Source organism: Pan troglodytes, chromosome 4 (assembly GCF_028858775.2).
Source record: "Pan troglodytes isolate AG18354 chromosome 4, NHGRI_mPanTro3-v2.0_pri, whole genome shotgun sequence".
In the NCBI taxonomy this organism is placed as follows: Eukaryota; Metazoa; Chordata; class Mammalia; order Primates; family Hominidae; genus Pan; species Pan troglodytes.
Window position 1 is genome coordinate 97,716,292 of NC_072402.2, and position 72,089 is coordinate 97,788,380.

The window sequence follows — 72,089 nt, forward strand, 5'->3', positions numbered from 1 at the left end:
TTTATTTAGCACAGTATTCTTCTTCATTTCTTTATTTCTGCTTTTCTGTCTTCCATATATCAGGCTTTATTTCTTAATTTACCTGCTTTCAATCTGTGTCTTATTCAGTATGTATCTTCGGTTTTGGCAAATGTGTACATTCTGTGGCAAATAAATTACATCAATTGATGTAATATTTAATTCATTTAATAATCTGCATGTCACATTAACTGTGCATAAGGATCTTACTATATCAGAGGAATAAAATGAAAATTACAAAACTCTGGACCTCCATTTTCTACTAAAAGAAGACATAGAATTTGAATAGTTGTATTATATATGCTGCTGTCTGTTAAAAGAATATTTCCCTTTTACTCGAGACTGTATTCTTAATCGTCTGACCTGCCTCATTTTTAGCATATACTTCTAGAATTATTTCTTTCTCAAATTGAGTTTGATGACCAACTTTTGTGGCCTGATAGCACCCATATATAAAATAGCTGAGCGACTTATCATGAAATATCATAATGTCTGGCTTGTTTATCACTCTTAGGACCTGTGGCTTCCTTCAATATATATATACATCTCTATATTTATAATGCTTAGAGTACAGATACTCATTACATAGCTTTTGAATGTCCAAATGATTATATACTATAATAAAGGTTTAAAATACATACCATTGGGAAGATGGATTATATCCTTTGCACAATATCTTATTTGCCTTTTATTAAAATTCTTCATTTACTTGATGATTATTTTATTCTTTTATATAAAATTTAAGAAATATTCTCTGCATTTTGTGGAATTGAAATTTGTGAATTACTTATATTTTTCTTTTTAGATTTATAGCATATACTAGCTGAATTAATCCTGAGAGATTTGGAATATTATTGCATTATTCTACCCAATTGTGATTTAAATTATATGCCTATGTTTAAAACTGTGTGTCCCACACCCAATTAAATTGTCTCTGTTGATTAGATATTATCATGACTGTCAGTTAAAGATGAATGGAGATCTCATATTAATATCATCATATCAATTTCAATTTTAAATAAGACCTTTGAATGATTCTCATACAAACACCAGACTTATATTACTCTATCCTGAATTGTATAAATGTTTCTCTAATATTTTAAAGCCCACTAATAGCATCGTTAAGTTGCTAGCTCTGAGTTAACTTGTCACTATGCATTTTTATAAATGCCTCTTGTGGGATGTTCTTTGGTAATTTTGTCAATGAAGGTCCTGAAGGTACCTGAGTAGAGGCTCCCAAGCAACATGAGGGGCCACATAGTAATCTATCTGTAGAGATTAAGAACAAAATGCTGCTCAGATGAACAAATTGTGTTTCTCATTATGGTGAATATAAATATGAGGAATACATTTTCATTCCCAAGATTTAATTTTATCCACTTAATGTAAGTAATAAGTGAAGTAAGATAACACCGATTTATGCTAAAACTCAGTCATACACTCCAATGTTTAAAAAAAATTAAAATTAAAAGATCTGATGATTTGTATCTGTTCTCTTCAAAAATCTGTAGTTACATTCCTAAGTATTATCATTTGTGAAATGAAGTATCTGGATATACTAAGGCTGTGACTGAATTCACCTGGATTCTGTCTTATTACATTTGAAATCAATACTTGAGAATCTTTGTAAAGAAAAGTAACTCAGGCCCTTGCTAAAGTGACTTTTATGGGCTGAAAGGGTTCAGAGGCACTAGATGAATACAGATCTCCACCATTTGATTTAATTGTTGGTTACACGGACTTTTCTCTTTCCATCGCCAGCCCTTTAAGAAAGTCAATAGGATTTTAAGAGAGAGACTGCAGGAAAGTTAAATTACACATTAGATTAAGAAGAAGAGATAATGCAAATAGATTGCTTACATGTCTAATTTCTTATCAAGCTCTGAGCACACAATGTTCTATCTAGCAGTAACAGGAGATCAAGTTTGAGGATAATTGAGCATATTCTGCTGCCAAAAGAAATGATCCATTAATGGGATAATGTGCCACAGAACGTGTTCCTGTCTTGAGATTTTCACAAATATAAGAGACACAATAAATTTAGGTAACTATCCTACACTATCTTTTAATTTAACACACACACAAAGTCGGAGATCATTACTGCTCCTGCCCCACTGCCTAGAAGATAGTAGTAATAATGATACTTCTACTGCTACTATAATAATGTATACTATGATAATAATTTTTATAATAATATGATAATAAATGTATACTATAAATGACTTATGTGTTTCATCTCATTTTCTTTATTGCAGAATCACATGAAGGTATATTTTTAGCTTATGATGTTTTTCTTGATAAACTTCTAAGCACAATAATTGTTTATTCATTTAGGTAAAAAATTTCAACAATCTCCTATTAGGTTCTACTTTTTAAGTTTTGGAATAATATTGATAACTTCCTTCATTTTTTCCATTTATAATAAAGTATATTTTAAGATATTAACACAACTTGGGGAGAAGAGAATATCTTAATTAATATTACAATTTTATCAACATATACTCATAAACATTATATTATGTCCTATAACTGCTAGCCAGTTCTCACTGAACATTCCTGATTCTCTTCCTTTCTTAAATATTTCATTTGTGCTAATTTCCCTTCAATCTTACAGCTGACATATATATCAAAAATCTCTTTGGATAAAAAGATAAAGTTTTAATTGAACTTTATGAAAAGTAGTATCCAATTTTCTTTATGCTAAAGGGATATAATCACATTTTCAACTATGTCACACAGCAAATAATGAAGATATTAACCCACTATATAATTTACTTTGGAAATATTTTTAAATGTCTGCAAATAAGAATAAAAGTGATTCTCAAATATATTTTTGATTGAATTGTAGATAGCTGCCAATGTTTGATAACTTTGACTTACAAAAATGTCACATTTTGCTTATTTAATTTCATACACATTTACATTTGTGAGAAATGCTGAACTTGATGTTTCCCATTAGTGTAAGAAACCCTAGTAATTATAATTTAAAGTTTATTTCTTTTTCTATTTTTCAAAAAGTGTAATGTTACCTTTGCCATGAGAAATATACCATATGTCCTCCCTTTGCTGTTTTCCATCTTTCAAATGGAAAATTCAGCTGTTTAAAGACAACTCTCATAGAGCATTTTCAGAAAATTTTCAGGTAGCTTGGCACAGAGAAAGGGAGTTGGTATCTGGAGCCAAGAAGAGGCAGTTTAGGATACCTACTCAGCCCTTGTGTGACCTTGGTCCTCCTCATCTTGACCTCTCTGAATCTCATTTTCATTCTTTGTTAAGAGGACACTAGAACCTTCCTCTAGAATTAAAACATGTAAACAGTATACAATGCCTAGTCCTGTGCCCAGGACAGTGTACACACTCCGTGCCACTGACCAAATTTGTAAGCACTGAATGTGTCTTTGGTGTAGGCCATGCCCTCTATTCATACGTTTTGTTTTTGTAAACTAGAAATGCTTTGGATATGGCTTTCTAGACTGCATTTTTTACAACACAACCTGTCTTGCATTCTCCAAGCTAGCATTTTTTGTTTTGTTTTTGTTTAATTACTTCTGTTCAGAGCAATGAATATAGAAAAAAGAAAGACCAAAGTAGCAGCATTACAACAAACAAAATGCACCTTACATTGCAAATGCAGACCCTGAGATCAGTGAGGGTGAGCCACACTGGCTTCAGACTTGTGAGTGGGTGGATCTGAAATTCTTTTGTGCTGCAGTTTTGCGGGGACTCTAATTCTTTCCCAGTCTAAAGCCATAAACCAGAAAGACTATTGTTAATGAAAACATTTTTCAACCACCTTATTACCCCTACTACAACTCATGGCTAATAATATTGAGTGATCATCATATGTGAATTGCTATATTAAAACATTATCCCATTTAATCATCACAACACCTTTATGAGTTAATTATATCGTTATCATTTTAAAGCTGAAGAAATGAAAGCTAAGAGACTTTAAATTAGTGATAGTGTCATACTTTCAACTTAGGATTGTCCCATGTCAGAGCAACAGGCTCTTAGTCATTATACTATACTCACACACTTATTACAATTGAAATTTCGATTATGTATGAGAGATATTTCTCTTTCAGTGAAGCTGTGAAATTTATCAGAAGAGACCAGTTTTTGTTTAGTTTTGTTTATTCCTTTAGAACTGGTTCTAAAAATAAATGTATGCAGGAATCAGATTTTCATATTCCAAAAAAAAGAATTAATTTGAATGCTGCTTAGAAAGGAAAATGTAAGACAATATAGATGTTGAAACTTATCCTATTTATTTAAAAATAATTTTATTAAACATATGAAGAGATAAGTTAGGCTGAACATGAATGAAAATAGCTTAATTTTGTTTTTATTTTGTTCTCCCAGATAGATTTCTGTAAAACAGCTACTGCTGAAGCAAATATCCATAGTCTACCATAGCAGCTAAGCTGCTTTGTAACTCTTCATATTACAAAATCTTTGGAATCTATAGTTTTAAAAAAATCAGTCTATGTTATTTACTTTTAGTAGGGATCATACCAGGATGATTATTTGAATTTAGCAGATGTCTCCCATTAGAAACACACACACACACACACACACACATATATATATACACACATATATATACATATATGTGTGTGTGTGTGTGTGTATATATATATATATAGATATATGTATGTATGTATTTGGTTATCCTAGGAATTAATTGGAATGTATGACTCTGTGCCTCTGGGTTTTTTGAACAACCAGGGTTAAAGGGATATTAGGTTATTGCCAAGTTTGATATGGTAGTGAACACAGAGTCTTCTTTCCCTATGCTAACTCTTGGTTCCTTTGCAAGGGACTCTTGGAGAAGTTCTAGGCCAGTGCCCTCATTGTCCTCAACGCCTGTGAGTCAGTCTTGAGAGAGAAGGTAATATGCTACTGTGCTAACTAAAAATAAGTAAAGTACAGTGTGAAGAGACAGCGATCCAGCTTGGCTCTGTCATTTGTTAGCTGTATTTCCTCAGTTTCTTCATCTGTAAAGTTCTAAAAGCATCTGCATAATAGGAGTATTGTGGGAAGAAAGAGATAAGAAAGGTGACAACATTTATTAAATAGGTAGTGCATGCTGAGTATTCACTTTTACATGGATTTTTTTTTCATTTTCATAATCTCAACATTCAATAAGTATTATAGTTACCCATTTGGGTTTTATTTTTTTTTAGGTTCAGGAGTACATGTGCAGGTTTTTTATATAGGTAAACTTGTGTATTGGGGGTTTGTTGTACAGATTATTTCATCACCCAGGTACTAAGCCTAGTACCCAATAATGTTTTTTCTCCTGTCCCTCCTCTCACATTTCACCCTCAACTATGACCCAGTGTCTGTTTTTGCTCTCTTTGTGTCCTTGAGTTCTCATCATTTAGCTCACACTTATGACAGAACATTTGGTCTTTGGTTTTCTGTTCCTACATTAGTTTTCTAACCCTAATGGCCTCCATTTCCATCTAGGTTCCCACAAAAAACATAATCTCATTCTTTCTTATGGCTACATAGTATTCCATAGTGTATATGTACCACATTTTCTTTATCCAATCTGTCATTGATGGGCATTTAGGTTGATTCCATGTCTCTGCTATTGTGAATAGCGCTGCAATGAACATTCACGTCCATGTGTCACTATGGTTGAATAATTTATATTCCCCTGGGTATGTATACAATAATGGGATAGCTGGGTCAAATGGTAGTTCTGTTATTAGCTATTTGAGGAATCGCCACACTGCTTTCCACAATGGTTGACCTAATTTACACTCCCACCAATAGTGTATAAGCATTCCTTTTTCTCTGCAACCTCATCAGCGTCTGTTATTTTTTGACTATTTAATAATAACCATTCTGTATGAAAAAGTCAAAAAAACAGATGCTGGTAACATTGTGGACAAAAATGAACACTTACACACTGTTGGTGGGATAATAAATTAGTTCAACCATTAAGGAAGACAATATGGCAACTCCTCAAAAGCCTAAAGATGGAAATATCATTCAATCCAGCAATATCATTACTGGGTATATACAAAAAGGAATAGAAATCATTGAATTATAAAAACGCATCTACATGTATGTTCATTGCAGCACTATTCACAATAGCAATGACATGGAATCAACCTACCTGCCCATCAATGATAGTCTGGATAAAGCAATAGTGTCACATATACACCATGAATACTACGCAGCCATACAAAGAATGACATAATTTGTGTGTGTGTGTGTGTGTGTGTAAACATGAATAGAGCTGGATGCCATCATCCTTAGCAAACTGATGCAGGAACAGAAAACCACATGTTCTCACTTATAAGTGGGAGCTAAATGATGAGAACACATGTACACATAGAGGGGAACAAATATACTGGCGCCTATTAGAGGGTGGAGAGTGGGAGGAGGGAGAGAATCAGGAAAAATAACTAATGAGTACTAGGCTTAATACCTGGGTGATGAAATTATCTGTATAACAAAAACACACCATAATGCAAGTTTACCTATGTAACAAACCTTCACAGTTACCCCTGAACTTAAAATAAAAGTTTAAAAATAGCCATTTTGACTGTGTGAGATGGGATCTCATGGTGATTTTGATATGCATTTATCCAGTGATAAGTGATATTAAGCTTTTTTTTCATATGCTTGTTGGTCACATGTATGTCTTCTTTTGAAAAGTGTTTGTTCATGTCCATTGCCCACATTTTAGAGGGTTCTTTGTATTTTCTGGTAAATTTAAGTTCCTTATAGATACTGGATATTAGACCTTTGTCAAATGCAGTTTGCAAATATTTTTCCCATTCTGTAGGTTGTCTGTATACTATTTCTACTGAAACTATTCGAAACGATTAAGGAGGAAGATCTCTTCCCTAACTCATTTTATGAGACCAGAATCATCCTGATACCAAAACCTGGTAGAAACATAACTAAAAAGAAAACTTGTAGACAATATTCTTGATGAACATTGATGAAAAAATCCTCAATAAAATACTTGCAAACTGAATCCAGCAGCATATCAAAATCTAACTCACCATGATCAAATAGGCTTCATTGCCAGCATGCAAGGCTGGTTCAACATACACAAATCAAGCAATGTAATTCATCACATAAATGGAACTAAAGACAGAAACCATATTATTATCTCAATAGATGCAGAAAAAAAACTTTTGATAAAATTCAACACCCCTTTATGTTACAAATTCTCAATAACTAGGTATCGAAGAAACATATCTCAAAACAATAAGAGCCATCTATGACAAACCAACAGTCAACATCATACTGAATGGAAAAAAACTAGAAACATTCGTTTTGAAAACTGGCACAAGACAATTATGCCCTTTCTCACTACTCCTATTCAAGCATAATATTGGAAGTCCTGGCCAGAGCAATCTGTTGAGAGAAAGAAGTAAAGGACATTCAGATAGGAAGAGAGGAGTTGAAAGTAACCCTGTTTGTAGATATGAATCTATACCTAGAAAACCACATAGTCTTGACCCCAAAGCTCCTTCAGCTGATATACAACTTCAGCAAAGTTTCAGGAGGCAAAATCAATGTACAAAAATTACTACCATTTCTATATACCAAAACAGCCAAGCTAAGAGCCAAATCAAGAACACAATCCCATTCACAATTGCCACGAAAAGAATAAAATACCTAGGAATACAGCTAACCAGAGAGGTGAAAGATCTCTACAATGAGAATGATAAAACACTGCTCAAAGAAATCAGAGATGACACAAACAAATGGAAATACCATCCATGTTCATGGACAGGAAGAATTAATATAATTATAATGGCTGTACTGCCCAAAGTAATTTACAGATTTAATGCTACTCCTATCAACTACCAATGGCATTCTTCGCAGAATTAGAAAAAAAACTATTTTAAATTTCATATGCAGCCCCCAAAAAGCCTTAATAGCCAAGGCAATGCTGAGCAAAACTAACAAAGCTGGAGTCATCACATTATCCTAACTATACTACAGGGCAACTGTAATGAAAACAGCATGGTGCTGGTACAAAAACAGACACACAGACCAATAGAACAGAATAGAGAGGCCTGAAATAAGATCTCACACCTCTGACCTCCTGATCTTTGACAAGGCTGACCAAAACAAGCAGTGGTGAAAGGACTCCTAATTCAATAAATGGTGCTAGGAGAACTAGCTTGCCATATGCAGAAGATTTAAACTGGACCCTTTTCTTATACCATATACAAAAATCAGCTCAAGATGGATTAAAATCTTAAATGCAAAACCTAAAACTATAAAAACCCTGGAAGACAACCTACGCAATACCATTCTGGACATAGGCACAGGCAAAGATTTCATGATGAAGATGCCAAAAACAAACACAACAAAGGCACAAATTGGCAAATGGGATATAATTAAACTCAAGAGCTTCTGTACAGCAAAAGAAATTATCAACAGGATGACCCATTTTTATAAACAAAGAAGGTGAAGACCAGAGACAATGAGTCATTTGCTCATGGTCACTTGGTTAGGGAGTAGCAGAGGTAGAATTTAAATCCATGTATTTGAGACACTGAAGACCATCTTCCTCATCACTATTCCGGCCAATGTGTAGCACAGGGGAGGATTTATATGTCACAGTTACTGTTTAACACTGACAACAAAGGCTGCTTTACTCATGGAGGAGAAATGGTAATATTATCTTTGTTAACAGAAAAGAGCCTGAAGTCTCTATCAGGGCTTGAACCAATTACAGAAACCACTGGATTACTTGCCTGACAGGTTATGGCTCAGGGAAAACAGTTTAAATGCATAATTTTAGGACACTAGCTATCTAAATCTCCACGTAATTTGTTTACAGTAATCACTTTAAATTTTAATTTAATTAGCTTGTTAAGCTTTAATATAAAAATCAGATCTTCTAGGGAGTCTGCTTATTATTTAAAAACAAAACACAACAGTTTATTCATATTTGTAAGTGGCTGACACCAGGAACAATTATGCCCTTTTAGCCCTGTACATATCTGTTACTGTAAGAGGTTCAGACTCTCATTCCATCTCCCATCTTCATTTGGCTTTGAACAATCTGTTTTCTGACCACACTCTCACATTCCCTAAATTCTGGAATGCCGCCGAGTGCCTCCTAGAACTTATGAAATGTCATCAGTTTAAAAAAAGAAAAGGTTTTGGCTCTTCCTTGAGGTGATGCATTATTTCTCCTGCAGCCTCCTTATGGCGTGTATTTTTGTTATTATTATCATTATTGTTTGTTTGATTTTATCTGCCCACATCCCTCAAACCTCTGGGTTGGCAGTAGATAAAATAATCTTTAAATTCCTTATTGATATTTCAAAGCCATTTTCTCTCAAAAACAAAAACAAAACCACTCAGCTTTGAATCACATGCCATCAACTACATATTTACTAAATATCCACTTTAGAATCACTCTCCTGTAGAGTTCTTGGATCACCATCACTCTCCAACACTAGTGCTGCTATAAATCTTGGCACTTTTAAAGTCCTGGTTGAACATAGCTTATTCTTTCTCTGGTTTCTCAGATCCTCCAGTGATTTTTGACTTCTATCCTACTTTAGCCATTCATTCTCATGATCATAATCCTACCATAGGTTTTCTACTCTGATTGTAAATTTGAGTCATCTGTGGAGCACCTAAAAATATGAAACCTCAAGACCCATACTGGGGTTTTGTGACCTGCTTTAATTTGTTATAATTCACAAAAAATCAAGAATCTCTGTGATTCACATTATCAATTATTGTTATTATTATAATCTCAAACTCAAGAATCCAATTATTTAAAAAGTACCACTTTATTCTAGCCTAGTTCTTCTAATGCTTCAGATTGAGAAATCTTTTGACTTTTATCAGAATCTGCCATAATACTGCTGAGGTTGTTGTATCTCACACGTTAAAATCTTCACTTTCTAACAGCTACAACTCCATGACATGATTAAAATCACTCTTTTCCGTTTACCCTCATTCCATGTCACTGTCTGGCACAATCTCAATTCTGGTTAATTCTATATCCTTTCTACTTGAATAAACCTCCCAAACAGAACCTATCTGAAGAAAATTACAGTTGGTCTCATTTAAAATTTATAACCACTAACCTAGGCTCTATAACATCAAGAATGTCTTTTGTTTACTGTTATATCACAAGTGCCTACAGGAGCATTTAGAATTCAGAAGAGGCACAATAAACATTTGTTGAATAAATATGTAAGTGCTGAATTGTTGTCTAGTGTAGTCCAGCAAAATTATTATATTTCTATTGCTTCATTTCCTAGTCTAGTATTTCTTTTTTTTTTTTACATAAATCACATTTTTATTTAAAATTATCATTTTTAAGCAGTAAAGTTGGTGAGAACAGTGACATTGTTTTATATTTTTAGGTATGTCTTTTTTTTTTAATTAATTTCTTTCTTTATTATTATTATTATTATTATACTTTAAGTTTTAGGTACATGTGCACAACGTGCAGGTTTGTTACATATGTACACATGTACCATGTTGGTGTGCTGCACCCATTAACTTGTCATTTAGCATTAGGTATATCTCCTAATGCTATCCCTCCCCCCTCCCCCCACCCCACAACAGTCCCCGGTGTGTGATGTTCCCATTCCTATGTCCGTGTGTTCTCTTTGCTCAATTCCCACCTATGAGTGAGAACATGTGGTGTTTGGTTTTTTGTCCTTGCGATAGTTTGCTGAGAATGATGGTTTCCAGCTTCATCCATGTCCCTACAAAGGACATGAACTCATCATTTTTTATGGCTGCATAGTATTCCATGGTATATATGTGCCATATTTTCTTTTTTTTTATTTTTTATTTTTTTATTTATTTTTTATTTTTTATTATACTTTAAGTTTTAGGGTACATGTGCACATTGTGCAGGTTAGTAACATATGTATACATGTGCCATGCTGGTGTTATCTTATTCTTTTCTTAGAAAACACCAATAATATCTCTCCATTCTAACTCTCAGTTAATGATTTTTCTTATTATATTTCTGAAAAAAATAGGACAACTGCAAGAGAACATAAGAACTACTTCTACTCACTTACATGCTGCTAATCCCATATGCTCAGCCTTTCTTTCCTCTTGTTACTAAGGAGTCTAACTCCTTGATTATACACTGGATTCCATCCCTTTCTCAGACATTCCTCAATATTTATCTGGATCACCTATTTTTTAAATCTCTACTGAATCAAACCAGCCAGCAATATCACATGTAATTTATTTGAAACAAATTTCCCTTGACCTTCTATTCGTTCTACAGACCAACTACATTATTCTGCGCTTTTAAATCACACTCCTTTGAAAGAGACTTTTGGTCTCCAATTCCTATTCTTCCATTCTCTCTTGAATATTGCACAAACAAAATTTTTCCCTGCTATTTTACTGCAACTGCTGTCGGCGATGTCCCCAATAACCTCCATTTGCTAAATGCTTGATAAATTCTCAAAATTTGCTATATATCGGCAGAATCTGATAGCGTTGATTACTGTTTTATCACTGATATACTTTATTTACTTGACTTCTAGGACACTATACTCTCTGGTTTTTCTTTTCTGTCACTGGTTATCTTCACATTTCCACCACTAATTCTTTCTCCCTTTCAAGTAGACATAGAAATCCCAGAGTATCAGTCTGCATAATTACCTTGGTGATTTCACACCAGCATGTGGCATACATATCATCTATATGGTGATAGCTTTTAGAATTATATATTCAGCCTAAATATTCCCCATGAGCTTCTATATCCAGCTGCCTGATCAGCATTTCCACATAACCATAGAGCAGTATCTCAAACTTCAAAGGTCTGAATCAAAGTCCTGATCTTTCCCTTAACCAAGCCTGTTTCACTTAAAATCTTCCCCATTTCAATAAGTGGCATCTCTGTATTTTCAAGTTCTTAGTTTAAAACGTTTGTGTCATTCTAGATTCTTCTACATGCAATCCAGTCAAATCTTTCAGCAAATCCTGTTGACCCCACATTCTGAAAACTCCTCTCCATCCTCATTGATCTCATTATAGTGAACTATTCTTACTTTTATTGTTGCACTAGCCTTCTTTTAAGCCTATGTGTACATATTATCTGTCTATATATATATATATATATCTTTAAAATACATATATTTAAAAAATATATATATATCTTTAAAAAAATTCACGTATTTTTTTCTGTTTACTCACTTGTTAGAAGGCTTACCAAGACATAAATTATTTTTCTGTTTTGTCTATTTTCACTGCGTTATTCCCAGCAACTAAAAGGGTATGTGATGCACCAAAAGTGTTCAGTCTTTTCAGTGAAATAGTGAACCAAGAGATTAGTTTTATTTTCCTGCAAGATTCATTATGTGAAAACTTAAAACCTAAGAAAGAGTTTGAAAGTTTACTAATATGAGAAGACACAGGGATGTTTTAGACTACTCTAAAAATTCACAAGTATGAAATGCTGGGTATTAAGTTGATAGATTGCTGTTAATAATTGATATGTCAAAAAAATTCCGTACTGAAATTTGAGAAATTCCTGAGTAGACTAAGTCATATCTTCCTTTTTAGTTCAGAAATGAAATGACAGTTAAAAATAATATACTACCAACTATACAGGAAGATGGAATTAATATTTAAATTTTTAAAAATGAAATAAGCACAAAACTCCATTTTAAACAATGAATAAAACATAATAAAAACTTTTTACACATCTGAAATATATGTAAAAATGTTTCTATAACCTTATACAAAATCCTTTAAAAGTGATTTTGCACAATAGCAACACTAAGCAAAAAATTTGAGTGAAAAATGCATATGAAAAAGAATTCAAGATGATCAATACACACATGAAAAGTTATTTAACCTCACTAGTAACCAGAGTAAGTTTACATGGTTCTCTGTACTATATTGAGAGTGATTGAAAATACAAACAATGCTCAGTTTTAAGAGAGGAATTAGCCTGTGAAAAAGCCCTGATAAGATAAAGTTTAACATGTTCAAGGCATGAAAGACAGCCAGTGTTTCTGGAATACAATAAATGAAAGAGAAAACTTGAGCCATTGTAGACTACAGGAAAGAGGCAGATTTATTTCGAAGTGAAATGGGGATATTCTTAAAGTTGTATGCAGGTAAATGATAGACTTTGTTTAAATTTTTGAAAGATGATTGTGGCTATTGTGTGAGGATTATATGAGAGCAACAGAAGTGTGGCAGCTCATTAGGTGGTGTCAACGTTATTCTATGTGAAAGATCACGACATTCTGTACCACATGATATCTGTGAATATGGAAGAGAAGAATAGAAAAACCTTTGGGAGGCCTAATTTTCAGATCTGGCTGCTCAGTTGATATAAAGAATGAGGGGTGAAGAAAGAACAAGCATATGCCAAGAAAATGTTTTATAAATGACAGAGCTGGGATTTCTGCTTGGCTCTGTCTAATTTAATGTCCCATGTACTTTTACAGTGGTAGATATATTGGGAAGTGAAAGAAATTTAAACCAGTATTCTTCATTTAATCAGGTCCCTACAAATGATTAGGGTGTTGTCATGGGCACAAACTTCTGTAAAAGGTGTAAAAGTTCACTGTCTTTCCTCTCAGACTCCTCTTTCTTTCCAGTTCTCCTTATGTTAGTTGTGGCCAAGACAGTTTTAATTCCCCTGAGTTTAAATAAACTTTAGACAGGCTTCCTCACTAACCTTCCAATCTCACTTTTCTTGTAGCAATGACTTAAAACAAAAATTGTCATTGTAATTTTTTTCCCAACCCATTTGAGATGTAAATCTTTTTAAAAGACTGCCAGTTTTACAACCCAGGAATGATTTTTTTCTTAAGGGCCTGAAATGTCATCATCAAGGAAGATAGACATGCCTATCTCTCATTCTCTGTGGCAGGGAAACTAACTTTGGTGGACACTTTGCTTCGGGTTGTGAAACTACTTTCTGTCGTGAAGAAATTAGAAAGTTTGCTTTTCTTTTAGGTCAGGACAATTAGCAAACACAGATGGCGTATGTTCTTTCCCACCTCAGCTCTTAAAAACTCTCCTGCCCTTTTGTTTCAAGGGAATTGAGTTCAGACTACATTCTAGTCTTTCCCCCAATTGCAAGATCCATGAATAAGCCTTCCTTACCTGTTTAACTTTGCCTAGTTTTATTTAGTAGGGGGGGGATTCGGTGTAGGCACAGGTGTTTTGGGAACCCAACTGACAGGAAAAAAAGTTAGAGCTAGAATTAGTTTAGATGTAGTGCACATGTGTGTCATACTGCTGTTACTTCTGTGTTCAGTAATTGCTAATAAGGTTTCACAGGCTAATAAGGGCAGCACTAATATTCAAGCATCAATTTGTTTGAAATTAATGCTAATGATCTTAACAATATACAAAATTATCTGTCTCATGTTTAGTGATCCTTCAACAGGACTTTTAATTTAAAACCATTCTAGCTGGGCCAGGCACAGAGGCTCAGGGCTGTAATCCCAGCATTTTGGGAGGCAGGTGGGAGGATCACTTGAATCCCAGCAGGTGGGAGGAAAACTTGAAGGCGGGAGTTCAAGACCAGCCTGGGTAAGAAGATGGGACACCGCCCCCCACACCACATCTCTACAAACAAAGTAAATAAATAAATAAATAAGCCAGGCACAGTGGCATTGCCTGTAGTCCCAGCTACTCAGGAAGCTGATGCAGAAGGATGTATTGGGCCTAGGAATTCCAGAATGCAGTAAGCTATGATCATGTCACTTCATTCCAGCCTGGAGCAGAGACAGAGTGAGACTTTGTTTAATATATATATATATTCTAGTTGATCCTTACTTATGTCCAGAATTTGTCACTATGAGCCATCTTTTTGTCTGGCTCTACATATATTTTCATTCTGATTGCCCACTTCTATCTCACCCATACTTTTTAACCTCACTATTTTTCTCTACTGAGCTATGCCTGAGCACCTACATGTCTCCTTCATCTTATAATGAATTGTCCAGTTACATTTTTACAGAGCCTTATTTTCTGGTTGAATACCACAAAATGCTGCTGCTACTGATGAAACAAACAAAAACATTAACAAGAATTTAATCAACAAACGGTGGTCACACCAAAAATTATTTAAGACAACACACTGCAAAAGGAAGTACAAAGTAAATAAGTTTTGAAATCTTAAAGTTTATACTAAAAGAAACTAAAAAGAGATTTTGACAAATTTAGAAACAATCCTAGAATTTGCATAGCATTTCCAATAACAAGATTGAAGATGAAAGAAACCTTTCTAAACATTAACTAATAATAAAGGTCTTCATCAACCATACTAGAAGAAAGACTGAATTACATTTTGTATTTTTGTAGAGACAATGCTATTATACAATTGTCATCATATGACATGGTAATCAGAAAAAATACAAACAAAATGTAAGAAAATGTATTATAGAGGTTGGTGAGAAAGTTAAATGGTGAAAATATGATTTTAAAAATATTTCTGGTGTTCAAAATTTGTAATTTTATAAAATTGGCTATTCATTGTGATTTATATAGTAATGTTTGGACTTAATGTGACAATTGCAATTTTGCCTTTTTTTTTTTTTACACAGAGGACACATCAAATTTTCTAACTTTCAAAACCTGATACACCTAAAGCAGGCTGTCTTAACGTCTCAGATACAAGTTTTCTAAACATGTTTTCTTAAAGAAATAGGCAGTTTATTTAAAAAATGAAATAGGCTTCTGAGATTTCAACAGAAAATAATTTTAGTATTTTAATCTTGTATAACTGGTCAGAGAGGAGACATTATTTCAGGATCATTGGAAGTATGTCTGAGAAATATCAGAGAGGATCAAATCATTGAAAAAATGATGTCAATTACCTGAGGATTTTGCAGCATGATGTAAAGCGAGGCTTGTGTATAAGATCAGGTCTGGAAGGCTGGACTCCAAATCTAAGATAAAAGTGTCAGTAAAAAAGATGAAATGTGAAGATGAGGGGAAGAAAACCAAAATAATGTATATAAAATTATTTACAGTTGAGGTCTGTTTGGGGGTTTAAACCTGTCAGGGGATACTATAATATTGCATATTAATGGCTCTTTTGTGACTTGTTAAAAATGGAGTTATTTGCAATACAAGTAACTAAGGATTCCCCGAAGTTCAGAATGTAAAGAAAGTCCTTTAAGATGCTCAAAGCTGTGAAAGCAGTGCCTGTTAGGAAAAAATGTGCAAGTAAAATCATCACCTTCATAAGCTACATATGTCTTTAAAGTGCAAACATTTCTCAGGTTAGGTATTTCTCTGTGACCCATTTTATTTGCATTTTGGGTGAGTTCACGGTGAAATAAGAAGGTTCTCAACGTTACTATCATCCTGGGTATTAACTGACCATCAGTCTGTTTGATCATGACGAAAACTAACACAACATCAAAATATGTAATAATGATCATATTGAATGATCATTACTGAATGACTCCGAAAAGACTCGTTATAACTATATTTAAGGAAGAAGAAATTTCCACAAGTTAAATTGTTCAGAGATCTGATTTTTTTTGTTTGTTTGTTTTCACTGTCTCTGACATCATGATGCCAAATAAACAGTTTTTCTCAATTATTATTATATATAAAGTTTAAAAGCCAGTATAAATCATCCCATGCGTTCTTTTTATGTACAAAAAGTCTTTATGTGCATTAAATAGACATCTGGGTACTTGTGCTTTGATAGTTTAAACTTCTTTTTACGTTAATCAGAAAAAGAAATGTTAGTTTTTAAGAAATAATATTTAAAACATCAAAATCATTTAGCGTTTAGTATTACACTCCAATTTTCTTAGTTGAGGAAAGTCCTGTTTGATCTGAAGATTATATGTTGTCCCTGAACTTATTTCTGATTTTGTGATGAGCATTGCATTTTTTTGAGCATTTTAGAAAATCTTATAATGCACAAATAAGATCACTTGAGCCCAGGAGTTTGAGACCAGCCTGGGCAACATCATAGGACTCCATTTCTACAAAACAAAACAAAAAGCCTAGAACGGGAAGAGCTGCCTCTCGGGGCTGAGAACATCCAACTGCACCAATTTAGATCCTGAAATTACCCTGCCCCACAAGCAAAAAACATGGTCACAAAGTGGCCCAAAGGAGGCAGGCCTGTGATTGCACACTGACGCTCACGACGTGTGCAGCTGGGAAGGGCTGTGAGAGGCAGAGCAGCTGCCAACACGTAGTCCTCAGCCAAAACCGAGGGCCCCCGCCACTGGAACTGACTCCTCTCCAGGCAGCACTCCCAGGACTGGGCATTCCCTCACCTTGCCCTGGAGAAGCGCTCCCACCCAAGGAGCCAATGCAGTCATTCTCGCAGATAATCTTTTTTCCCTTTGTTTGGAAGACAGAGTCTCGCTCTGTTGCCCAGGCTAGAATGGAGTGGCACAATAGTGCAACCTCTGCCTCCCACGACCAAGTGCAGGCATGGTGGCATGTGCCTGTTATCCCAGCTACTTGGGAGGCTGAGAGGCAGGAGAATTGCTTGAACCTGGGAGGCGGAGGTTGCAGTGAGCTGAGACTGTGCCACTGCACTCCAGCCTGGGCAACACAGCAAGACTCTATCTTTAAAAAAAAAAAAAAAAAAAAAAAGAATGCTAGTATCAGCCAGGCACGGTGGCTCATGCCTGTAATCCCAGCACTTTAGGAGGCTAAGGCAGGAGGATCACTTGAGCTCAAGAGTTTGAGACTAGCCTGGGCAACATAGTGAGATCCCATCTCTACAAAAACATTTAAAATTAGCCGGGCACAGTGGTGTACACCTGGAGTCCCAGCTACTTGGAAGGCTGAGGCAAGAGGGTTGCTTAGGCCCAGGAATTCAAGGCTGCAGTGAGCTGTGATCACACCACTGCACTCCAGCCAGAGCAACAGAGTAAGACACTGCCTTCACAAAAAAAAAAAAAAAAACAAAAAAAAAAACTCAGGTTCCAACCCTGGAGTTACTAAATCAGGATCTCAGAATGCAGAGATCTGGCATTTCAAAAAAAACTTCCCCTGGAGATTCTGATCAGCCAGGTTTGGGCCAGATGAACTCTAAGCTCACTTAAACCTTTGACATTTTATGAGTCTATTAAATCGAGTACAAAAAATGCTGAGTCCAAACTGAGCAAAACAAATACCATCTCCCTATGCCCAGCCTCCTTGGATTCAGAAAGCCACACTGCCTGGAGAGTAAGCAGAGAGAGAATTGTCATTAACCCAAAGACCATCTTTGAAAACAGACTGGCTGCGCCTGAGTGCGGTGGCACACGCCTGTAACCCCAGCCCTTTGGAAGGCCGAGGCAGGAGGATCACTTGAGCCCAGGAGTTCGAGACCAGCCTGGGCAACATGGCAAGACCCTGTCTCTGTCTTTCTAAGTAAAACAAAATAAAAAGCTCAGACTGGCAGCACATGGCTCTTTCCAGCTGTTCCCATGAGCAGGCTTCAGGACAAGCCCAGGCAAAGGCAGGGAGAAATGGGGTGGGGACCCCCAGGCTCACCCCTTTGTCTGCTGCGTAGGTGGAGTTGGTCACAAAGGTCACAGGCTGGGAGGGGTCCAAGGCTTTGGTGTGAGCAATCACCATCCTGTCCACAAAAGAGAGAAGACACAGGTTCCGTCAGTCTGGGAAAGGCTCAGACACCCTCCCATCTTCTCTGTCCCATCTTCCCCTGTCAGAACACAACTGGGGGTCAGGCACGATGGCTCACATCTGTAATCCCAGCACTTCAGGAGGCTGAGGCAGGCAGATCACTGAGGTCAGGAGTTCAAGAACAGCCTGGCCAACATGGCAAAACCCCATTTCTACTAAATATACAAAAATTAGCCAGGCATAGTGGCACGCATCTGTAACTCCAGCTACTCGGGAGGCTAAGGCACAAGAATTGCTTGAACCCAGGAGGTGAAGGTTGCAGTGAGCCGAAATCAGGCTACTGCACTCCAGCCTGGGCCACAGAGCAAGACCCTGCCCCAAAACAAACAAACAAACAAACAAACAAAAAAAAAAAAAAAAGAAAGAAAAGAAAGAAAAAAAAAAAAAAGCACAGAGCCGCTGCTTTCTTCCCTAACTTGAGATGTATTTTACATAAGGGCACGTTCCTCTAGTCCTAGACCGAGCTCTCTAACATCACTCTTTCTCCCCCACCCCTGAATCCAATTCCCCCAGAGGCGTAGCCACCCTGCCAGGTACACACAGCTGAGGTCACTGGACTGAACACTGCCAAAAATGAGGTTCACTTCCTGAAATAGCTCTTGAACACAGGAGTGAATGGGCTGTGGATTCAGGTGGAATATTTATTAATGCATCAAGCAAACAGGTAGTGCAAGGTGGGAGGTAGGCTTGGGGCTGGGTGCTAGGTGCTCAGTAATGACTCAAATCTAAGTCCACAGGTCCTGGGCAGTGGGAGTGGAGATGCATGCACAGAAAAATAGTGCAAGTGCCAGGCGAGGTGGCTCACACCCAGAACCCCAGCACTTTGGGAGGCTTACTTGAGACCAGGCGCTTGAGACCAGCCTGGGCAACATAGCAAGACCTTGTTTCTACAACAAATTTAAAAATTAGGGCTGGGCATGGTGGCTCAAGCCTGTGAGCACTTTGTGAGGCCGAGGCAGGTGGATCACGACGTCAAGAGTTCGAGACCAGCCTGGCCAACATGGTGAAACCCCATCTCAACAAAAAATAAAGAAGAAAACTAGCTGGGCATGGTGGTGTGAGCCTGTAATCCCAGCTACTCGGGAGGGTGAGGCAGGAGAACTGTTTGAACCCAGGAGGTAGAGGATGCAGTGAGCCAAGATCGCAACACTGCTCTCCAGCCTGCGCAACAGAGCAAGACTCTGACTCGTGGGGAAAAAAAATATTAAAATTTACCCTGGCAAGGCAGTGCACGTCTGTGGTCCCAGCTATTTGGGAGGCTGAGTGGGGAGGATCGCTTAAGCCCAGAAGGTCGAGATGGCAACGAGCTGTGATTGCACCACTGCACTCCAGCCTGGGCAACAGAGTGAGACCCTGACTCTGAAAAACAAACAATGAAAGAAATGTTGCGAATGGAAATGACAAGTGGTGGCAGGAATTGGGCACTCTATGAGACAACAGACACATCCCGGATTGGAGAGTCAGGGACAGGCTCTTAGAAGAAATGGCCTTTACGCTGAGTCAAGTTAACCAGGCGGGATGAAGGGAAGAGGCTCCCAACAGAGGGACCAGTCCGTGCTCAGAGCTCCCAGCATCTGCCCAAGGCCTCCACAGAACAGACTGTTTTGTTTTGTTTTTTGTTGTTGTTTTTTTGAGATACAGAGTCTCATTCTGTAGCCCAGGCTGGAATGCAGTGGCATTATCTCAGCTCACTGCAATCTCTGCCTCCCGGTTCACCTGAGGCGATTCTCCTGCCTCAGCCTATCTAGTAGCTGGGATTACAGATGTCCACCAACATGCCCAGCTAATTTTTGTATTTTTAGTAGAGACAGATTCACTACCTGTTGACCAGGCTGGTCTCAAACTCCTAACCTCAGGTGATCCACCCACCTCAGCCTCCCAAACTGCTGGGATTACAGGCGTGAGCCACCGCATCCGGCCTAGACCGTTGTTGAAGCTGGTTTTCTTCTTCTTTCCTCAGTTCTTTTCTTTTACATCTTCCCCCCATCATTGCTCTGCCCATCCGAAGGCTGTGGCTGGCACAGGACAGAACAGAACCTCCTAGCCTCAAGTTCCAAACCCACACTCTCCAACAGCCAGGCTCTCAGATGGGAAGCTTCAGAGTCTTGTGACAGCCTGGCTGAACCTCTCCAGCCTGGGCGCTCCCTCCATTTCCTGCCCCGGAAACAGGCATCTCCTCTGGCCACCTCCCAAAGAAGCCTGTCTGGAAGCCTCAGGCACCCGTTCCTGGAAGCCTGTACTATTCACAACAAAGGGCCTGTCCACCCAGTCGTGCTGAGCACACCCCTATTCCCCCGAGCTCTGAATTGTCCTTTGCCCAGGCTGGGACAACATCTCAGAGCCTTCTGCCTGCTGCAGACTCGGCTCAGCCCAAAGCACTCCATGAAATTGGGGTGTGGCATCTGCCTCAAGGAGCATTTCTACAACCTCTGCTGCCTCTACCGCAAATGAAAACTCCACCTCTGAATGCCGAGTTAGAACTGCACAATTGTAAGGAAGAAAAGTTGGGCAGGACTGGTGGCTCACAACTGTAATCCCAGCACTTTGAGGGATGAGGCAGGCAGATCACCGGAGGCCAGGAGTTCAAGGCCAGCCTGGCCAGCATGGTAAAACCCCGTCTCTACTAAAAAATACAAAAATGAGCCGGGCAGAGTGGCTCATGCCTATCATCTCAGCACTCTGGGAAGCCGAGACAGGTGGATCACCTGAGGTCAGGAGTCTAAGACCAGCCTGGCCAACATGGTGAAACCCTGTCTCTACAAAAAATGCAAAAGTTGGCCGGGCACGGTGGCTCACGCCTGTAATCCCAGAACTTTGGGAGATCAAGCTGGGTGGCTCACAAGTCAAGAGATGGAGACCATCCTGGCCAACATGGTGAAACCCTGTCTCTACTAGAAATACAAAAATTAGCCAGGCATGGTGGGACACACCTGTAGTCCCACCTACTTAGTAGGCTGAGGCAGGAGAATCGCTTGAACCTGGGAAGTGAAGGTTGCAGTGAGCCGCGATCGCACCACTGCACTCCAGTGTGGGCAACAGAGCAAGACTTCGTCAAAAAAAAAAAAAAAAAAAAAAGCAAAAGTTAGCTGGGCATGGTGGCACACATCTATAATCCCAGCTACTTGGGAGGCTGAGGCAGAAAGATGACCTGAGCCTGGGAAGTCGAGGCTGCAGTGAACTGAGATCGTGCCACTGTACTCCAGCCTGGGCAACCAGAGTGAGACCCTGTTTCAAAAAAAAAACAGGCCAAGCACAGTGGCTTATTTGTGCCTGTAATCCCAGCTACTCAGGAGGCTGAGGCAGAAGAATCACTCGAACCCAGGAGGCTGAGGTTGTAGTAAGCCGAGATCGTGCCACTGCACTCCAGCCTGAGCGACAGAGCGAAACTCCATCTCAAAAAAATAGAAAAAGAAAACTACAATTTGGGTGGGTAGATATTTAGTTCCCTGAACCGTCTGGGTATGGACGGCCCTCCCATTGGGCTGGGACAGGATGCTGATCTCGGATAGCACACGTCCACCACAGTCTGCCATCTGCCAGGGTCTCCTGCCTGATCCAGCCCAGGGCAGGCAGCGGGCACTCACTTGAAGGAGTAGCCGGCAGATTCCAGGAAGGACGCAGGCTCGTTGGCCACGGACCACATCACCATGGCGGGGTGGTTCTTGTCTCTGAGCACCAGTTCCTCCACCACCCACATATGGTGATGCATAGACACGTTGTTGAAGAGTTGCCAGCGGGCCAGGAGGGAAGGGACAGAGGGTCACGGTGTGGCCCGAGGGCTGGCCAGGCAGAGCGGGTGCGCAGCAGGGACTCATGGCAGCATCAGGCCCACAGCAGGACACTCATCGATGACCACAATCCCATACCGGTAACATATATGCAGCATCTCCTCCGTGTAGGGATAGTGGCTGGTGCAGAAGGTGTTAGCGCCAAGCCAGCAAAGCAGGTTGAAGTCCTTCACCAGCATCGGACAGTCGAAGCCCTTCCCTTGGATCTAGGGGACAGCAGAGCCGAGTGACCCCTGTCCCTGTCGAAGCGGCACTTCCTCTGAGAGCCAGGACCCTGGAGAACCACCCCATGAGGCCCCCTCTCCAGCCCAAGCACCGGCTCCACCATGGGGTGGTTTGGAGCCATTTGCCTCATTGCCTTCAGCTGCCCTCAACTGCAGGACACAGGGAAGGCTAAAGTGGAAGGTGACCAGAAGCAGCCCCCACCAGGACCCAGGAGCCCCAACGCACGTCCGCAATCTCATGCTTGTTGACGCCGTGGAAATAGAAAGGTTTCCCGCTGATGAGGAACTGGCTCTCGGTGACGGCCACAGTGCGGAGCCCCACAGGGAGTGTGTAGAAGTCAAAGGCCCCAGTGACTTCTGTGCAGTCAGCCACACCTACGACAGCCAAAGTGCCAGGTGTGAGCGCCCCGACAGCCTGAGCCCCATCTGGCCTGCCCTACAGCAGGAAGACCCCTCGTGCATGCACCCCAGCAGCCACCTCTGGGCCTGCAGAGAAGCAGCAATCAGAGGCTCTGCCCTTCACTGGCTGACCCTGGGACCTGCCCTTCAAAATCGGGCCTTCTCCTTGACCAGACGAGATGGCTCATGCCTGGAATCCCTACACTTTGGAAGGCTAAGGCAGGAGGATCACTTGAGTTCAGGAGTTCAAGACCAGCCTGGGCAACAGAGTAAGACCCCAACTCTATAAAAAGGATTTTTTTTTTTGAGAAAGTCTTACTCTGTCACCCAGGATAGAGTGCAGTGGCATGATCTCAATTCACCACAGCCCCTGCCTCCTGGGTTCAAGCAATTACCCTGCCTCAGCCTCCCGAGTAGCTGGGATTACAGACGTGCACCATCATGCCCTGCAAATTTTCCTATTTTAGTAGAGACGGGGTTTCACCATGTTGGCCAGGCTGGTCTCCAACTCCTGGCCTAAAGTGATCCGCCCGCATCAGCCTCCCGAAGTGCTGGGATTACAGGCGTGAGCCACCATGCCCGGCCTACAAAAAAAATTTTTTTAATTAGCCAGGCATGGTGGCATGTGCCTGTGGTCCCAGCTACTCAGGAGGCCAAGGTAGGAGGATTGCAGCTCAAAGCTGCAGCGAGCTGTGATCAGGCCATTGCATTCCAGCCTGGGTGACAGAGTGAGACCATCACAAAAAATAAATAAATAAATAAATAAAAGTAAATAAATAAAAAAAAAATCTGGGCCTCCCACCAAGGGTGGGAAACATCAGAAAGCTCAGAGGACCACACCTGCCCGTTCACCTGTCCTGGGATCCTGCTGAAGCCAGGGCTACCAGATGGGGGCAAAAGACCTCCCTTAAGCAAGTCCCAAACCACCATTACCTCCCACGAGTACAGGGAGGCGGGGTGTTCGTGCATCAGGTACGGCCACCAGAGGTTGGCACCCAGCACCTTCAGCTGGCCCTGGGTCCCAGCCTGGTTGTCCACGACCTTGTTTTCTGCATTCAAAAGACACACTTCCAACTTGAACTGGTTACTGCACTTGACGGAGATCTGGTAATTCACCAGCCCTGCAGGAGGCAAGAGAGACCAGGGCTTAGGGAGGGACATGACCTGGGTCACACAAATGGGAATGCCCCACAATGACCACTTCCAGGCACTCTCATTTGCTTCTGTTGCTTTTCTTTTTTTTTTTTTTTTGAGATAGAATCTCGCTCTGTCGCCCAGGCTGGAGTGCAGTGATATGATCTGGACTCACTGAAACCTCTGCCTCCCAGGTTCAAGTGATTCTTCTCCTGCCTCAGCCTCTGGAATAGCTGGGATTACAGGCACCTGCCACCACATCCAGCTAATTTTTGTATTTTTAGTAGAGACAGGGTTTCACCACATTAGCCAGGATGGTCTTGATCTCCTGACCTCGCGATCCGCCTGCCTCGGCCTCCCAAAGTGCTGGGATTACAGGCTTGAGCCACCGTGCCCAGCCCTGAACCAATGCGCCCGGCCCGCTTTTTTTTAATTTAATTTTTTAATTTTTTTTTTTTGAGATGGAGTCTCACTCTGTCACCCAGGCTGGAGTGTAGTGCTGTGATCCTGACTCACTGCAACCTCCACCTCTGGAGTTCAGGTGATTCTCCTGCCTCAGCCTTCCGAGTACCTGGGAATACAGGAATGCACCACCATGCCCGGCGAATTTTTGTATTTTTAGTAGAGACGGAGTTTTGCCATGTTGGCCAGGCTGGTCTCGAACTCCTGAACTCAGGTGATCCAACCACCTCAGTCTCCCAATAGATTAGATATATTATTAATGAATTGCTTCCTTTAACACCCTATTCATTGAATTTTCCAGTAAACCACAATTACTAATTACTCCTGAAATCAGAAAAGAGGTTAAAAAGATTTTATAACAGTATCCTATGAAATCTACTACTTTCAAGTAATAGTAGTTGAATTACCAAAACCCGTCACTCAAGCCAATGACTACAATTAAGATATCAGTAACATTTCCTAGATAAATAAAGTCAATTAATTATATTTGCATCTGGGAAATAGAGAAAGTACATATAAGCCATGATTTTGAAGTCAAAAGAGAGAGAATATTTGGCAAGGAGGGGTGAGTTACAGTATGTAATTATAACATATACTAGTTTTTTGTATGCTGGTAACTAATTTTAATTTCCTACATTTTTATGTAGATTTCTGCTATTCTTGTCCTATTTTCCTAATCATCTTTCTATATGGATGACTACATAAGTCTGAAAATACCAAAAGAGACAGACACAGAACCAATCGGATTCCTTTCTTCTTGAAGCTTCTGCACAGCAAAAGAAACTATCAACAGAGTGAACAGACAACCTACAGAATGGGAGAAAATTTTTGCAACAATGCACGTGACAAAGATCTAATGTCCAACACTGATAAGGAACTTAAACAAATTTACAAGAAAAAAAAATCTCATTAGAAAGTGGGCAAAGGACATAAACAGACACTTCAAAAGAAGACACACATGCGGCCAACCAGCATATGAAAAAAAGCTCAATATCACTGATCATTAGAGAAATGCAAATCAAAACCACAATGGCATACCATCTCACACCAGTCAGAATGGTTTTATTAAAAAGTCAACGCCGGGCATGGTGGCTCACGCCTATAATCCCAGCACTTTAGGAGGCCAAGGCAGGCAGGTCACATGAGGTCAGGAGTTCCAGACCAGCCTGGACAACCTGGCGAAACCCCGTCTCTACTAAAAATACAAAAATTAGCCCAGCGTGGTGGCGGGCACCTGTAATCTCAGCTACTCAGGATGCTGAGGCAGGAGAATCGCTTGAACCCGGGAGGCAGAGGTTGTAGTGAGCCGAGATCATGCCACTGCACTCTCGAGCTTAGGTGACAGAGCGAGACTCTGTCTCAAAAAAAAAAAATTATATTTGAATTTTGTTTAAATCGCTAACACATACTGGGCATTTAATAACAAAAAAAAGGACATGAGATTGTGATCCTTATGAGGGTTTGAGAGGCATTTCACTAGGGTTCAACATAGAGCAGTCTGAAACATACTGTAATAATTTAATCCAATGGCTCATCTACAGCACCTAAAAAGATTACAGCAGATTCTCATTATTCAGTGTAGTTGCGGTCTAGAAAGTTCCATGAACAAATAAAAAGTTAGGTTTCAGCAAGCTACTGGTCATATTTTTGTAAGCTTACCAACACCTACTTTTGTTGTATGTGTGCTTATTTAATATATATTGTTGGCCAGGCACAGTGGCTAACGCCTGTAATCCCAGAACTTTGGGAAGCCAAGGCGGGCAGATCATTTGAGGTCTGGAGTTCGAGACCAGCCTGGCCAACGTGGTGAAACCCTGTCTCTACTAAAACTACAAAAAAAAAAAAAAAAAAAAAAAAAAATTAGCCAGGCATGGTGGCGCATGCCTGTAGTCTTAGCTACTTGGGAGGCTAAGGCAGGGGAATCGCTTGAACCCAGGAGGCAGAGGTTGCAGTGAGCCAAGACTGCACCACTGCACTCCAGCCTGAGCAACAGAGTGAGACTGTATCTCAAAAATAATAATAATAATAATTAATTAAATGAATGAATAAATAAATAATATACATTGTTCATTCATTAACATTGAACTCACACCCAATGGCACTACAGCACTCACGCCTGAATGGAGTTTATTTAATGCATGTATTTTCTCTGTAAGGCACATCACAGACTTCTTGGACTTGTGAATGCTAAGCAGCACTTCAGCACTATGCTTGGGGGTTAATTTAAATGGCAAAACAACCAACAAACAGTACAAAAATAGGAAAAGCATGGCATTAAATAGACCACAAAAAGGATACCTGACTATTGTATGAGAGCTGAAAAAGAAGGCAGAGTATCACCCTATTCAAACTCAAATTCTTTGACACTCTTTGCAAACACATGACTATGAAAGTGCTGTGAGTACTGATTTGGGGGTTAAAAAATAGTAGGTGAGTTCACAAATACAAAAGCTGAAAACAAGGAGGATCGACTGTATTTTTGTAGACAATCTAATCTCATAGAAGATTTCAATTCAGACAAAAATCATGAGAATTACTGTATTACAAAAGGGCACTAGATAGGGGGAAAAGAGTAAAAATCAGAATTAAAACAAAGTTTCAAGATTCTGCATCAACCATATCCAGTTACACTTTAATATGTTTGTGGCAGACTACATTATTGTTCCCAACTCATCACCCCTCCCTATATCTACAACCTTTCCCCAAGACAATGCAGTTCCTCCTGCTAGAGATCAGGTATATTTATCTAGACTATCAATGTTAGCCATGGACAAGGTATGTGCTTTGGCTGACTGAATGTTAGTGGACATGATAGAAGGAATGGCTTAACATGTACTTCCAGAACTGGAGTTTCCTTGTGATTCTATCACTGTGACAAAAACACATTCTCAGGTAGTCCACTGATCCAAGGGGGAACAAACACACAGAAAACATACCTAGACTCTATCTGCAGCTTGCAGCCTCACCAAGCCAAGAACAGTCAACTCACGGATATGTTAGCAAAAATAAATGTTTTTCGTATCTTAAGTTTTATATAATTATTGACCTATAGTTAACTGATATACAATATACATTAATCTTAAAATATCATTATCCCATTAAAAATATTTACATCAAAAACTGAGATCACTTTCTTCCCTCCGTTTTTTTGTTTTGTTTTGTTTTGTTTTTTTAAATTAAGAGACAGGGTGTCTCAATGTTGCCCAAGCTAGAGTTCAGTGGCTAGTGGCTATTCACAAGAACGATCATCGCACACTACCTCAAACTCCTGGGATCAAGCAATCCTCCTGCCTCAGCTTTCCAAGTAGCTGGGACTATAAGTGTGTACCACAGCATGTCAGCTCTCTCTCTTCTTCTTGACCTAAAGCCTAGCATAAAATTAGCTAAGTAGAATGTTTCCAAAGATGCCTGCATCAGTATCTCCCATCCCACATAATTTCTGTTTGATTTTGCCATTCACCCATAAAATGGTGGGATCCACCTCTCCTCCTTGCAAATTTGAGCTGGCCCTCTGATCCTGTCTAAGATCTGAAGCCAGATATTAAGGTACTTAATTAATTTCCATGTTTGTCCTCTATGCAACCTAGCAATCAAGCAAGAAGTCAAAACCTACTGATTTAGTTTGGATGTGTCCCCACCCAAATCTCACTTAGCATTGTAATAATTCCCACGTGTCAAGGGTGGGGCCAGGTGCAGATAACTGAATCATGGGGATGGTTCCCCCCATACTGTTCTTGTGGTAGTGAATAAGTCTCATGAGATCTGATGGTTTTATTAATGGGAGTTCCCCTGCACATGCTCTCTCCTGCCTGCCACTATGTGAGACATGCTTTTGCACCTCCTTGCCTTCCACCATGATTGTGAGGCCTCCCCAGCCATGCAGAACTGTGAGTCAATTCAACCTCTTTCCTTTATAAATTACCCAGTCTCAGGTATGTCTTTATTTGCAGTGTGAGAACAGACTAATACAATAAGTTGATACCAGTAGAGTGGGGTGCTGCTGTAAAGATACCCGAAAATGTGGAAGCAACTTTGGAAATGGGTAACAGAGAGAGGCTGGAACAGGTTGGAAGGCTCAGAAGAGGATAGGAAAATGTGGGAAAGTTTGGAACTTCCTAGAGACTTGTTGAATGGCTTTGACCAAAATGTTCATAGTGATATGGACAATAAGGTCCAGGCGGAGGTGGTCTCAGATGGAGATGAGGAATTTGTTGGGAAATGGAGTGAAGTCACTCTTACTATGCAAAGACACTGCAGGCATTGTGCACCTGTATTAGAAATGGGCATAAGATAGGCGGGAAAGAGTGAAAATAAGAATTTTTTTCTAGAGTTGCCTAGAGATCTGTGGAACTTTGAACTTGACAGAGATGATTTAAGGTATCTGACAGAAGAAATTTCTAAGCAGCAAAGCATTCGAGAAGAAGCAGAGCATAAAAGTTCAGAAAATTTGTAGCCTGATGATGCAACAGAAAAGAAAAATCTATTTTCTGAGGAGACTGGGTTGTAGAAATTTGCATAAGTAATGAGGAGCCAAATGTTAATCACCAAGACAATGGGGCAAACGTCTCCAGGGCATGTTAGAGACCCTCACAGCAGACCCTCCCATCACAGGCCAGGAGGCTTAGAAGGAAAAATGGTTTTGTGGGTCCAGAACCCCCTGCTGTGTGCAGCCTAGGAACTTGGTGCCCTGCATCCCAGCTGCTCCTGCTATAGGTAAAAGGGGCCAAGGTACACCTCAGGCCATGGCTTCAGAGGGTGCAAGTTCCAAGCCTTTCAGGTTCTAGGTGGTGTTAAGCCTGCAGATCCTCCGAAGTCAAGAATTAAGGTTCATGAACCTCCGTCTAGATTTCAGAAGATGTATGAAAATGCCTGGAAATCCAGGCAAAAGTTTGCTGCATGGGGGAGGGGGGGCCCTCATGGATAACCTCTGGTAGGGCAGTGTCAAAGGGACACTGTGTGGGGTTGGAGCCCCCACACAGAGTTCCCACTGGGGTACTGCCAAGCAGAGCTGTGAGAAAAGGGTCACCATCCTCCAGACCCCAGAATGGTAGATCCACTCACAGCTTGCACTGTGTGCCTGGAAAAGCTGCACTCAATGCAGCCAGAAGGGGGGCTGTACCCTGCAAAGCCACAGGGGCGGGGCTGCCCAAGACCCTGGGAACCCACTTCTTGCATCACCTAGATGTGATACATGGAGTCAAAGGAGGTCATTTTGGAGCTTTAAGATTTGCCTGCTGGGTTTTGGACTTGCATGGGGCCTGTAGCTCTTTCGCTTTGGCCAATTTCTCCCATTTGAAACGAGTGTATTTACCCAATGCCTGTATCCCTGTGTATCTAGAAAATAACTTGCTTTTGATTTTACAGGCTCATAGGTGGAAGGGACTTGCCTTGTCTCAGATGAGACTTTGGACTATGGAATTTTGAGTTAATGCTGAAATAAGAGTTTGGGGGACTTTGGGGAAGGCATGATTGCTTTTGAAATGTGAGGACATGAGATTTGGGAGGGGCCGGGGAAGAATTATATGGTTTGGCTCCAGGTGGAGATAATTGAATCATGGAGGCAGTTTCCCCCATGCTGTTCTCATGGTAGTGAATAAGTCTCATGAGATCTGATGGTTTTATCAATGGGAGTTTCCCTGCACATGCTCTCTCCTGCCCACCATGTCTGACTAAATTTTGTATTTTTACTAGAGATGGGGTTTCACTATGTTGGCCAGGCTGGTCTCCAAATCCTGATCTCGTGATCCATCCACCCCGACCTCCCAAAGTGCTAGGATTATAGGCATAAGCCACCACACCCGGCCTCTTTTTTTTCTTTTTCTTTTTTTTATCTGGAGACTGAGTTTTGCACTTGTTGCCCAGGCTGGAGTGCAATGGTGCGATCTCAGCTCACTGCAGTCTCCACCTCAGCAGGAGAGCAGGAATCTTCAGTGATCCACGGGCAGATCTGCAGCCACTGTGGGCACCTGCTCCTCCCACGACCTTTGTGCCCGCGTCTCTCCCTCCAGTACGTATTGCATGACACCCCACGTCCGCCTCCTGCCATTGCCAGCAAGTGCCTTGTGCGGGTACCTGGCTGTGCTTATTAATCCATTATGGTTGCTCTGTCACTGGTGCCATTATGTGCTCACGTGCCCACTCCCTCAGGTTTAGAAGGCGCGTTGCCCGGCAACAGAAGAGTCTGCTGGCTTAGCCTTTGGCCGAGTTGGCAGCTGGACGAGGATGCTCAGAGCCCAGCTCTCGAGAGTTCAAGCATCAGACAGTTCCCCACTGCTCCCAGGAGCAGTTACCCAGGCACTCTGTGCCCCTCATTCCTGTTTGGGCCAAGGCTGAGGACCCGCGAGTAGGGCTCTGTTGCCTGGAGCCCCTTCAGCCCATCCCCCAGTTCACTTTGCTTGTGGGATCTCCCCGTTGCTCCTGCCCCTGGACTGAGTGGCAGGCCATCCTACAAGCACCCAGACACTCGACATCAGTGGTGTCCAGACAACTCCAAGAAGGTTTTCCGTGATCCTGCAAGACCTGTGTTCCATCCTGGTGATTCTGCCTTCAATTTCACTGCACAGGCCGGCCCAGGGCGGAAAACTGCTTAAAGGCATTCTTAAACCACAAACAATAGCATCAGCGATCTGTGCCTTAAGGACATGCTCCTGCTGCAGATAACAAGTCCAACCCATCCCTTTATTTCGGCCCATCCCTTCGTTTCCCATAAGGGATACTTTTAGTTAATCGAATATCTACAGAAACAATGCTAATGACTGGCTTGCTGTTAATAAATATGTGGGTAAATCTCTGTTTGGGGCTCTCAGCTCTGAAGGCTGTGAGACCCCTGATTTCCCACTTCATACCTCTATATTTCTGTGTGTGCATCTTTAATTCCTCTAGCGCCACTGGGTTAGGGTCTCCCTGACAGAGCTGGTCTCAGCAAGAAGGAAAAATATATTCAGGTAAATAATGTATATCAAATAATAAACTGTGCTTAACAACAAAAGAAAAGCTTTTTTTAAAATTCAATTTTTATACTGGTAGACCAAGAAAAAAACACCTAATGTCAGTCTTTTTAAAGTGTGCTAGGTGAGTGAGAAACAAGCTAAGAATACTACAGCACCAAAGAGCTCTTCTGGAGAAATTCGTCAGAGATGCCCAAAATCCAGAATACTTTATTTACCTCAGCTTCACTCCTAGACTTGGACTTCTATCTCCCTTCCTGAATAGCTATGGGGGCGTTCGTTGAGTGTGACTGCCTCTTTGATATCCACGTACTCACCATGATGCTGCCTGTTGGATCTCAAACAAATTCTGATGTTTGCTATTCCAGGTGAGGAGACGGTTTGAAAACATCATACTATGTTTCCACATCTTCAAGACAGTCAACAAACTCCCTCAAGTTATCTTTGTGGATAATATAGGAATAATACAGATCAGTGACAAAAAGATGTGGGGAAATTTAGCTCAGTTATAGGCATGTGTGGATTCTCACTTGGGTGAAAAACGTAATTTAAAAGGTTAACAGACCAATGTCGGGTGGGGGCATGGTGGCTCATGCCTGTAATCCCAGCACTTTGGGAGGCCAAGGTAGGCAGATCACCTGAGGTCAAGAGTTCAAGACCAGCCTGGCCAACATGGTGAAAACACGTCTATACTAAAAATACAAAAATTAGCCGGGCATGGTGGCATGCACCTGTAATCCCAGTTCCTCAGGAGGCTGAGACAGGAGAATCACTTGAACCTGGAAGGTAGAGGTTGCAGTGAGCCGAGATCATGCCATTGCACTCCAGCCTGGGCGACATGAGACAGACTCCATCTCAAAAAAAAAAAAAAAAAAAAATCAATGTCAAAATAAAGAAAGGCTTCTAATGGCATATGAGAGTTTGACCCTCCCATATTCCACAGGTATCAGCTGAATGAGAATTTACTGTACATCCACCAAATTTGCAATTGGCAAAACACAAGCAGTGATCATTAACATACACATTGGGTGTTACAATCAGAAACTAGAACAATGATCCAACAAAATTAAGAGAATGAAATTGAAGGGGAAAATAAATATAAAAATACATATGTTTCACTTTTTTTCTTTTGTCTTTTTTGTTGTTCTTGTTGTTGTTGTTGTTGAGATGGAGTCTCACTCTGTTGCCAGGCTGGAGTGTAGTGGCACCATCTGAGCTCACTGCAACCTCTGCCTTGCAGGTTCAAGCAATTCTCCTGCCTCAACCTCCCTAGTAGCTGGGACAACAGGCAGGTGTCACCACACCCAGCTAATTACTGTATTTTTAGTAGAGATGGGGTTTCACCATGTTGGCCAGAATGGTCTTAATCTCTTCACCTCATGATCCGCCTGCCTCGGCCTCCCAAAGTGCGGGGATTACAGCCGTGAGCCACCGCACCCGGCCTCACTTTTTCTTTATTTAAAAATCTGCATTAAACTTTAGTGAGTTTTTGGTGGTAGTATTCCTGTTTTTGAACTTAAGTCACATATTTTTATGTCTAGAGGTACCCTGTTATCTACCGTGGTAGTCTGTGTGTACTGGATTTGGCCACTTAAAGGGAGGCTCAAGATATGCACTATCCAATACAGCAGCTACCTAGCCACGTGTAGTTATTCACATTTTAATTAAAATTTGATTTTAAGAAATTTCAGTTCCTTAGAATTACTAAACACATTTCAAGTATTCAGTAACCCCATGTGATGAGTGACTACCATACTGGATGATACAGATACATAGTATCTCCACTACCACTGAAAGTTATATTGGACAGCAGTCTTAAACTACTGGAATCATCAGGTGATGACCCTTGGAATACTCAATCAAACAGAAAGTACAGCGAGAAAACGATTTTATTTTCTTTCTTAACCAAATCAAAGGCATCAAGTCAGATTTTACTGTCTTTTCTTGAAAAAAGTAGGCCAGGGGCAATGGCTCACATCTGTAATCCCAGTACTTTGGGAGGCCAAGACGGGCAGATCACCTGAGGTGGGGGGTTCGAGACTAGCCTGACCAACATGGAGACACCCCGACTCTATTAAAAATACAAAATTAGCCAGGCGTGGTGGCACATGCCTGTAATCCCAGCTACTCAGGAGGCTGAGGCAGGAGAATCGCTTCAACCAAGGAGGTAGAGGTTGCCGTGAGCCGAGATCGCGCCATTGCACTCCAGCCTGGGCAACAAGAGCGAAACTCCATCTCAAAAAAAAAAAACAAAAAGAAAAAGAAAATGTATACACTCACAGAAATACACACATAGACACAGACACACACACACACACACACACACACATAAATATATACACATACAGATAAATTTAACAAAGACCATTTGTGACCTGTAAAGCCTAAAATGCTACCTGGCCCTTTATAAAAAAACTTTGCCAACCCCTTGACCAATAAGTGTTTTCTTATAAATGACTTTTATCTTTTAATTTGAATATCAAATTAAAAGACATTAAGAAAAATTCTGTAATGCTAAATTTAAATTGGAACACAGTTACAATGAACAATTCTTAAATTGCTTTACATGTATACTGAGGCTGAATAAGTAAGTAAATGGATGGTGGAAGCTAGGTTTCTCACCATTGGAAAGTGATGATATGGAAAAGCAGGAAGGTTAGAATAAATCAACATAGTACTGGATTAGAATTAGAACATCAGTATGAACTGGTGTTCAGGTTAACGTGGATGTAGAGAAATACAAAATACTCTATGCTATATACGTAGGTTAGTATAATATATATGCATGTATTTCCTAGCTTTGTCAGCTGAGTCAGCCTAAGAGCAGTGACATCCCAGGAGCAATGAGCATATTAAGAACCTAGATCTTCTAGAGCCAGAAATACCATTCGACCCAGCAATCCCATTACTGGGTATATACCGAAAGGATTATAAATCATTCTACTATAAAGACACATGCAGACATATGTTTATTGCAGCACTGTTCACAATAGCAAAGACTTGGAACCAACCCAAATGCCCATCAATGATAGATTGCATAAAGAAAATGTGGCACATATAAACCATGGAATACTATGCATCCATAAAAAAGGATGAGTTCATATCCTTTGCAGGGACATGGATGAAGCTGGAAATCATCATTCTCAGCAAACTAACACAAGAACAGAAAACCAAACACCACATGTTCTCACTCATAAGTGGGAGTTGAACAATGAGAACACATGGACACGAGAAGGGGAATATCACACACCAGGGCCTGTCAGGGGTGGGGGGCTATGGGAGGGACAGCATTAGGAGAAATAGCTATGTAGATGATGCGTTAATGGGTACAGCAAACCACCATGGCACGTGTAAACCTATGTAACAAACCTGCACATTCTGTACATCTATCCCAGAACTTAGAACTATAGTAAAAATAATAGTAATAAAGAACCTAGATCTTATTTGCTAATATACTTTTCCTGGGGAAAAGAACTGATTCTAGAACTGGGGCAGGGAAAATACAAGCATCTATAGCCTGGAGCATTTGATTTTATTTATTTGTTTATTTATTTATTTTTGAGACAGAATTTCACTCGCTGCCCAGGCTGGATGGAGTGCAATGGCGCGACCTCAGCTCACCGCAACCTCCACCTTCCGGGTTCAAGCGATTCTCTTGCCTCAGCCTCTGAAGTAACCAGGATTACAGGCACCCACCAACATGCCCGGCTAATTTTTGTATTTTTAGTACAGACGGGGTTTCACCATGTTGGCCAGGCTGGTGTTGAACTCCTGACCTCAGGTGATCTGCCCGCCTTGGCCTCCCAAAGTGCTGGGATTACAGGCGTGAGCCACTGCGCCCGGCCTGGAGCATCCTGTAGTATCAAAAATTAAGGAAGTATTTCCAAAAACGAAAGAAAGGAGGCATGTCAAAGGGACAAAAGACCAAACTAAAAGAGCTCCCAATCACCACAATTGAAACAAGCTGAGCAACAAAATAAATACACAAGAAAACCAAAAAGTTTATTTAAATACCACTCACTCCAGGAAGTGGAGCCGAATTTTTCCACTGCCTCTAGTTTCAGCAGTACTCAGTGGCTTGCAGCCAAAGAATGGCATATGGAAAGGAAAGGAAAAAGTAACTTTACCATGAAGAACCTAAAAAAACACGATAGAAGTACCCCGATATGATGTAATAAGAAAGCCACTTCACCTCTGTGATATTCTTCCCAAGGACTCATAATCTCAATCTAACCATTAGAAAAGCATCAGACAAAAGCAAATTGAGAGACATTCTACAAAATACCTGACCAATACCCCTCAAAACTGTCATGGCCATGAAAAACAATGAAAGACTGAGAAACTGTCAGGGACTAAACAAATACAAGGACCAAAGGTAATGTGGTATCTTGGAGGAATCATTAGTGAAAAAAAAACAGTGAAATCCAAATAAAGTTTGGAGATTAATTAATAGTAACTGACTAATGTTAGTTTCTTAATTGTGACAAACGGACCATAGGATGTTAATCATAAGAAAAACTGGGTGAAGTGTATGCATAAACTCTGTACTATCTTTGTAGCTTATCTATAAATTTAAAAATATTCTGAAATTTAAAAGTTTACTAAATATTTTGAAATTGAAATAGAAATATCAAAGTGACCTTGTAATTTAAACATAGACACATATATGCATGAATACATACGCATCTATATTTTCTACCTCTTTCCATTAAAAGGTCAAAAGCAATGACATCCCAATATCAATGAGCATGCCTAGCAACCAGATGTGGTCTCTAAATACCATTCCCACAAAAAGAAAGATGGGCTACTCGGTGAAGTACTGATTCCAGGACTTGGAAAGGAATGTAACAGGAAGCCTACATCATATTGTGCCAGAAACCAAGAAAGTTTTAAAGACTAATAAGGTCATGTCAAAATTATACAGCAATCAAGGACTCCTACTAGACAAATCTAGGACAATTTAAACATCAAAAAGAATAATGACTGCAATTGACTGAAACATGAAAATTTAAAAATCGTAAAGACTGATACTCAAAAAAGAAAAAGAAATCATCACCAATAACAGAAACAACTCATTTATCACCACCAGCCCTTAAGCTAAAAATGGGCAATTAAAGAAATATAACTAAGCTTTTATCCTGCCTCTTCAGTAGTAACTATATTTCAGGGTAACCAAATAACATCAGTTAATGAGGAAAAGTTTTTCTTTTTTTCTTTTTTAATTATACTTTAAGTTCTAGGGTACATGTGCACAACGTGCAGGTTTGTTACATATGTATACATGTGCCATGTTGGTGTGCTGCACCCATTAACTCATCATTTACATTAGGTATATCTCCTAATGCTAACCCTCCCTCCTCCCCGCATCCCACGACAGGCCCCGGTGTGTCATGTTCCACTTCCTGTGACCATGTGTTCTCATTGTTCAATTCCCACCTATGAGTGAGAACATGCGGTGTTTGGTTTTCTGTCGTTGCGATAGTTTGCTGAGAATGACGGTTTTCAGCTTCATCCATGTCCCTACAAACGACATGAACTCATCGTTTTTTATGGCTGCATAGTATTCCATGCTGTATATGTGCCACATTTTCTTAATCCAGTCTATCATTGATGGACATTTGGGTTGGTTCCAAGTCTTTGCTATTGCAAATAGTGCCACAATAAACATACGTGTGCATGTGTCTTTATAGCAGCATGATTTATAATCCTTTGGGTATATAACCAGTAATGGGATGGCTGGATCAAATGGTATTTCTAGTTCTAGATCCTTGAAGAATCGCCACACTGACTTCCACAATGGTTGAAGTAGTTTACAGTCCCACCAACAGTGTAAAAGTGTTCCTATTTCTCCACATCCTCTCCAGCACTTGTTGTTTCCTGACTTTTTAATGATCTTCATTCTAACTGGTGTGAGATGGTATCTCATTGTGGTTTTGATTTGCATTTCTCTGATGGCCAGTGATGATGAGCATTTTTTCATGTGTCTGTTGGCTGCACAAATGTCTTCTTTTGAAAAGCGTCTGTTCATATCCTTCACCCACTTTTTCATGGGGTGTTTTTTCTTGTAAATTTGTTTGAGTTCTTTGTAGGTTTTGGATATTAGCCCTTTTTCAGATGGGTAGGTTGCAAAAATTTCCTCCCATTCTGTAGGTTGCCTGTTCACTCTGATGATAGTTTCTTTTGCTGTGAAGAAGCTCTTGAGTTTAATTAGATCCCATTTGTCAATTTTGGCTTTTGTTGCCATTGCTTTTGGTGTTTTAGACATGAAGTCCTCGCCCGTGCCTATGTCCTGAATGGTATTGCTTAGGTTTTCTTCTAGGGTTTTTATGGTTTTAGGTCTAACATTTAAATCTTTGATCCTTCTTGAATTAATTTTTGTATAAGGTATAAGAAAAGGATCCAGTTTCAGCTTTCTACATATGGCTAGCCAGTTTTCCCAGCATCATTTATTAAATAGGGAATCCTTTCCCCATTGCTTGTTTTTGTCAGGTTTGTCAAAGATCAGATGGTTGTAGATGTGTGGTATTATTTCTGAGGCCTCTGTTCTGTTCCATTGGTCTATATCTCTGTTTTGGTACCAGTACCATGCTGTTTTGGTTACCGTAGCCTTGTAGTATAGTTTAAGTCAGGTAGCGTGATGCCTCCAGCTTTGTTCTTTTGGCTTAGGATCGTCTTGGTGATGTGGGCTCTTTTTTGGTTCCATATGAACTTTAAAGTAGTTTTTTCCAATTCTGTGAAGAAAGTCATTGGTAGCTTGATGGGGATGGCATTGAATCTATAAATTACCTTGGGCAGGATGGCCATTTTCATGATATTGATTTTTCCTATCCATGAGCATGGAATGTCCTTCCATTTCTTTGTGTCCTTTTTCATTTCGTTGAGCAGTGGTTTGTAGTTCTCCTTGAAGAGGTCCTTCACATACCTTGTAAGTTGCATTCCTAGGTATTTTATTCTCTTTGTAGCAACTGTGAATGGGAGTTCACTCATGATTTGGCTCTCTGTTTGTCTGTTATTGGTGTATAAGAATGCTTGTGATTTTTGCACATTGATTTTGTATCCTGAGACTTTGCTGAAGTTGCTTATCAGCTTAAAGAGTTTTGGGGCTGAGACAATGGGGTTTTCTAAATATACAATCATGTCATCTGCAAACAGGGACAATTTGAATTCCTCTTTTTCTAATTGAATATCCTCTATTTCTTTCTCCTGCCTGATTGCCTGGCCAGAACTTCCAACACTATGTTGAATAGGAGTGGTGAGAGAGGGCATCCCTGTCTTGTGCCAGTTTTCAAAGGGAATGCTTCCAGTTATTGCCCATTCAGTATGATATTGGCTGTGGGTTTCTCATAAATAGCTCTTATTATTTTGAGATATGTCCCATCAATACCTAATTTATTGAGAGTTTTTAGCATGAAGGGCTGTTGAATTTTGTCAAAGGCCTTTTCTGCATCTACTGAGATAATCAAGTGGTTTTTGTCTTTGGTTCTGTTTATATGCTGGATTACATTTACTGATTTGCGTATGTTGAGCCAGCCTTGCAACCCAGGGATGAACCCCACTTGATCATGGTGGATAAACTTTTTGATGTGCTGCTGCATTCAGTTTGCCAGTATTTTATTGAGGATTTTGGCAGAGACACAACAAAAAAAGAGAATTTTAGACCAATATCCCTAATGAACATCGATGGAAAAGTTTTTCTTTAAGAAGATGCCAGGAAATAAAGGCAGATGAAATAACAGAATAGGAAAATCACCAATTTGTAGCCCTCGGTGACATATCCGATTCAGGAAGAAATCATCAATGGACACTAAGCTCATTAAGTGAAAGAATGATGAGTATCTGGATAGTTACATAGTACCAAACCATCTCTCTACGAAGTTCTTGACTATCTCAAGTATAAAATAGTAACTTTACAATGAAGGAATCAGACGTCACTACCTTAATCCAGGGATTTATCTTAATTTCTAGTCACTAACAGTGAAACAACTAGACAATACATGCCATCTGAAGTGATACAATATAATTCTGATAAAGCCTTTGATATTCCACAGGAAATATTGGAGAGGAGATAAAGAAACAAGTTAAGTCAGGAGTCCCCAAAGCCCAGGCCATGGACTGGTATCAGTCTATGGCCTGTTAGGAACCAGGTGCACAGCAGGTGTTGGGAGGGTGAGCAAGCATTATCACCTGAGCTCCGGCTCCTGTCAGATCAACAATGGCATTCAATTCTCGTAGGAGTATGAACCCTATTGTGAAATGCACATCCGAGGGATCTCTAGGTTGCACAATCCATATTAGAATCTAATGCCTGATGATCTGAGATAGAACAGTTTCATCCGGAAACCATCCCACCACCCCGACCTCCACGCTACCCCTAGTCCATGGAAAAATTGTCTTCCACAAAACCAGGCACTGGTTCAAAAAAGATTGGGGACCGCTGAGTTAAATGATACCATAAGAAATCAATATGCCAAAAGATCAGATATAGTCAAAAACAGAAAAGAGAGTGGCTTATGGGCCAGGCGCGGTGGCTCATGCCTGTAATCCCAGCACTTTGGGAAGACGAGGCAGGTGGATTACTTGAGATCAGGAGTTTGAGACCACCCTGGACTACATGGTGAAACCCCATCTCTACCAAAAAAATACAGAAATTATCCAGGCATGGTGGTGCACACCCATATAGTCCCAACTATTTGAGAGGCTGAGGTGGGAGGATGTCTTGAGCCCAGGAAGCAGAGGTTGCAGTGAGCCAAGATCTCGCCACTGCACTCCAGCCTGGGCAACAGAGCCAGAGCCTGTCTCAAAAAAAAAAAAAAAAAAAAGAGAAAGGCTGGCTCATTATAGCAACATGGAAGGCCCTTTCTAACATAATGCTAGCCGACCATACCTAAACAGTACAAAATGGACTGGTACCTGGTTAATGGCTTACCATATGTTAATTTCTCATTTCTCGGGATTAATTGGAATGTTTTAAAACAAGCTATTTTTTTGTTTTTTAAATTTTTTTGTTTTGAGATGGAGTCTTGCTCTGTCGCCCAGGATGGAGTGCAGTGGCGCAATCTTGGCTCACTGCAGCCTCCACCTCTCGGGTTCAGTAGCTGGCATTACAGGCATGAGCCACCATGCCTGGCTTGTTTTTATATTTTTAGTAGAGATGGAGTTTCACCATGTTAGACAGGCTGGTCTTGAACTCCTGACCTCAGGTGATCCGCCCACCTTGGCCTCCCAAAGTGCTAGGATTACAGGCATGAGCCACTGTGCCCAGCCTTTTGCAATTTTTTTTGAGACGGAGTCTCTCTCTGTTGCTGGGCTGGAGTGCAGTGGCACAATCTCAGCTCACTGCAACCTCCACCTCTCAGGCTAAAGCAATTCTCCTGCCTCAGCCTCCCGAGTAGCTGGATTACAGTCATGCGCCACCACGCCCAGCTAATTTTTGTAATTTTAGTAGAGACGGGCTTTTGCCATGTTGTCCATTCTGGTCTCAAACTCCAGGCCTCAGGTGATCCGCCTGCCTCGGCTTTCTAAAGTTCTGGAATTACAAGTGTGAGCCACTGCGCCCAGCCTAAAATATAAGTTTATGAAACAAAAGAAATGTAAGGCTTATTTTACTTCATTTAAATTATGAAGGCAGTATACAGTCATATAAACATAATGTATTTTGATACAAATCATTGTAGATGGGATTCCAAAGCCAATAGCACTATCTTCCAATGTGAAGATATTAAGTCAAATATGAAGATATTAAGTAAGTGAATGCATACCACTCACAGGGCTGAAGGGATTGAAATGCCTTAAAAGAAGCATCCATTCCAGCAAAATCCCAAAACTTAACATCAGAGTCATATCCTCCTGTCACCAAACGGGCACCTGAGAGATCCAGACCCAAAGCAGACACCTGGTTTTAAAAAAATAAAATAAAATGACTGGAGCAAAATGACATATGGTCAATTATAACCCCCATTTCTGCTCTTTAATCCCACCCCCTATGTTATAGGCCTTGGAAGCACAAACCACCAACTATTGTTACTTCTGAAAAGCGGGAATGGATGGTGCCTTCTATATTATTAGACTTTGTTACTATATTAATTCTTTTGCAATAAAGAAAAATACTTTAAATCTATTGGACAATTTTGTCCCAAATCATCAACTATGTACTCAGAATAGCTATCACTGCAATTCCGTAAGATAAACTAAGTTGCTTTAGTGTACAAGTAAAAATCTTACAAATAATTACAATAATTCAGCATTTTCAATATACAATCTAAGGAAAACTTTTAAGATAGTTTAATCATAACTGAATGAAAACCATATGAATCTGAAATTACCAAAATGAGTAACACCAAGGGAGCTTTAAGAAATCTATTTAACAAAGTAGAACAAAGCAGAATTACCTGTCCCTTATGGTCAAATGGCTCGGTATATTCACCTTAAACAATTATTTTTAAAGCTGAATTTTTAAGTGACTAATCACATAATAATAGTACTTATATTGGCTCCATAAAATATTTGCTTTCGGCTGGGCATGGTGGCTCATGCCTGTAATCCCAGCACTTTGGGAGGCCAAGGCAGGGAGATCACTTGAGGTCAGGAGTTTGAGACCAGCCCGGCCAACATGGAGAAACCCCATCTTTACTAAAAATACAAAAATTAACTGAGCGTGGAGGCATGCACCTGTAGTGCTGAGGCACAAAAATCGCTTGAACTTGGGAGGCGGAGGTTGCAGTGAGCCAAGATCGTGCCACTGCATTCCACCCTGGGTGACAGAGCGAGACTCTGTCTTAAAAAAAAAAAAAAAAAATTTGCAGGCCAGGCACCCTAGCTCATGCCTGGAATCCCAGCGCTTTGGGAGGCTAAGGCGGGCAGATCACCTGAGGTTGGGAGTTCGAGATCAGCCTGACCAACATGGAGAAACCCCATCTCTACTAAAAATACAAAATTAGCCAGGCATGGTGGCGCATGCCTGTAATCCCAGCTATTTGAGAGGCTGAGGCAGGAGAATTGCTTGAACTCGGGAGGCAGAGGTTGCAATGAGCTGAGATGGTGGCTCTGCACTCCAACTGGGCAACAAGGCAAAACCCTGTCTCAAAAAAAAAAAAAAAAAAATTGCTTTCCCTGTGAACTTTCCTAGGTCCAATTCACACGTCAATATCCAATGTGTAACTCCTTGTTCCTAAGATATATGTAGCTTTCTCTCGAAGCAGAAAGTGCCTAGATCTACTGCCCTCTAAGAAGAAAAGAACTGCAGTAGGAATATTTAATGCGATTACCATACATTGGACACAGTAAAAGAATCAAAGGTTTTTTTTGTTTTGTTTTTTTTTGAGACAGAGTCTCACTCTGTCATCCAGGCTGGAGTGCAGTGGTGCCATCTCGGCTCACTGCAACTTCTGCCTGCTGGGATCAAGCGATTCTCCTGCCTCAGCCTCCTAAGTAGCTGGGATGACAGGCACGTAGCACCACGCCCAGCTAATTTTTGTATTTTTTAGTAGAGAAGGGGTTTCACTTGTTGACCAGGCTGGTCTCAAACTCCTGATCTCGGGTGATTTGCCTGCCTCAGACTCGCAAAGCTGGGATTAGAAGTGTGAGCCACGGCGCCTGGCCAGAGTCAACGTTTTACATAAAGGAAGTTTCTATAAATCAGTTCTCCTAATAAATAGACTTGAAATGTAATTAATATAATTAAATAAGTCAGATACTGACAAAATAACATATTCATTTCAATTAGCACTTGCAAATACCGATTTCATAATATAAGGGAATCATACATAAATAATAATACTTATGTTAAAATTAGACGTGAACTCTAAAGATGTCAAGGAAAATATACAAGTGAAAACAAAGTCATTTTTTATGCCCGAACAATAATGTCTTAAAAAACAATCAAAAACAAAAATAAATGAACAGTAGTTTTAAAAATCTAGAAGTGGCTTCTGCTACCACCACCTAGAAACTCACTTGCCTCTACATTCATTATGCTATCCTTCTTCCCTCCTGTTACAATTTAAAAGTTATTTCTCCTCCTAATAAGGCTAACTCCACCAGTGTTCATCTCACTACAACACAATATAAAATTACAACTTCATCTGTGGTTCCTCTATTCTGTACCTATCCTTCCCTCAAGAGTATTAGCACCATATGGACAGAGACCTTGTCTGTGCCCAGCACTGAACCTGGCACAAAATACAAATTCTACTAAATATGTGTTTAAAAGAAAGGAGAACTAAAAATTGTAAAATCTTATGGAAAACAAACATGCAGTCTGACAAATATGAGATAAATTCCTTTCTATCAAGGAAGAACAGAATAAATTGCAAACTTGACTGTTCTCCTAACTAAGAAGAAAGATGACAAATTAAAAAGCAAAATTACAAAATGAGGCTTTCAGTGCTACCATTCACTGAAGTATCAGGATCTCTGCTGCTGACTGTATATATGATTCGTCATTTACCAAAAGGATATGAAGGAGGTAATTAGAAAGATAGAAAACAGAGCTCAGAGGCTGGGCGCAGTGGCTCACGCCTATAATCCCAACAGTTTGGGAGGCTGAGGTAGGCGGATCACCTGAGGTCAGGAGTTCAAGACCAGCCTGGCCAACATGGCAAAACCCCATCTCTACTAAAAATACAAAAATTACCCGATGTTGTGGCGAGTGCCAGTAATCCCAGCTACTCGGGAGGCTGAGGCAGGAGAATCACTTACCCCTGGGAGGTGGAGGCTGCAGTGAGCCGAGATGGCACCACTGCACTCCAGCCTGAGTGACAGAGCAAGACTTTGTCTCAAAAAGAAAACTGTCTTGTTCCAACTTGGGAATGAGCACAAATTTTCAGTTTTAACATTTATATTAAAAGAACTAATGTGTATCACCCTCTCTCCTTTCAAAAAGCTTTAGACTTTATCATCACATTCAGTGGGAAGGGTTCAGTTGACTATTATGCCATAGTAAGTATATTCACTAAATATTCACTAAAAGGAGAAAAAGAGCACAAAATCTTATAAACTTAGAGATATAAAAAATAAACATAATGATAACTCTCCTAAGAGTACATCAGACATCATTAAGAGACTGATTTGAACAAACTGACTCAGAGTCAGAAGACTTGAGTGAGTCTCGTGTTCATTTTACTGAAGTGCTCTTAGAAGGTCTGTGCTATTGAACTGCCTTTCAGGCTCCCATAGTGTGTAGCTATATAATCTCTCCCAGTGGCTGATTTCTTTTAAAACTCTATATTGGAGACATGAAAGTCTTACTTTTATTTGAAGTATAATTTACTCAACTAATTTAAACTCATATGCAAATATTAAACATCTCAAACTTATTCATAATGGCATTTACGGTATTTGACAGTGTAAGGTTTGTGTGTGTGGTTTAGCCGTTCACATTAATTTCAGATACATCCGTTTTCTCAAAGAGGCAGCAGAATATCTTTTGCTTAATATAGACTTATTTGGAAGAGAAATCTTCAGATTTTATTTTTGGATATCATAATGAATGCTGCTGATAAAGCCATATGAAATCATAGATGTGTACATGACTAGAATTTTCCTTTTCTGATTTTTTATAACTTTCAAATATTGCTTCTGGGTGTACTTTTAAATTAAATCAAAATAAATGCATAAGAGAAAAAATCCTTCACATAATATCCTGTCAGTAAAATTAGTAAAACCTGGAAAGCAATTTCTATTTTAGTATGTGGATAAGGAGATAAGATTCAATATCTGTTCATTTTCACTATGGCAAGAAAAAAAGTGTAATTTTCAGTACTCTTGCTAACTTCTATTATCCACATGGGAGCTGTTATTATCTGCATAATGTACTGAGGCATTTGCTATCAAGCTTACTGTTCAAATTAGTCTCTCTTGGTTTCAAGTCACTTTCACTTGAAATGATAACATTAAATTAGCAGTCTTACCCAGGTCAGTGTGAAGTTTCTCCTGATGAATTTTCCAAGATATTGTTGCTCTGTTATAGTTTTCATATCATAACTTTGGGTGCAATTGAAACAGATATTTTCCCCCATTTGTAGGGATTTTTTAATAAATGAGGGCAATATATAATTTCATTTAATTCAATTTCTTTCATTTTGCTACTGTGCAGCAGCTTAAAATAGCAATAAAATGAACATTTTAAAGCATATCTTAGACTTTTATTTTTGGTGTTTTAAAGTGCAATGAGTTTATATTAAAATTAAAACATTGATATGATAAAATAACACTGGATCCCAATTGTAATAAAAATTGCATTTTCTCTTTTAAATATGAAGTAAAGTTACTCTGAAATTATGTTTAAGAAAGAACTAGCCACTTTTTTTTCTTGCTATAGTTTTCCCTTTTTATATATTATTGCATTTCTTTTGTTTCTCCTTGGCATGCATTTATCAAATATAATCAGAGGAGGTTTTGTTTGTTTATTTGTGGTCTCAGAGTGTAGGGATTTCAAAGAATGTTTTAACAAATGAAAATAACTAGAGCAGACACATAAATAGTATCATTTACATTCAAATTGTATTGAATTTTGTCACTGCTGGGGGACGGATAAAATGTGGAAGTGACAAAGATTCAAACATTCTGAACAATTGAGGTAGCTGTATTTTGCCCTGATTGTTTGAAACTAGAGATAATTTTTTTTACCCCCAGGCTGTTTTTATAAGGAATTCCCCTCAGTTACTCAAATACACCTCTTCCTTCATACTCAGTGCATTTTTTCCTCGTGTTCTCTCTGCTTGGAAAACACTCACCCTATTCATTGCTTGATTAACTATTTTTCTCCTTCCAACCATAGTTTCATCACTTCTGCAAGTGCTTCTCTGACATCCTTAGACTAAGTTGAGTACACATCTTTTGCATTCCTGCAGCACCTTGCTCTCACCTCTGATTATTAATTGTATCTTGGCTAGCTCATCTTTAAGGTATGAACTGCCTCATTCATTTGTATTTTTCCAGAGTTTTACATTTGTTCAATAGAGTGGAAATGTAATACTATTTGTTGAAAGACTGATTGACTAAGAAAATGAATAATTCAGTGATAGGTTAGGTAAATTGTTTAGGGAAGTAAAAGTAAATGACAACAACAAAGAAGCTAAACGTGAAAAATCACTGAAGGTGAAATAAAGCTTTTCATAATAAATTCTGTTCCATCTTTCCTTACAATGTATAGGTATTTCTGACTTAGACATCACATCTGGCGCTCTCTCTCTCACTCTGTGTGCGTGTGTGTGTGTGTGTGTGTGTGTGTACTATGAGATAGAGACAGAGAGAAGGAAGAGATGAAAGAGAGGGAGAGACTGAATGTCTTTAGACAAGCATCCTCTTTTCAGTTTCAATTCTCTACCATTCTCTAATTCAACAAATCATCTGACCACTTCATATCTTTATGTTACCTGACTTACCCCAGAAAGCAAGCATTTGAATTTGAAGCCTTTTCTTCTAACTACTTGGAACTAATAATGGTCTATTAGGAAAGGGAAATTAAAAAGAAATATTTGCTTTACCTTGGCAATTTTTTTAGCACAAGGATTGGCCATTATATTATTTTGAAAATTCTGATCTTCTAGTACATTTACTTCTCCTTTTTTTAAATTAGTTACTCACTTTAAATATAAACTTTTCAGAAAAACAACCACATCTACACAATCCCTATAAAAATTTTAAAATCAAAAATTTCTGAAGATAAACAGTCTGTCATTGATCTGACTACAAAACCTGACTAGAACTCATGTAAATTTAATGTTGGTATTTATTTATTCCACTTAGAGTATTTATACATTTTGCAGCAGAAATATGAATGTAGTTGACTATGAGTTGTTGTGAATATTTAAAATATGTTCCAAATTCCTTCCTAAAATAAACATAAAAGTAATTTAAATTCTGAAACTCATCTGGTCCCAAGAACTTTAAATAAGGTAGTACAGAAACATAAAAAATAAATATAAGATCATTTCAAATGTAAATATAGGTAGACTTGGAATAAATAAGAAAGTTTGAATGCAGATGCACAGATTCTACAGTTTTATATCATTACAAAGTTGATTCAAACTGTACTTTAGCTGGTGCAGTGACTCTTGGTATAATCCCAGCACCTTGGGAGACTGAGGTGGGAGTATGACTTGAGCCCAGGAGTTCAAGACCAACCTGGGCAACATAGTGAGACTCTCTCTCTCCCCCAAAATTTTTAAAAATAAGCCTTGCATGAATGCATGCACCTCTAGTCCCAGCTCCTCTGGAGGCTGAGACAGGATGATCCCTTGGCCAAGGAGGTGGAGGATGCAGTGAAATCTGATCACTCCACTGCACTCCGGCCTGTGCGACAGAGCAAGACCCCTGTCACCAAAAAATAAATAAATAAATAAAAATGCAGTTTAATTTTCTCAACAGCTAAACCAAAGGATTAGAAAAAAATTACTTTGTTCCACTACAAGTCAAAGAAAAATTATGTTAGAGTGCAATGAAAAAAAATCAAACAATAATTCATAATTCATCATATCTCTCTCAATTCTGATGCTATTTTGCCTGATAACTTGACATTTTTTTATACATTTCTGAATAGAAAGTTTCTCCACTTATAGGATATAGTAATTGCACTTAAAATTTCTTGAGTATCTTCCAGTTTTATAGTATCACCAATTGGGTCATAAAGTAAAAAATAAGAAATAATAGGTAATATAATCACCTCAAATATAATTGTAGTTAGCATAGTTATTTAGACCATTAACTTATTACCAGCAAAATGTAGTTATCAATAACACTGACAAAAAAGTAAAAATAATAAGCATTAGCAAGCATATTGGTAGCTTATTGAGAAAAAAAAAAATTTTCCTCCGGGTGATAGGCCTTTGTGCAGACTACATATACTGGCTCCAAAAAGAAGTAAAAAGTAACACCTCCCACAGCTGGCATAGAAAGGATGCTTTGTTTAGTGATATTACACAGACATTCAATTTTTTCTCCTATGAGAAAGCTATTTTTAACTTCAATCTAAGTATGAACATGATTAATATATCTGGTTACTATAATTTCTTTTCCAGGATAGAAATTCCCATAATTAGGCATTTTAAACAACTCATTTATCAAGTTGTGTTTAATAATATAATCAGCTAGACTGTTTATTTTTATGTCTTAAAATATATTACTATAATATTTAAGTTTAAAGATATCCATAATTATGCCACCTTAATCTAATGAGTTAACTTTTTATTCTCCTTTTCATACATACTATTTGACATACAATCATTTTTAATATTATCTAGATACTGGAGAGAATTATGAAAGATAAAGATTTAATACTGTAAATAAAACATTTTATCTAGAGAAGCAGTTCCTGGAGACACACTTGACAAATAATGACATCTTGCCCAACATATCTTAGGGGTAATACTTGCAGTGACTAGTTAAGGAGAATGGTGAGTTGCCCATAGCATATGAAACCCTCTGTACATATTTTCATTTTTCATACTATGTTTAAAGTTATTGCTCAAGTATTCTAAACCTATATGACTAGAAATTGAGACTTTCAAAGCAAAGTAAGCTATTTAAAAAAAAAAAATTCTTGCCTTCAGTCTTTTTTGGTTTGAATCATGTGTATTTCACATTAGGCAATTATTTTATATCCAAACAGGGCTTACTTTCTTTGTATCAGTTTAAATCTTATCATCCTGAATTCAGAGAAGTGTGACATTGTAAGGCATTTTTTTAAAGAGATTTTTGAAAAACTTTATTCTAACTCAAAAGATCTACCACAGTCTTCAGGCTATATACAGGAAAACTTGACATAATTTAAGTTTAAAATTAGCAGATATATGAATATACACAAATGTATTTAGTTGTACAAAGTAAAAGTTAATTTTAAAGGCCAGAAAAAACGGTGCAGTCATTAAACAATTATTAATTTTATATTAAAATTACATAATCTATCATATTAAGTGCATAAAATTATTTTTTACAACTGACTGACAAGATGTGTGCTATACAATCTACAACATGTGTAGTGTCATTAAACTGTTACACTCAGGAAGGCCTGAAAATTTAATAGGAATTTATTACAAAATAAGTTTTCTCAGAGTGCTAAAATATCTTAACCATGTTTAAAAATACACTTCAATGAAGAAAATATAATGGGTTTATATACATCTCCCAATCAAATAAAAAACAGAACTATAAACATTTAGGCCAATTTCAACTGAAAATGATGAGTGCAGCTTTTTGCACATGAATGAATTTTTAAAATTCCATCAATTGAACTTTTTCCTCAGCAAGCATATCAGAAAATGACTCAGTTCAGACTTGTCTGTTAATGTATTAATTTTAAAAGTCTCTTATCTTGCTTTTGCAACCTCCCTTCTAAGCCACTATCTTTCTGAATGGCACTGAACTTTAACAGAGAAAAGGTGCTTTCTATGCAGACGATGAAAAATGCCTACAGCAGCAAAAAGTAAGCCAAATAGACGTGAAGCCAACAAAGTGCCTCAATGGGATGGGGTAGAGCAGGAACACAGCTCTTCGTGAATCCATAATATCAAATCCTATCTTAAAGCAGTGCACTTGTTCTATATACACTGTTCTAATGGTATAAATACCCTGAGAGTAGAATGATACAGTTCATGCATATTAAAGAAACACTGCAATGAATAACACTAGAATATGTTTTCCTACATCTGTGTCACTCATTCTGGATAAGTATTTAATAGCCAAGATATTTTGAAGTTTACAAGTTGTTCACAGTGTGAACTCCAAAACATGGATAGAAACTAGTAGTTTTTACTCTGATTACAAATACAGTGCATTCTCTATAGATAATTTGAAAAATAAAAATCAACCGAAATCATATCACCTCAAGATAACACCTGTTAGTATTTTCTCCCTGTAATCATTCTATCCAATTTAATTTATATTTATATAATCCATTTTGACTTATGAAATTTTAGTCATATAATTATACTTATAATTATTTAAAATACATTAATATTTTTATTTAAAATGGCAATATTTGACTGTTTTGACTAAAAAAAAGGGTAATGACTTACAATTCAATTTTATTGAATACACAGTTTTACCCTGCTTTCTCGTCTAATATTATATTGTCATCATTTAAACATGTCTTGATTTTTGTTCGCTGCCTAAAATTTCTTTCCACAGTTGTTACTATATTTTTGTATAATAACTTCCTAACTTTTTGACAGTTTGGTTACTTAAAACTTCTTATTATTTTAAACTGCTATGAACAGCTCTGTTCAGAGTTCTTCATACAAGTCTCTAGATAGTTGCTTAGGACAGATTGTTACAATTACCAGACATTAAATCTTTAAGTGTCTTGATCCATATAGCCAAATTTGTTTTCATAATAATAATATCAATGTACACTGCCACAGACAGCACACGGTCATCCATCTAATTGCTCTCAACAATAGCAATATACTCTCTAACCATTGCTTACATTGTAGGTGAAAAGAGTTTTTGAATGTGATTAAATAGTGGGGTGCCTACACTATTGTTAAAGCATAATAAGATTAGAATGTCTAGCTCAACTTCTGAGTTTATTTCCTGTTCTACTAAAAACACAACAGAATGACATTAAAGAAACTTGAGGGGAAAAAGGATAAGCCAGAAGCACAAGGAAAATGGGAAGAAAATTCTTGCCATGCTATCACCAGGCAAGAGAGTCAACACATTTCTCAAAGATGAAAAACTAAGGAAATAGTGTTAATTGTGATGGATATGCCCCACAAAATGGAGCTAAAGCAATGGGTTCAGTTATTTAGCTTAGCTTATACCCCAAGACACAGGAATACAATTAATGTACATTCAATGGAGGGCAGGAAGGAGAAGGGCAGGTATTAATTAAAAGGTTACATTGAAAAAGTCGAACTTCTCTACATATTTTCCCTGCCCTTTCTACAAAATGATCACCACACAGAAATTAGATAATCACAACTAAATACAATGTTTAAAAATCAGGGACAATTTACCTGGTGTGGTGTACAGTGTGAAGAGAAGAAATCTTTGGTCCAATCTAATAAGAGGTCTGGTATTTTAAATTAAAGGTTGGAGAACATAACTCTAACAGATCCTTGACTATTTCTTAAACTAGAACTTAAAACTAGGTGTGCTTGACCCATACCCTCAGAGCTCCTAAGAATTTATTTTGTTTTATTCTTAAATATGAGAGGGAAACCAAGGGTTATACAAATTGTTTCAGAAATTGCAGGAGGAAAGAGAAAAATTCTAGATAATAAAAATACACAATTTGATGTTAGAGTAGAGGTAATCCAAATATTTAGAACTAAATTTAATTTAGTAGCCTCAGATAAATGATAATATAAGAATAAGAGATACCATGAAATAGCAATGTTCAGAGAGGGAGAAATATCTCTTGGAAATTAAAAATATAACTGAAAAAATTAAAATGCAATAGAAAGATTAGAAACTAAAGTGAAGAAAATACCCAAAAATGTAGAATAAAAGATAAGTCGAAAATATAAAGTACCTAACTGATTCCAAATGTCCAACAGTTTCAAAGGCAGAAAGCTTGATTATACAATCATTTACACCAATATGCTGGATTTAAGAGTGACAAGCTTCTTTAAACTGCCGTTCATGCTGAAGAAGATAATATATGTGAACACACTTGTCATGAAATTTCAGAACACTGTGGATCAAGTCAAGGATTCTGAAATTTCTGTAAAAAAAAAAGTAATGTGAATCAGGTTAAAATCAAACTGATTGCTGGAAGAAAATATGCTGAGGTTTTCAACTACAAATAAAAGATTTCAACTACAAATTTTGCCCAACAAAATTGTCAAGTGAAGTGCAGAATAAAGGCAACTTTGGATATAAAAACATCCAGAAATTTTACCCCTTGAATACCATATGCTAAGAAGTAACCTGAGGATTGCTTTGCAAAATATGAGATTATTACAAGAAGATTGAAGCAAACAAAATTTGGACTCAGAAAAGTAAGGAAAGTACAATTAGAGAACAACATCTACGCAGAAGGCCTAAAGAAATCATTAGACTCAATGATGAGAACAGATGAAGAGGGTAACAGGGTAAGAGGGCCAGGTGGATATAAACACTTTTGCATCTCTTGGATTCCGTAGATCAATAGATAAGCTTGAGACATTGACACAGTTTAGGCATGTCATAAAAAGGCAGATAAGAAAAATATAAGCAATAAGTACCTCCTGGTGATGGGATGATGGCAACTGTGACAAAATACATCTATATCTATCTATCTATCTATCCATCCATCTATCTATCTATCTATCTATCCATCCATCTATCTATCTATCTATCTATTCATCCATCTATCTATCTATGTATATATGTGTCTATATATGTAGTAGCACATCCTTTGGCTCTGAATTAAACAATATTTACTTAGTCATTATAATGCAAGTCTTTTTTTTATTATTATTATACTTAAAGTTTTAGGGTACATGTGCACAATGTGCAGGTTAGTTACATATGTATACATGTGCCATGCTGGTGCGCTGCACCCACTAACTTGTCACCTAGCATTAGGTATATCTCCCAATGCTATCCCTCCCCCCTCCCCCCACCCCACAACAGTCCCCAGAGTGTGATGTTCCCCTTCCTGTGTCCATGTGCTCTCATTGTTCAATTCCCACCTATGAGTGAGAATACGCGGTGTTTGGTTTTTTGTTCTTGTGATAGTTTACTGAGAATGATGATTTCCAATTTCATCCATGTCCCTATAAAGGACATGAACTCATCATTTTTTATGGCTGCATAGTATTCCATGGTGTATATGTGCCACATTTTCTTAATCCAGTCTATCGTTGTTGGACATTTGGGTTGGTTCCAAGTCTTTGCTATTGTGAATAATGCCGCAATAAACATACGTGTGCATGTGTCTTTATAGCAGCATGATTTATAGTCCTTTGGGTATATACCCAGTAATGTGATGGCTGGGTCAAATGGTATTTCTAGTTCTAGATCCCTGAGGAATCGCCACACTGACTTCCACAATGGTTGAACTAGTTTACAGTCCCATCAACAGTGTAAAAGTGTTCCAATTTCTCCACATCCTCTCCCGCACCTGTGGTTTCCTGACTTTTGAATGATCGCCATTCTAACTGGTGTGAGATGGTATCTCATTGTGGTTTTAATTTTCATTTCTCTGATGGCCAGTGATGGTGAGCATTTTTTCATGTGTTTTTTGGCTGCATAAATGTCTTCTTTTGAGAAGTGTCTGTTCGTGTCCTTCACCCACTTTTTGATGCGGTTGTTTGTTTTTTTCTTGTAAATTTGTTTGAGTTTATTGTAGATTCTGGATATTAGCCCTTTGTCAGATGAGTAGGTTACAACTATCTGATCTTGACAAATCTGAGAAAAACAAGCAATGGGGAAAGGATTCCCTATTTATTAATGGTGCTGGGAAAACTGGCTAGCCATATGTAGAAAGCTGAAACTGGATCCCTACCTTACACCTTATACAGAAAGCAATTCAGGATGGATTAAAGACTTAAACGTTAGACCTAAAACCATAAAAACCCTAGAAGAAAACTGAGGCATTACCATTCAGGACATAGGCATGGGCAAGGACTTCATGTCTAAAGCACCAAAAGCAATGGCAACAAAAGCCAACATTGACAAATGGGATCTAATTAAACTCAAGAGCTTCTGCACAGCAAAAGAAACTACCATCAGAGTGAACAGGCAACCTACAAAATGGGAGAAAATGCAAGTCTTATTAATTAGTTTAAATGTATCTGACCCTAATTGGCTCTATGTGCATTTTGTTTGCAGCCCATTAACAAGAATAATATTGAAAAAATGAAGACAGAGATAAAAATATCACAGTTAAACCAAATTATTAGGACCAAAGAAGAAACTTAGACAAATATATGAAAGAATTTTAAATAAAGAACCACATTTCAAATAAACCTGAGGACAGATAAAACTTAAAATATTTTGACCTTAAATTTTTATATAAGTAATTTCAGCAGAAAAGGTTAAAAGTTTAGCCTTGTTTTACCAATGTTAATTAAAATATTTTTATTATGCATAGAAAGTTCAAACACCAAATGTAATTGAGTTATAAATGTTCAATAAGTAGCTTATTTGTCCCGTTTTTTTTCCTTAATATAATTTCCTCCACATTCCTTCTCAAAAATAGGATGTATATAGATGGTGAGAAATGAAGACAATATAATTACCTGTCCCTACATAAAAAATGAAACCATGCACATTTTTCTATTCCTAGTTAAACAATTCTGACACCAAACAAAAAATAACCTAGCAGTTGGCCCTAGGAAATTATTTCCTCACAGAAAATGAGTTTGTAACCCAAATAAATGATTCTACATGTCAAAACTAAGAACACTATCAAGACTCATTTTAACACCATTGATTTGAGGAACCCACCAATCCAAAGCTATTATATCATAATTCTGTTTAATTTCAAGTTTCTTATCTTATAAAATCCACCTAAAATACCAAAATAAAAGTCTTATTTCTTTTAATAACCCTTTCTCCTTTCAATCATTTGAAACACAAATAAGGCTCTGCTAAGTAGTTCATGTTCTCTCTTGCTGCAGTAAGTTTAATAAGCTTAATTTTTGTTGATTAACAAATTTTCCCAGTGATCTTGGTGTGGAGTGGAGATCTTTGAAAATTCCGGAGACTCCACCAAGATCCAGCAGAAACCACCTTGCCAAAAGGGCTCAAGATCATCACCTCTGAATCAGAGTCCTTAGTTTAGGTTCTTATTTAGATTCTTCCTAGCTAAGAAGCAGGCCACCAGAATAGAGTCACCTCAGCTTTTCCTAAGGAGACCAACTATATTTGGAAGGCAGTGTAGAAGTTTATGTCTAATGGTATTGTCAAAAACACTGGAGATTTTGATTGTGAACAACTAAAAGGAGACAAAAGTAGGAGACCAGCTACAAGATTATGTTTATAAGAGAGAAACAGGGAAAGAAACAGCTAAGAAGGGCCCTCCTAAAGTATAAGGTCAGACTAAGCCTAAAATATCTACTCGTGCAAAGCGGCCCAACATTAATTGGATCAGACTGTTTTATAATACATGCCCCGTTGGTCAAAAACAATACAACAATCAGCTAGAATTTGGTGGAGGTCAACAATGGAGGCTGAGTGTCCCATCATGTGTTAGTCTGTTTTCACGCTGCTGATAAAAACATACCAGAGGCTGGGTAATTTATAAATTAAAAAAAGTTTAATGGACTCACAGTTCCACGTGGCTGGGAGGCCTCACAATCATGGCTGAAGGCGAAATGCACACCTTACGTGTCAGCAGACAAGAGAAGACAACTTGTGCAGGGAAACTCCCCTTTATAAAACTATCAGATCTCATGAGACTTATTCACTATAATGAGAACAGCACAGGAAAGACCTGCCCCCATGATTCAATTACCTCCCACTGGGTCCCTCCCATAACAGGTGGGAAATGTGGGAGCTACAATTCAAGACGAGATTGCGTTGGGAACACAGCCAAACCATATAAGATAATAAGAGGCAGATGAGCCAGTTAATCAACTGAGAAAGCAAAGGTCAAAGAGACATCCTGGCTAAATTACCAGTCCTCTCACTGGTAGTCAGGGACTTAATACAAACCCACGCTGCACAATATAAGGTATGACATCAGAAGCTGCATACTGTGGGGTAAATAAACTTCACCCAAATCCTCCATTCAAATCAGTAAACAAACAAGTAAACAACCAAACAATAACATGCTTTTGAAGGGATAAGTATCCAGAGTTGATACAATATATTGTCTAAAGTATCCAGTTTCCAGCACACAATTATGAAATATGTGTTATGGACAGAATGTTTGTGCCCTTCCAATATGATGGTATTAGGAGGTGGGGCCTTTGAGAGGTAGTTAGGTTATGAAGATGAAGCACGTTCATTTCCTCTTATCAGAACACTGTAAGAGCTCATCCTTTTTCTCTTTGCCCTCAGCCATGTGAGTATACGAAGAGAATGTGCTCACCAACTACTGAATCTGCTGGCACCTTGATTTTGGTCATTCCAGCCTCCAGAACTGTGGTAAATTATTATTTATTGTTTTACCCACCCAATCCATGGTATTCTGTTATAGAAGAGCAAACTAAAACACCATGCAAAGAAGTGGGAAAATATGTCCCATACACAGAAAACTAAAAAGAAAAGTGGCCAATAGAAACAGATTTTGACAGGGCCGAGATACAGACCAAAATAAAAACAAAACTTCAAAGCATCTAATATAAATAGAAATGCTAATATTAAAAAATTAAAGAAAATCATGATTAAGTAAGGGATAGTATAACGGCAATGTCTCATTAAATTAGAGATATCAATAAAGAGATAAAACATTTTTAAAAACCAAATAGAAGTTCTGGAGGTGAAAATTAAAATGCTCAATATGGAAAATTTCTAAAGGGAATCCATAGTAGATATAGCCTTGTAGAAGAAAATGAAATCAACACCCTTGAAGACAGGTGGATAGAGAATGACAATCTCAGGACAAGGAAAAAAAATAAAGAAAAGTAAACAAAATCTCAGAGAAATAAGAGTATCAGTTAATGCAACAACATTCTAGAAGCACCAGAAGAGGAGAGAAAGACATATTGGAATAGGAAACATATTGGAATTTTTTTTTTTTTTTTTTTTTTTTTGAGACAGAGTCTCGCTCTGTCGCCCAGGCTGGAGTGCCGTGGCGAAATCTCGGCTCACTGCAACCTCCGCCTCTGGGATTCAAGCAATTCTCCTGCCTTACCCTCCTGAGTAGCTGGGATTACAGGTGCACGCCACCAAGCCCAGCTAATTTTTCTATTTTTAGTAGAGACAGGGTTTCACCATGTTGGTCAGGCTGGTCTCAAACTCTTGACTTCATGATCCACCCAACTCGGCCTCTCAAAGTGCTGGGATTACAGGCATGAGCCACTGCACCCGGCCACATATTGGAAAAATTAACGGCAGAAAACTTTCCAAATGTGATGGAAAACGATCTGTATATCCTAAAATTTAATGAACTCCAAGTAGGATAAATACAAATAATCTACGCACAGATATATCATGATCAGAATGTTAAAACCCAGAGACAAACATAACATTTTGAAAGGACAAAGTGAAACAGCTAACATTTCCTTCATTAAAAACTTACTAAAAATCTCTTGTAATAAAGACAGAGTGGTACTGGATGAAGGGTAGATATATCAATTAATTAACTGTATTAAGAGTTCAGAAATAAAGTCATACATTTGTGGTCAAATGGCTTTTTATGTGGGTGGCAAAACAATTCAGTGGTGAGTTTTCAGCCAATGAAGCTGGAACAACTATATACGGACATTAAAAAAAAATAAATTCAGACTCCTATCTCATACTATTCACAAAAATTAACACAAAATGGAAGAGCTAAGCCTATAAAACTCTTAGTAAAAACATAGAAATAAACTTTTGTAACCTTGGTTTGGCAGTGGTTTCTTAACTATGACATCAAAAGCACAAGTAACATTTTCTTTTTTTTTTTATGTTTTAAACCACATTTATTGGCAATGCATTGAGCACTTGGACAGAGTGGTGAACCAGATAGATGTGACAACTCACTGTGTTCATGGAGCTTACATTCTAGTAAAAGATACAGACGTGTCACTATCATTTGAGAAATGTTACACTGGAGAAATACAATGTTGTACAAGGGAGTTATTAAATTCTATGCTCAGCACCTCCCAGATTATTCTTTCAGCCATGTCTAATTAATTATTCAAACAACTAGTTGTCCCAATTGCGTAAAGTCTGGCTCTCCTTAGGCCTTTCCCCACCCTCAATGCAGAATGTCATCCAGGATCTCAAGTTGCATTTAGTTGTCTATCCACTCAGTTGATGGGCATTTATGCTGGTTCCATATTTTTGCAATTGCGAATTGTGCTGCTATAAACATGCATGTGCAAGTGTCTCTATCATAGAATGACTTCTTTTCCTCTGGGTAGATAACCAGTAGTGGGATTGCTGGATCAAATGGTAGGTCTACTTTTAGTTCTTTAAGGAATCTCCATACTGTTCTTCAGAGTGGTTGTACTAGATTATATTCCCATCAGCAGTGTAAAAGTGTTCCCTTTTTACCACATCCATCCCAACATCTATTATTTTTTATTTTTAATTATGGCTATTCTTGCAGGAGTAAGGTGGTGTCGCATTGTGGTTTTGATTTGTATTTCCCTGATTATTAGCGATGTTGAACATTTTTTCATATGTTTGTTGGCCATTTGTATGTCTTCTTTTGAGAATTCTCTATTCGTGTCCTTAACTCACTTTTTGATGGGATTATTATTATTATTATTATTATTATTGCTGATTTTGTTTTGCTTAGCCTTAGCTTTGGCTATGCAGGGTCTTTTATTGTTCCATATGAATTTTAGAATATTTTCTCTAGTTCTGTGAAGAATTATGGTGGTATTTTGATGGGAATTGCATTAAATTTGTACATTGCTTTTGGCATTACGGTCATTTTCACAATATTGATTCTACCCATCCATGAGCATGGGATGTGTTTCTATTTGTTTATGTCATCTATGATTCATTTCAGCAGTGTTTTGTAGTTTCCCTTGGAGGGCTCTTTCACATCCTTGGTTAGGTTTAATCCTAAGTATTTTTTATTTTATTTTTGGCAGCTGTTGTAAAAGGGATTGAGTCTTTGATTTGATTTTCAGCTTGGTCACTGTTGGTGTATAGGTGCTATTTATTTGTCTACATCGATTTTGTATCCTGGACTTTACTGAATTCATTTATCAGACCTAATTGCTTTTTGGATGAGCCTTTAGAGTCTTCTAGGTATACAATCATGTCATCAGTGAACAGAGACAATTTGACTTCCTCTTTACCAATTTGGATGCCCTTTATTTCTTTCTCTTGATCAATATATTTATTTCTCTGATTGGTCTGGCTAGAACTTTCAGTGCTAGGGTTGAATGAAAGTGGTGAAAGTGGGCATTCTTGTTTTGTTCCAGTTCTCAGGGGAAATGCTTTTAACTTTTCCCCATTCGGTATAATGTTAGCAGTGCATTTGTCATAGATGGTTTTTATTACCTTAAGGTATGTCCCTACTATGCCAATTTTGCAGAGAGTTTTACTCATAAAGGAATACTGGATTTGTCAAATGCTTTTTCTGCATCTATTGAGATGATCATATGATTTTTCTTTTTACTTCTTATTATGTGGTGTATCACATTTGTTTACTTGCATATGTTAAACCGATCCTGCATCCCTAGTATAAAACCCACTTGATCACGTTGTATTATCTTTGTGATATGCTGTTGGATTCAGTTAGCTAGGATTTTGTTGAGGATTTTTGCATCTGTGTTCATCAGGGATATTGGTCTATAGCTTTGTTGGCAGTGGCATTGTTATGTCTTTTCCTGGTTTTGGTATTAGGATAATAATGGGTTCATAGAATGATTTAGGGAGGATTCCTTCTTTCTCTGTTTTTTTTTTTTTTTTGAATAGTTTCCATAGGATTTGTAACAATTCTTCTTTGAATGTCTGATAGAATTCAGCTGGGATATTACTCAGTCATGAAAAGGAATGAAATAACGGCATTGCAGCAACCCGGATAGAGGTGGAGACCATTATTCTAAGTGAAGCAATGCGCGAATGGAAAACCAAACATAGTATGTTCTCACTTATAAGTGGGAGCTAAGATATGAGCAAGCAAAGGCATTAAAAATGATATAATGGACTCTGGGGAATTGAGGGGAAGGGTGGGAGGAGGGTGAGGGATTAAAGACTGCATATTGGGTACAGCATACACTGCTCAGGTGATGTGTGCACCAAAATCTCAGAAATCACATCTAAAGAACTTATCCATGTAACCAAACACCACCTGTTCTACAAAAGCTATTGAAATAATAAATAAATAAAATTTTAAAAAGCACAAACAACAAAAGGAAAATATAGATAAATTGGACTTCATTAATATTAAAACATTTTTATTCAAAGGGCATCATCAAGAAAGTAAAAATATAGGAAATATTCATAAATCCTGTATCTGATGAAGGACTTGTATCTAGAATTTATGGTGACTCTTGCAACTCAACAACAAAAAGGAAAATCATCTAATTCAAAATGAGCGAAGGCCATATTTATCAAAATCGATATAAAAATAACCAATAAGAACATGAAAAGATGTTCAACATCATTAATCATTTGTGAAGTTCAATTCAAAACTCCAGTGCGATACCACTTCATACCCAATAGAATGATTATAAAATGGATAATAGCAGAATAATACACGTTGTCAAGGTTGAGAAGAAATTGGAACTTTTATACATTGCTGGTAGTAATATAAAATAAAATGGTGCATCTATTTTGGAAACAGTTTGGTAGTTCCCCAAAATGTTAAACATATTACTGTGTTATCTTAAGTATATATGAAAACAAATGAAAACTTATGCTCACACAAACAATTGTATATAAATGTTCATGACAGCATTATTCATGATAGCCAAAATGTGGGATGAACCCAAACGCTGACTAACTGATTCTTAGAAAAATAAGTTATATTCATATAATGGAATATTTTGCAGCCTTAAAGAGGACAGAAAATTCTGACATGTGCTACAACATAGATGAAGCTTGAAGACATTATGCAAAGTGAAATAAGTCAGTCAAAAAAGTCAAATACCACATGATTCTACTTATAGGAGGTACTTAGAGCAGTCAAAATTGTAGAAACATAAAGTAGAATGGTGGCTGCTAGGTATTGGGGCAGAAAGAAATGTAGATTTATTGTTTAATGGGTATGAATTTTCAGCTTTACAAAGTCAAAGAATTATCAAGACAGATGTTGATGATAGCTGTGCAGCATAATAAATATATTTAATACCACCGAACTGCACATTTAAAAATGGTAAACTTTATATTCTGTGCAGTTTTATCAAAATGGAAAAAAAGCCTTTGGACAAGAAAAATCAAATAAAAAAATTATTTGCCTCATAATCCAGGCCGGGAGTGGATCATAATTTGAAAAGACACAATCCCAGACACCATAATCTTGAATGTTGAAATCCCAAAAGATCAAATCCAAAAAACATAGTTCTGGAAAAAATAATTTCAAAAATTATGATATATGTATTTACCTTTTTGTAAGGGGGGTTATTTGAGAAACATCAAGCAACAATAGAACACTTCATAGGCCACTTTACACCATAAATTAGGCAATAATAACATACATATTTCTGTAAACATAAACGGGTATACTAATGACAGTTTCAAGAGTAAAACAGCAATAAACAGATAAGCCATATTCATAAATAAATAGGTCAAAAAGGGAAATGTATAAAAACCTACTACCATTATTGGTCATTGTGTGCACAAGCTTTCTAACTGTGGTCATCTGAAGTATCATGATGAACCATCAAAACCTTTTGAGGAAATAGATCAAAAACTGAGACAGGTCACCACCGCATATGCAGTCACCCAGAGAGCTGAGATGTCAATAAATTTTATCTTTCACAAATACAGATGTACAAAAAATAAAAATATATCTCTTCATTTATTGAGGAAGTTTCAATATTTCTACATACATGTACAATGCTTATACACAAAGTCAGTGTTGTGACAATACACTTTTATGGAGTCAAATTTGCAAAAAAAATTGCATAAAATGAATTAAGAAATTTCTGCACAATTTATATCTCCAGTACTGGAAATGACATGAAGATAAAATACATGGCATAGTGAATTGTAAAAAATAATTCTGACAAATTGAAATAGTGGGAAAAAAATTTTAAAAAGCTGAAAAGAAAATGTCATATATGAAAAAGTATATTACAGGATACACTTTTATATTGGGGTCGATTAGGAGCAATTGCATGGAGATAGTACAGAAGAGCTGGACTAATATGATGCACTGTTCTGTGATTGCGATATTCAGATTTTTGACATTAGGGATTTTAGACTTTAGGGATTTTAACTTTAGGAATTTTCATCTTTTTTTATGTCAACACTTAGGATTATGGTGTTCAAGGTTGTTTCTTTAGAGATTATGATCCAAGCTCAACCAGGTGAATGTGAACATGTGTGGAACTTCTGCTTTACCATCCTTCATTTGCCTACCTCTGTGTGACAAGGTAGCTGTGATGACAAACAGAGTCCAGCATCATGTGTGATTCAGCCATCCCAGAGCAGGCCTGGAGCATATGGTGGGGCACAGTATTGGTCCCAGAGACACCCCACTTCACCTACCTTCCAAGAACACGCACTCATCCTTCCAAGCCCTCTCTAGCTCTCATGACATCTGTATTTAGCCAAAATCAGAGCCTCTACCAGAAGAATAAATGAGACACAATGGCCCCCTTTTCAGTACATCTGGCCAGAGCATTCCAGTCGAGCTTACCCAATGGCAGTGCAAGGCAGCCAGCTTCCCAGTGTCTAGGGAGGGACGTATGTATGGAATGAGCAAGCAGGCATCATCAATGGCTCCACTGGAGCAACAGCTTCCAGCCACACCAGTGGGCCCTGGACCCAGGGGTTACACACCTGTTCTTGCATTGGAGTTGTTACTGAGTGATGGATATAAATACAGTATATTTGAAAGGAAGAAGTGGGGAAAAAAGAAAAATGGAGCAAAGAAGTCATACAAGCTACAATATGAATAAACCTTGAGAACATCATGCTAAGTGAAAGAAACAAGTGACAAAAACACCATATATTGTATGACTCCATTTACATGAAATGTTCACAGTAGGAAAATCTATAGATAGAAAGTAGATTAATTATTGCCTGGGAAGAATAGGGAGGAACAGAGAAGGACTACTAATTTGTATGGGGCTTATTTTAAAAGTAACGAAAATTTTCCAAAATGATATTGTGGTGATGGCTGAACAACTCTGTGAATATAATAAAAACCATTGAACTATATATTTCAAATGGGTAAATTGTATGGTATGTGATTATTTCTCAGGAAAGATATATACCGGTTCAAGATATGGGACATACCCAATAGACAACTTGCACAGCACTCTAGGTTGACTTTTCCAGTTCTATGTTACTGGAATAGTGCTATATCAATTTATGAATGTTACCTATAGACATAAGAATCTACTTTACTGAGTTTAAGCACAAAGGCATTTAACGAATATCAAGTTTCTCACAGAACTTCTACATGGTCTAGAGATCCAAACTTGGGTGCTGGAAAAAAATAGGTCAGGTGGAGGCAACCCCAGTAGGAGAAATACCAAGCCACACACCATGGTACTCAAACGCCTTGCACAATATTTTTTAATATAAAAGTTATTCATAGAACAATAAAGGGGACAAATTCCCATTCAGTGGTTAACTGTATTAATCCATTTTCACATTGCTGATAAAGAGACACCCGAGACTGGGCAATTTACAAAGGAAAGAGGTTTAATGGAGAACTCAAAGTTCCAGGTAACTGAGGAAGCCTCACAATCATGGCAGAAATCAAGGCGGAGCAAGTCACATCTTACGTGGATGGTGGCAGGCAAAGAGAGAGCTTGTGCAGTCAAATTCCCATTTTTTTTAAACCATCAGATCTCATGAGACTTATTCACTATCATAAGAACAGCAAAGGAAAGACCCGCCCCCAAAATTCAATCACCTCCCACTCACTGAGTTCCTCCCATGACACGTGGGAATTGTGAGAGTTACAATTCAAGATGAGAATTGAATGGGACACAGCAAACCATATCATCTACATATGCTTTTCACTGGTATGAGGAAGACTGCAGAAAAGCCTTCAAATTCAAAAATTGCCTGCTTAAGAATTCCTTTAACAAGTCAAATAAAAATATATAGAAAACTTAGTATTATGTTGAAATTGGATTACCCTAAACTACAACTTGAACCTATCTTTATCCTATATTTCCTTTCTGATATCTTACAAATCTTCATTGCTCCCTGCTTCTACTCTTTCTTTGGCTCTCTTTCTTCCACTGTGGTCAAATAGACATTCTCAAAGCTCAGCCGTCCCTTTAAAATGAGGCTCCTTCAAAGGAAGTCTCTTGTGGTTAATATTAAGCCATGATCTCTAATAGATTTAAAAGCCATTGTAAAAGATTTCCCCAAGCTTAGACAAAATAGATGAAAAATAATGGAGGAATTTAGGATAGTCCTGGGGATGGGGTGGACGCCATGCTATCCCTTCAGGAATGAAAGTATTAACTGTCTCAAGGTCACCCCTGCTTTCCTGGGGCCAGAGTACATGCAATGTAATACATTGTTCCTTTTTTGAATTTTTTAGTTCAAAACCCAGATCACATTTTCAGGCTTTCTTCTTTTTAAAAATGAGCATTTAAATATACAGTTTTCCCTCTCTAAAATTATTTAGCTATATCTTATTTATTTAAATATGGGTTTCTTAAATAGTTTAATTGTATGTTCCTTATTGTTGTTATAATTTCTTCTTTCATCCTTGAGCTATTAAGAAATAAAGTCACTTATCTCCATCTTAATTACCTTACTATACAGGGGATACAGTCTGTATAATCTTTCCTTTTTGGAATTTGTTGAGGCTTGCTTTATGACCTAGTATGTGCTCAATTTTTGCAAATATCCCAATTAAACTGGGGCTGTGGGCCTCCAAGATTCACCAACTTATCAGGACAACACAAGCTCCAGTGTTTGTTTATTCCTCTGATTTTTCAATTTCTGATTGTTTCTGGACTGTGAAATTTTTTTTCAGCCATACATTAAAAATAATTTTGACAACATTTCATCCATCAGGGATTGACTAGAGCCAAGGGTGTTAGTGGATGATTATAGAGGACATAACTTTTCAGGGTGATGAAAATGTTCTATATCTTGATTGTAATATGGTTTCAGGGGCATATATATATATTTGTCAAAACTCACTGAACTGTACACTTAAATGTACTTAAATACATTTTATTGTACGTAAATCATGGCTCAATAAAGTTGATTTGAAAAATACTTTAGTATGTTTAGTAACTACACTGGAAGTAATTCTGTTGACTACACAGCCAGCCATATTTCTTAAAAATCACAACCAAATTTTACAAAGGTGGACTGAGAAGTTGCAAGCAACATATAGAATGTTTAAGTCAATCAGGAAGTCCTTGAAAGCCTGGAAAATGTAAATACCATAAATAAGAAGACATGTTTCAAAACCACTATAAACAATGAATAGTTATAGATCTGAATTAAGACACTTTATTGAATGTTTATAATTTTATGTTGCCTCAGCAGCCATTTTGAATATATGTTGGACTTTCTCATACTAGAAGCAGGGCTCAATTATCCTTGACACAATTTCCAGTTCTACATTACCCACCCCCAGCTCCTCAATGTGGTTCATCTAAATATCTGCCTTATAAAATATCTCCTTCATGACCAGTCACTACAGAACAGCTAGAGTCAGCTTACTTGACGACCTGTTGACCTCACACCCTGCATGAACTGTGCAGCAGTCACTGCATCACCTCCTGGAACTTGTACCTCCTTGCTTTAAATCCACTAATTAAAACTCTTTGCAGGAAACCTGTTTGAAAAATGCTATGGACCACACTACATTGTTGACCCATGAGTTCCTTTCTTTTTCTTCCTGACTTCTGAATATGTGGCTTCAAGGACTGCCTTGGACTGTCCACGGTCTATAAGTATTAAAACTTTAATACTTTCACATTATATCATTGAAGCCATGCCCACAATCCAGCCTCTGAGAGGGAGACCACCTGTGGATCCATGAAGGTGAATCTCTTGCTGGTGCTCCTTTGTCCAGGTGTCTTGTGGCTGCTGGAGATGGTAGCTGCCAGCTAAGTTTAGATGTTTCGTTCAAAACAGCAAGTAACACTAAAAAGGAATTAAGATATGGCATGAAGAAAGAATGCACTGGCCTCAATTTCTGATAAGGTATGGATGAACCTTCCTCATGCCAGACAAGAAAGCATGATAGATTAGCGCACTATGGTAAAATGTATTTCTTCAAATTAATAAACCTACATGAGATAATTCACATTAGCCAATAAGGCAGAATACAGTAAAATTATATAACAATAATTATTTTTCTAATAAGTGAGGAAACAGATGAATAAAAAGTGAATCTCTCCCAGGAAAGGTAAACAGCAACTGTGGCCCAATGTCTCTGCATCTCTGGAAATAAGGAGCTGAAGAGGCTGGAAAGGTATATTGACAGAAAGCTGATATAAGAGAAGAGATGGACTAAAGATAAATTTCAGCTATTTCTGATTTCATTGTGGGCCAGACCTGCTAACTAGTAATAATTACTGCTGTTCTTTCCTTGTAAGTCTCTCCTTCCTTTCAGATCATACTGTTTCTTGTTGGTCTCAGGAATTTATTATACAATGAAATTTCTTGGATTTGAGACCAAATTCTGTTAAAAAAATAAAAAGAGACTTTAAATGATGAACCAAGAAAGATACTAAGAGGGAAAATCTATGAATATCAACAGTGCCTGTCATTCAGTGAATGAACTGTAATTGCTGACACCTTCCCAGTTGGAATAACGGGAATGTCAGCCTAAATACAGATCAGATTCAGACATCTTTCAACAAGATGTCTCTAAGGAAATACTATGTGGACAGGTGTTCAGGAAGCAGTATTCAGTGGTAATGGCAGAAATTCATTCTGCAGTAAATGTTTAAAACGGTTGACAGTTTTAATATGTTTTACCTAAAGATACAGTCATTTTACTGAAGATTACTTACACTGTGGGAAATAGAAAATGTTCTTAGTAGACTGAAAAATCTATGTCCCCAAATCTCAGAGGAATCAATGAGCATTTTATTCAGCCTGCAATGAGCAGTTGTGTGAAAGAATTCCAGGACTTGCAGAGCGAATTAAACATTAATACAAATTCCCATCATGTCACTTTGTGTGTGTGTGTGTGTGTGTGTGTGTGTATCTATATATATATATGTAAGTTTGACCTGATTTTCTTGATAGTGGGTAAATGTGCAACATTTGGAAGAATAAACTTAAACTGTTAATTTGATGAGTTACTATGAATATAGAAAAGAACAAAAACCAATCAAATTTATGGGATGATATTTCTCTTCTTTTAAGACAGTTGAACCACACCTATAAAATATATCTGATGTGTAAGCTACATTTTTAGAAAGGTGGTGATTGTAGACACAGTGTTCTAAAACATAAAATTATGTGGCACTTCATTGAGTGTTTACCTTTTCAAGGGTCAGCGGTAACATTTTCATCGATCCTTAATGAACACATTGATTTTCCTAATTAATCAGGCATATTCTTAAATATCTTGGATACAAACTCACTAAACTTTTTTTCTTTCTATCATTTTATCTTTATCTTTGAGCTCATTTGAATTATGCCAATTTTGCTAGAACCAGCTCAACATGGGAGATCAAGTTTTCATATAAGCAATAAAGGTCAGTGTTACCACACATGCTTTCAATTTGATGATATGACAATATTCATGTCTATTTTAAATGGTTTATTAATGGCCTATTATTCTGAAAGTGGAGGAAAGATTATAGCAAAAAATAGCAGCACTTGCATTTCTCAAGTTTAGAAGCAATTTGAAAATAAGACAAAAATGTTAACAAGTAGACAAAATATTGTCATTCCTACTAATGAATATATATGGTATTGGGCCTAGAATCCCTAGTTTCATCCTATTCCAGTACTAAAAGCAATTCCTCCTGCTTAGCAAACAATATCTCTATCCCATTGCTCTTTAACTATTAAAATATTTTTCTCTAAATCATAACTAGTTTAGGCAGATCTGCCTTCCTCAACAGCACATGCGCTCTGAAAAGCAAAAGTAATGTTGAATGATAGCATATTTAAGACTTGATATTTAGCCCTCAAGACCCAAATTAACACAATGGTAATGTGCTTAATTTCACTAGACAGCACACTTAAAAATGGTTAAAACGTTTTATATATATATAGAGAGAGAGAGACAGAGAGAGAGAGATTTCAACACACACACACACACGCACGTGCACACACATACACACATATACCCCCACTAAGTTTAACTCCCTGTCTCTGTTCTTTATTCCTGAGACACTATTCAAATGGTCTCAACTCCTAAAACTTTAAGTCAATAAATATATGATGTAGGTTTCTTGGGCTGAGGAAAAAAATGGAATTCTTATTTATTATTTATTATAATGTGATGTCTAAAACTCCAATGTGTATAAGATATTCTAAGTACATTAAAAAATAACATCCACTCAAATAACATGGACACTATCAAATCCAATCTCTCATTTGTAATTAAAAATAGACTTCTTTTTGGGAGGTTGCTACATCCAAGTTTTCACTCTTAATTTAGAATGGTTCATTGACATGCTGCTTCTTTAAGATGTATATTTTCCTAAATGCTAGAGATAAAAATGCATTTTAAAATCATTTTCATGGTCAATATGTAAACATAATAACATACTGTGATAGAAGATTTTGCCTTGCTTGTTGTCGTGGTTGTTGAATTTAAGTCACAAGTAATGGTTTTATAATATGTAATAATATTTTACAGCTCAAGGCTGTTACATTGTAGTCTGAAGCACATGCAATCATGCAAATAAAATAAAATATTGTTTTAAAACCATCCAAGAGTTTATTATTAAGCAAATATTGTGTAGCTAAGGCATTTGGTAAGAAGCAGCATATTATATTTACACAGGAAGCCATTAAATATTATTTATGAGAGAGTAAACATGACTATTAACCTAATTAAATATCAAACCCAAGTATAAATTAGAGTGTGTGCTTCTCTGGAATGCTTATTGGTAAGGATCAGATATTTGTTTCTACTCTTGGATGTTAAGAACATACTATGCATTTATAAATATATCTCTGCTAGAAAGGCATTAACCAAAGGGAGAGCCGCAGGGGGAAAAAAGTAGCTTTGAATACATTTTCATTAGAAGCAGTTTACCAACATCCAAGTACAATGTTACCTGTTGTTCACTCAGGAGTTAAATATCTGTTCACCAGGGTGTGCTCATAGAGGTAACTGCTCTCACATGTTTTGTCTTAATTATAATTGGCAAACTTTCACTGTGAATTTTTCCTCAGGGACTAGTTGACAGGTTTGACTAATAAAAATAACGATGAAAATCCAAGTGTTGAAACATGTACGTTTCTGGAAATCAACCAATGTCTGAAATGTTAACTGCTGAACAATATATCCTTTCTACCACCAAGGCATATATAGATAGCATAGAAAGATGTTTTCCTCACAAAACTCCCTCTAAGTTTAAGAGCTATAGATATTGTTGATAGGGATTTTCTTCTGGGAATTCTAACTGAAAAATGTTGGATTTGTTGTTCTCAAATGCTTTAGAATATTCCCAAAAACAAGATATCCGTGGATGAATGTACCAATTTACTTATTTGTAAGTGTACTGTATTTTATTTCTAGTTAGTGTGTGTTTGAGATACATAAAGGATGGATGTTGACATTTGGATTTCTTACCCTATACTAGCCCAGGACCATCCTAGAAACTGAAGAAATATCACTAATAAAACACCTAGTATCTATGTGGTACTTTTTCATGTGAAAAGTATTGTACTGTCTTTTCTAGATTATTTTATTTAATTTTATGAGACTCCTAAGGAAGTAGGTACTTTTTCTACTGAAAGACACTGAAATAAAGACAGGTGAGGTAACTTACCTACCTAATTTGTTTCTATCACCTCTTTCCTACCTTTATATCTTTTATGCTCAACACATATTTATTTTCCCACTCATCCTACAATTTCTTTCTTTCCTTTCTTCCACTGCCAAATCTTAAAATGAGCATGTAGATTTTTTTCAGTGTCTCCATGTCCTCATCTACCACTCACCCTCAATTCATTACAGGATGATCTACTCTAAATAGTCTTTTACAGTATAGACTATCGTTACTTAACTTTTAAAACACAATCTTGCAAAGCTTCAAAGACTGCAATTCAGTAAGTCTTTGGTAGAATCCAGAAATCTGCATTTTTCACAAGTAACGGCTGTAGTTCTCCCTAATCTTTTTCTCAAAGATTATCAATTTCAGTTTGTCACAATTTCATAAACTATATGGGTTGGTCTTCTTGTGCGTACTTCTTATATGTTGATTACTCTAAAGCTATCATGTCAGCCTTCTTCCTAACCTCATTTTTGGGATTCCTTATAACTCACAACTCCAACCACTATCTATGGAGGAATGCTTCACAGTCTAGATTTGTCTTCTGATATCTAAGTATTTGTGCAAGATGTCCAATACGACGTCTATTCCTAGATATCCCATAGAATGTTTAAATTCAATATATCTCAACCATATGATTTTCTACTTTTATGACAAACTTACACCTCATCTGTTTAGCGTCCTAGTTAATAATGTCATTAACCCAACTGAGAAAACTCGCCAAATTTTCATCATTTACATCCCACATCCAACCAGCCAATATGAATTAAATCTCCACAATAAAATTAGATTGTGTGCTTACCTCTCCAGCTGCACTTCTTCAATCTTTTCTCACTGTTTCTAATTATCAATTTGGCTTAAAATTTGTTGTCTTACACTGCAATACTTTTCCTTCCTTAACCTTTCTTGTCACATTTCTATTTTTAATATCGTTTCAAAAGTGATAATTTTGATGTACCAATATAAACATATTCCTCTAACTGATCAAAAATTTTCAGTGACCACCTCTCTTCCATAGTCCGAATGTGACAGGTGGGCTTTTATAATTTGGACCCAACCTATGTATCTGGTTTCATGGCTATGTAGTAATTGTTTGTATTTTGAATCCATCCATATAAACCACATTTGAATATGCAAATTCTCCCTAAAATTGCCTATCTTTTCCCCTTGCATGTAATTCTCTTCTTCTTAGATATTATTCTACACTTAGCTGGCTGGAATGTTTCTATTCAAACTTTAAAGCTCAGTTCAACAGACCCTTTAAATTCTTTCCTGATTTTTCCAGGTAGGGCTTTATAAATTGTGCCTGACATTTATGAAACACATTGTTTAAATAAACATTCGCAATATTACTGGCATAGTCATTTTTCCCACTTATAGATGAGGGAACTAAAGCCCTGAGAGGTTAAGCACCTTGTACAAGATCACACAGCCAAGTAAGTAGCAGAATAAAGAATTGTCTCTCGGTGTACAGGATTCTAAAACTCATGTTTTTAAATATCACACATTACTGTATCTTAATTTAAGTGTTCCTTTCCTAATGTGGCCATTGCATTTTTTCTATACTTTCATTTAAGTGATTACCATAATATATTCCTTTAAAAATATATCTGTGTTGATATCACATTGAATTTTAAACTCTTGAGGGCAAGGGCCTCATCATTTTTATTTTCATGTCTTTAAATATCACACATTACTATCTCTTAATCTAAGTGTTCCTTTCCTAATGTGGCCACTGCATTTTTTCTATGCTTTCATTTAAGTAATTACCATAATATATTCCTTAAAAAATACATCTGTGTTGATATCACATTGAATTTTAAACTCTTGAGGGCAAGGGCCTCATCATTTTTGTCTTCAGTGACTATCTTGTTTTTTGCTTGG

General features: G+C 37.8%; 1 pseudogene; it reads right to left on the bottom strand.

Moving 5' to 3' along the window:
* Nucleotides 1-22,361: 22,361 nt before the first annotated feature.
* Nucleotides 22,362-41,476, bottom strand: LOC104006497 (beta-glucuronidase-like; annotated as a pseudogene).
* Nucleotides 41,477-72,089: the final 30,613 nt, after the last annotated feature.